Raw genomic sequence first — 72,089 nt, forward strand, 5'->3', positions numbered from 1 at the left:
TTCAGATACTTGACAGAAGAATTAAACAACTAAGGAACCGACAAATTCCTCTAGTAAAGGTCCTATAGAAAAACCAGAAGGTAGAAGAGGCCACTTGGGAAATGGAGCAAACCATGAAGGAGAAGTATCCAGAGTTGTTTTTATGAATTCCGAGGACAGAATTCTTGTGAGGGGGGAAAAGTTGTAATACTCTCAGGTATGTTCTAGGGGTAATTATATCTTTTGACCCTATTTTGAGATATTTCCCATTTTAAGTATATATATTTTTTCACATGTATATGTGTATTTTTATATATATAAATACAAAAAGAAAAAGAAAAAGAAAAAGAAAAAGAAAAAGAAAAAGAAAAAGAAAAAGAGATAAAGAGAAAGAGATAAAGATGTAAATAAAAAAAAGAAAAGACAAAAAAAACAATAAAAGGAAGCTTCAAGTGTTTTCTATCATCTTCTCCTGTAAAACTCCAGTAGCCAGCCCTTTCATGCTTGTTTTCTTCATTTTTTAGAAGGAAAGTGGATGATTTGAAGAGTTTGAAAGAAGAGTAAGGAAAGAAAAGAAGAAGAAACACTTTTGGAGCTTGGTAACCAAAAGATCTATTTCTTTTTCCCTCTTCCTATGTTTATATATATTAAATGCATGTTATATGAATATGTTAGTATGTTTTTGTGTTGATTTAAAGTGATTTTGGTGATAAAGGAAATAAGACAAGGAAGAGGAAGCCAACTTGTAAAGATTAGCTTAAAATAAGGTAAGAAGTATCATCCTTGATGTGTTGCATGTTTTAGGCTTTTGGTTCCTTGGATCTATGTTATAAATGATGATTTTTAAGTTGAGAAATGTTGTTTTGCCATTCGGGGTGTCTATGTGTGTGATTTTGTTGATGGCATAGAGTTGGATAATATTTATAATTTTGCCACTGACTTCATCCTATGTTATGGCTGCCTTATCTGATGAATCATGAGTTCTATTATAGCTTGTTAGAAAGCTCTTTGAATCCTCTTTCCAACGATATATAGCTTGTATGAATTAGAAACCTTTTGGACTATGAAATTGTATGAAAAATAAGGCTACCTTGTCAAATGAAAAAGGTTGTGAACAATATTTCACAATTTTGGAAAGGAAAAGAAAGAAAATAAAGGAAAGGAAAGGAAAGAAATGAGAGAAAAAGAAAAGAAAAAGAAAAGAAAGAAAAACAAGAAAGGAATTTGGGGCTTAAAATTCAAGGGTCGTCCTAAGAGTATGTTCTGGTGAGGTATGAATAGATTTAGATGGAAGCAAGATTAGTAAGATATAAGACACACATGCATGCTATGAACTATGAGGGGGCACTTTACACTACACTGCCTGCAGTAGGGCACGTTTGCAGTAGGACACGTCCGTAGTAGGACATAAACCCCCAGTAGGGTCCACTTACAGTAGAGCATGCTCGCAATAGAGCTCAATTCAGATTCAGAAATGGTGTAATGAGAGAAAGAAAGAAAGAAAGTTCGAGCTTAGAAAAGTGCCAAATCCCTATAGTTAGCTTCCAGAAAGTATCAAATAGATACCATATAGGATAAAGTATGACCCCAAATAGTAAAGAATGAACTAGATTATCTCCTCGCTTGATTATAGAGGTTATGATGTGAGATTGAGTCCTGAGAGTGAGTTAAAATAGGAAAGGAGATAGTCTACTTAATTCTTTCCCTTTACTGAGTGTTCTTATCTCTCACTTCCTTTTCTTTCATGATTGTAGGTATTGGTGATCGAGGTAGCTGCGAGGCAGGGTCAGGTCAGCAAAGATAGATTCGACTGGAGTAGGTTATCTCTGGTTTATATTACATGCATACAGTCACATGTTCTTGTTGACCTTTGACTTTTTGAGACGATTGTACAGTTGTATATAATTACTCCCTATTTTTATATGCTTTCAAATGAGTTTTCACATGAGTATATACATCTTTTGTTTGCTTCCAAATTTTTAGTTTTCTTAGAATAATTTCTAAACACTTTTAGTGATGTGTTCTATTTAAAATATTTTAAAAGAAAAGAAAATAAACACTCTGGATATTAATTCGTAACATTTCTCCTTCGGTAGGTAGCACTTCTAGGGAGGGATGTTACAGGCATCATGCAAAATGGTAGCTTGGCATGGCTAGACAATAAAATGTCCAACTGTGCAAAGCATGATTCATATCAAGTGGTGCACTTTAGTGTCTACTTGTGCATGGTTTAAAGTGTGTCAGGTAGCACATAAGTGTACCACTCATGCACGTGTATTGATAGTGTCCTGTATGAATTAAACTTTTATTGCTCTTAGACACCTACACAAAAATATAAATAATAAGTATGAGTCAATTAGCAAAAAAACACATAATACATATATAGATTCAAAAAACCCTAGTCAATGGGTTTTCTGAAATTTCTCTTTTCATATGAACATGTTATTGTCTAGCATAGGAGCCCTTGTAGCCTTTTTCCTATAGAGCCTCATATGTTCGTGCTCTATGTGGATACCAAAGTACTACCTCATGAAGGTTGGATAGCATTCATTTCTTTGCCATGTGAAAATTTGAAGAGGTCATCAATGTAGGTAAAAACTCTAAAACACCTTATGAATGTTTTATATGTTCATGTTAAATATGTTTTAAAACATGTATCCTAATTAGGGTTTTAAGATTGTATGATTTTCTAAAATTTTAATTTTGCTACATTATCGGTTATCAATGCCCTAAAACCCTATAAAATGGTCATGCATAAAGAAGAAGGGACATACTCTCTTATGATAAGAGCCACATGCCTGTGTATTTAAGATAAAAAGAAGAAGAGAGTAAGAGAACTAGGTTAGAAATTTAAGGGTCGTCCCAAGTAATAGTACAAAGATCCTAGGTTCGCATAGTATTCTACATGCCTAAGGGTTAAGTTATAGTGTGGCATAAGATATACTATTAGGTGAAAGTAAGAATGAGCTAAGTAAAAGCTTAAGATGTATACATGTAAACATTATAGGATCATCACGAAGAGGCATTGTGAGTACGTATTTCCTACACTGCTTATAATAGGCCACATCTACAATACGACATCAAACTCGTAATAGGGTACTTGCTTGCAATAGAGCTCAGTTGAGATATAATTTGGTATGGTGAAACAAAGATATAGCTCACATGGCCAAAGTGTCAAATCTTTGTATTCGATCTAAATCGATTAGCTTAGTATACTGTTACAATTACAACTTCTAGATTCAGATGCTTCAACCAAATTTAGTATGGTCAGACCAGATAAAAATCTAGGGAAGTGGTTCCTTAGTGATCTAACATGATATAATTTAACTTGACAGTTATGATATATAGCCTAGGCATTCCTTAGAGTATAATATGAGCACTAAAATAGTATATAAGACCTACATCATCCATAAGGGAGTTTAATGCTCACTTCAGATGATAGAATTAGTAAGGGTTAAGATCAAGGGCATTTTAGAGATTTTAGTAAAAGTTATCAATAAAGTCTTCTACTTACTCAATGTTTTTTCACTTATCCCCCTACTTTCATATGTGTAGATACAGGTGATTATGACAACTATGAGATGAATGATGGTTAGTGAGTATAAGGCTACAAGGGTATTCCAATCATTTCAATTTTCTTAATTTTATTTCATGATGATTTTTATAGTCGTCTTTGACTATACATGCTATGGTTTCAAGTTTGTATTTATGAGATTAAACATCTTTTGAATGTTTTTGGTTTTGGTTTAAGCCAAAGGACTATTTCCCAACCAAAGTATCCTTCTATCTTAATTCTCACCTTTTAACTTTAAAAATCTTATCTACCTACCCATGAGTGGTTAAAGTTAACAAAACCCTAAACCCTTAAAATTTTATTTCTTTTTCTCTCCTAAACCCTAAAAATTAACAATTTCCCCTATAGGCCAAGTTTTAAAAAATAATATTTTCTTCATAGGGTTTAGTTTTCAAACTCCGACATCATCTTTGGTAGCATCTCCTTTCTCTTCCTCCAATGGTCACTTCCTCACCCTATCCCCTTTTGGTTAGTAGTCTTAAATCTAATAGGAGATGATGTTTCATTGAGGAAGACGAAACATCGTCTCTCTGATAAAGATGAGAGATCTTGTCTTTGTCTTCTTTCCTGACAAAGACGAGATCTCTTATTTTTGTCTGATCTCATCTTTGTCTTCCCTGATGAAGATGAACAACTTCGTCTTCCCGATGAAATTGGAAGTTATTTTTTATGTCAATCGACATCGTCCAAGCTTTTAAACGACAAAAGTTTAGCCATCGAAGGTAGAGAAGGTATCAGGAGATCTTTGTCACTGGCAATAATGTCATATTTGATGTCAAAAATCCAAAAACTAAACCCTAGAGGGGAAATGTCATTTTTTAAAACTTGGGTTAAAAGGAAATTTTTAGTTTTTAAGGTTTAAGGAAGGGAAAGAAGATTAAATTTTGGTTTATTTTTAATATTATAGATGAAATGATGATTTTGCACCTGAAACCTTTAATTTTAACCACTTATCAGTGAGTATTTGGGATTTTCAAAGTTAAAGAGTGGGAATTTGAGATAAAAGAATACTTTGGTTAGGAATAAGTCCTTTGGCCTTTGGTTTACTTTGAAAAGGGTATTTCAAAAACTTTACAAGTTTTAATAAATAAGGTTTTATTAAGCTATTTCATGAATTTACGACTTGTTTTAAATTAAATGCATGCTTAAAATAGATAATTTAGTGATGTCTTTCCTCTATGGGGTAGTAATTCTAGAAGGGCTGTTACACCATTACACACAGGTGTGTTTCGTTTAAATTTTTTATTTTCCACACTTGATCAAACCTCGATCAAAGCTCCCAATGGTCAGATTTTCTTCTAAAAGAAATGTAGACATGGACGCTCCATGATAAAGCACTGTTGTTCCTCATATGTGATATTTTTCCAAAATTCTAAAGGCATGAACGGGAAAGCAACGAGAATTGGAATGCTTGAATTTTTGCCTATGCACGGGCATGCATCATTTTCTCTTTGATTTCTTCATGAAGCACAATGTGATTGAATGACAATTTTTCCTTATGTGCGTGAACCAGTAGATACACAGGCGTATTGTAATACCCTCAAGTATGTTCCAGGGGCAATTATGTCTTTTGACCCTGTTTTGAGATATTTCTCATTTTAAATATATATATGTATGGGTGTGTTTATATATATATATATATATATATATATATATATATATATGGAGAGAAAAGTCCAAAAAGGCAACCTTTACATTTTTTCCATCATTTTCCCATCCCTTCCAGAAAAGGTAGCCTTCTTCATGCTTTTTCTTTGCTTTTTGAAGAAAAAGGAAGGATTTGAAGGAGTTTTGGAAGACAAGTAAGGAAAGAAAAGAAAAGGAAGCACTTTGGAAGCCTTGGTAACCAAAAGATCTCTTCCTTTTTCCTTTACCTATGCTTATATATGTATTGGATGCATGTTATATGAATATGTTAGTATGTTTTGGTGTTGATTTAAGGTGATTTTGGTGATAAAGGAAGCAAGACAAGGAAAAGGAAGCCAACTTGCAAAAAATTGGCTTGAAATAAGGTAAGGGGTATCATCCTTAATATATTACATGTTTTAGCCTTTTGGTTCCTTGGACCTATGTTATAAATGATTATTTTGAAGTTGATAAATGTTGTTTTGCCATTTGGGGTGTTTATGTGTGTGATTTTGTTGATGGCAGAGAGTTAGATAATATTTACAGTTTTGCCACTGAGTTCGTCCCATGTTTTGGCTGCTTTATCTTATGAATCATGGGTGCTATTATAGCTTGTTGGAAAGCTCTTTGAATTCTCTTTCCAATGATATATATTTTGTATGAATTAAAGATCATTTGGACTGTTAAATATTGTATGAACCAAAAGGACTGTTTTACCAAATAAACAGTAAAGATAGTCTTTGCCACTGATTTCATCCCACGTTTTGACTGTCTTATCTAATGAGTTATGAGTTCTATTATATCGTTTTAGAAAGCTCTTTGAATTCTCTTTTCAGTGATATATAGCTTGTATGAATTGAGGATCATTTGGACTGTTAAATATTGTATGAACCACAAGGACTGCTTTACCAAATAAACAGAGGAGGCTGTTTTTGCCATTGATTTCATCTCACGTTTTTACTATCTTATATAATGAATTATGAGTGTTATTATAGCTTGTTGGAAAGCTCTTTAAATCCTCGTTTCAACGATATATAGCTTGTATGAATTAGAAACCATTTGGACTGTGAAATTGTATGAAAAAGAAGGCTGCCCTGTCAAATAAACAGGGTTGTGAACAATATTTCACAGTTTTGGAAAGGAAAAGAAAGGAAAGGAAAGAAATGAGAGAAAAAGAAAAGAAGAAGAAAAGAAAGAAAAGCAAGAAAAGAAATTTGGGGCTCAAGATTCAGGAGTCTTCCCAAGAGTATGGTCGGGTGAGTTATGAATAGATTTAGATGGAAGCAAAATTAGTAAGATATAAGGCCCACATGCATGATATGAACTATGAGGGGGCACTTTACACTACACAGCCCACAGTAGGGCACGTCTGTAGTAGGACATAGACCCATAGTAGGGTCCACTCGTAGTAGAGCATGCTCATAGTAGAGCTTAATTCAGATTCAGAAATGGTGTAATGAGAGAAAGAAAGAGAGCTCGAGCTTAGAGAAGTACCAAATCCCTATAGTCAGCTTCCAGAAAGTATTAAATAGATATCAGATGGGATAAAATATAACCCAAATAGTAAAGCATGAACTAGATTATCCCCTCGATTTCTTATGGGGGTTATGAGTGAGGTTGAGTCCCGAGAGTGAGTTAGAACAAGAATGGAAATAGTTTACTTAATTTTTTCCCCTTACTGAGTGTTCTTATCACTCACTTCCTTTTCTTTCATGATTGTAGGTACAAGTGTCGAGGTTGCTGCGAGGTAGGGTCAGGTCAGTATAGGTAGATCCGGCTAGAGTTGACTATCTCTAGTTTATATTACATGCATACAGTGGCATGTTCTTATCGACTTTTGACCTTTTTGAGATGATGGTACAGTTGTATATGATTACTCCACGTATTCAGATGCTTTCAGATGAGTTTTCACATAAGTATATACATCTTTTGTTCCCTTCCAGATTTTCAGTTTTCTTAAAATAATTTTTAAACACTTTTAGTGATACGTTCATGTTAAAGTATTTTAAAAGATAAAAAAAAATAGACACTCCGGATATTAATTAGTAACATTTCTTCTTTAGTGGGTAGTATTTCTAGGAAGAGATGTTACATGTGTGTTAAAGACACACAAACATATATTGCATTGACTTCTATTGACTTTGCCCAAAATTACATATGAAGGCTACACAAGCACGTTTTCCTTGTGTTTGGCTTGATACATAGGTGTGTTAGTATGGAACTTGGGTATATGTATCCTATTTCTTCATTTGTCAAATTATGTCCATTTGGTAATGTTTTTAACATATTTTTTAGACAATGTTAGCCATTCAAACTTGTGTTTTTAGCTTAATTAAAACACCTAGGGATCCAACAATAATGATAAGTCACATGGTCATTATAATGTAGTCAATGACTTATCATGCAATTATACTTGTATACGAAGTAATTCTTTGACCTGAGATATCATGGTCAGATTTGATATGAATGTGTGTGGTTCATATGACCTATAAATACGAGACTAATCATGTTTTGTACAAAAGATCATGTTGGTCATACGTTATTTGTAACTATAGAGGTAACAATGATCAATATGGGATCCATCAGAGTTATTGGATTTAGAGTATTTACTGACTTAGGAATAATCCAATTTAGATAACTTGATTGAATGTTAGTAGATATTGGAAATCAAAATCTTTGGCTAAAGTATAATATAAGTTATACGAAGGTTGTTTGTGATGACACATTCTAAATATATTGATGGATGATTCATAAAGTATCAAGATTAGGGCTTTCACATGTCATGAATTTGAACTCGATCAAGATTAGGTAACAGAAAGATCTTACTTACACAATATGTACAATTGGAAAATTATGTTCGATTCAGTATTTCTTCATCGTGGTTTAGGGGTTATAACACAATACTAGATGTTTACTATAGTCATTGAGTCTCTGAATATGTTTTTTGGATTGTCTGAAAATCTGAAAAATAGCTTATGGCTAAGTCATGGTGAACCTAAAGGGACAGACCAATAAACCAAACATATAGAAGAGTGAGGATTAATGATTTGAGGTTGGCTAGCACTTTTTGAAGGGTAATAAAGATTACATCGTATAAAAATTTTTATGTGTGTAAAATACCATTTTAAGAGTTAAGGTATTTATGAGATAAATCTATGGTTTCTAATGTATATGTATGATATACATGCATGAATATTGTTTAAATTGAGAATTTAGAAGGGTTACAAAAATTAGTTAATTGTTAACTAAAGTCACCTTATGTAAACATGAGTTTAGTTTATTTTAGCCTTAAACAAGTTCATTTGCACTAAAACTCTTTATCTTAATAGAATGCATTTTTCTCCTTCTTTTCTTTGGTTTCAGCCAAGAGCTTTTTTGCTTGGTTTGTGGACTTCTTTGGAGGCTTGACAAGTGTGGAGTTATCCTCCATCATTCTACACCAAAATCTCAAACTTGGAGTAGGTAAAAATCTCTCCACCTTCATATATGCTTGTATGGTGCTAATTAGTGCATCCTTGTTAGTTGCATCTTGTTTTTGCCAAGTTTTCTTCTTCACTTTCTTGCATATAATTTCAAAAGCCTAATTAATTTTGGTTGAATATGCAAGCCCTATTCATTCAACTTGCATATTTCCTCAAAAGATTATTAGAGGATGAAGAGAGAACCAAAGAGATAAGGTGAGGAACAACCTTGTTGATGACTTAATCGAATGTGAAAAAAAGCTTGGAGTCACTTGACCCCACTAAAATTTCAAATATATAAAATTTTATTAATTTGTATTTTAACTGATAATTACTTTGTGATCCCAGTACATAATTTATAATACTAAAAATTATTAAATAAAAAATAAAATGTGAGTCATGTGATCCCATTAAAAGAGAAACGACTAAAAAAGTATATAGATGTGAAAAGTGATATTAGGTGGTCATGAGTTAAGTGTTAGAAGAACATTTTTTTGCAATGAAGATAATAAAAATTCGACTGCAAAATAAAATAGAAGATAAATTGTTGGATGATTACATATATTAAAGCAAATTTATTTGAAAAAATTCCTAATGAAGCAATTATACCACGTTTTTTATATATGAAGAATTGTCGAGGCTAATTAGAAAAGAGATATATCTGTATATAATTTTAAAGTGAAAGTTTTGATTAAATTATTTTATTTTACTCATAACTATATTTGTTACATTAATAAGTTAATTTTATTGTAAAAATTAATTAGTTTAAAATTTTGTCCCACTAACTTAAATTTGTGACTACCAAAATGCCTGATTGCGAAGATTCTAAACTCCAGTCATGCCAATCTTTCTAATTTTTCAATATTTCTTTCACTTTTAAGAATAAAAAAAATAAAGTTATATAATCTATAACTAGGGAGTGACTAAAAATTTTGTAGGAATATCGTGTGGTAATCTATCATCTAATGAATTTATTCTTCATTTATATTAACCTCGAACTTACTTAGTTTGGTTTTAAAAATCGATTTAACTTATTTAAAATTTATTTAGATCGAATGAACTGAGTTTGATATTGAATGATTGGCTCATTTTTAATACCAAATTAAATTAAAATTAAACAAAGTTTGGTTTAGTTTTGGCTCATGAACTATGCAATGATTTGATTCAATTCGAGTTTGATTTATTATTCGATTTGAATCATATCAAACAATTATTAAAATAACATCATTTTGTATATTATTAGATAAACGATATTGTTTTGTCAATAAGCAATATACTTGAGTTATAAATCTAAATCATTAACTCAAACCGAACTTTAAACCGAAGGACATAAACTTGAGCTACTCTTAAATTTGACTTGACAAAACTAAGTAGAAATTTAGTCAAATTTAAGTTTTATTAGTTTCAATTAATGTTTTTAAAACTAAATAGTTAATTGAATTGATTATCTTATTAGTTTATGGTTCCATTGGTTTAACCGCTTTAACCTATCAATTTCAATATAAGTCGTTATAATTGAAAAAATAATCTATAAAAATTGAATTAACACTTCATAGTAATATACAATTATTCAATTAATTAATATGAATGTCATTTGGTAAATATTCCTAAATTTATCAATATAAAGGATGGTACGAACTTTTAATATATTTATTTATACTGATTATATAATACATGACATGACATGACATGACATGACATTAAAGTACAAATAATTCACATAAACTATATTTGATTTATTGACTCCAAATTTTAATAATACAAATCCTTTTGCATTGAAAACCAAGTATGCAAAATATTATCATAAATTAAAATTTTTATATTACTCGTATAACCAATTTTGATTGGTTTCGACAAATTTTTCAATAACCCAATAATTACATGAAAATTAGACTGAATTACAAACAGGTTTGTGATTGAAAAGGTAAAACCGGCCACTTTGATTCAGTTTTAAAGACACTACTTTTAGTTTGAATCAAATTTAAACTAAAAAATATTCAAATTTGGCTTCGTTCGTATCTGACGTTGATCAAGGTCGACTTGCTTGAATCAATACGTAGATTTGATCTAAAGCTTGAACCGGATCCACCTAATTCTGGAACAAGGGTTGGAGGTGTGGGCTTACAATAAAGAAGAAGGCCCAATATCAAGATATTGCTTACATTATTTTTAGGAGGAAGAAGAAAAGACAAGACAACACATACATCAAAGCCTTTATCGTTTCCTCAGAAGCTGGAGCCTTGCAGGAACAATTTGCAGAGCAAAGGCAAAGAATGCAAACTTCTACATTAAATCACACTTTAATCTTATCTTTCATACTTCTTCTACTACTCTCTTTACTTGTTCCTGTCATCATCAACACTCCCAAGTCTCCGCCATCTCTTTCACTTGTAAATCACAACCCTGAAATGTCTCCCACTATCACTACCACCACCACCGAGATATTCGGAGTCAAGATTCAGAAAAACCCTCCTCAGTCTAAGCTTGATGAGCTTGATGTGTCCTCTTGGCCCAAGTGAGTAAAGTTCGCATCTTTATCACTGTGGCTTCTTATTGTGTTGTCGATACTTGTTCTTTTTTATGCCCTTTCTGTAGAAAAAATTTGTCCTTTTTTGTTATTGTTGTATATTTTTAGATTAGAAGAGTTTAGGGCGTATCTGTGTTGCGGGAAACAGGAGTGGAGTATAGGAGTGGTTTTGTGGTAAAATGGCTGATGGGTTTTTAAGAAAATGAATAGTTGTTTTATGAAAAATCTGGCAAATCTGAGGTTTTTTTTTTTTTTGGTGTAAACGAGTTGAAATTGGCTTCTTTTCTACATTTTCAAAAGCTTGGTTGGGGACTTTTATCATGTATTCACACTTAGGTTGGCAATTTAGTGTTAAAGTTGCCATTTTTTCTGCACATTTTGTCTCTATTATTCGCCTTTGCACTGAAAATTCAACTTTGTATGTTCAGTCAGAAAATTATAGATTTAATATTGATCCCTACTTTTCAGATAGCTTGTAAAGGTTTATTATTGCTTTGTACATTAATTATAGTTGGAGCGGGCTGCAAGCTGACTGATTTGGGTGGCATTTGATATAATTGATAGGTTCTTTAGAAGAAAAGAGGAAGATCAAGATGATGATAACTTATTATAACTTCGACAAGTCTTTCATTCTAGTTAAAATGTTTGACTTTTTTCTTTTCTAGTGGAGGATGAAAGTTCACATATAATTGGATGTAGGTATGTGGTTGATTGTAGGTATGAATTTGCTGCTAGTAAAAATGTTCAAGGACTTAATATAAGGAAGTTGTATTCTTTAAAGTATGATGTGGAGACCCTTTTTAGATTTAAATTATTAAATTGTATAATCCCTTGATATTAAGCAACTTTGGGCGGTAAACCTGCATATGCTTTATAAGTTTTATTTGGTTATTGTTTTAGCATATACTGTGTGTTGGACAAAATAACATGAGGTTCAATCCTGGTGACTGTCCTCTCTTCATCCAATCCTGTCTTGACTTGGGTATGTTGTTAATGTTACGCTAATTAGAAAGAACCTTAAGAAAGATTGAAAATTTTGCAATGTTGGAAGCACGGAGATATGAAAAGGAGTGGAAGGGGGCTTGAGTTTCTTCATTGTTCAAATTCACTCCATTTCTATTTCTTTAGAAAGGGGTAGCTTTAGAATAAGTTCTTCCCAATTTAACTTCCTTTTTTTCTGCCTTGTGTCTGTTAGAATGCCCTTCTTGTCAATTCATTATTTCAATGCATGTATCTTAGTTCAAAAGTGATCTCATTTGAACTGAGATCAGTGCGATTATTTGTTTTCTGAACTGTAATATACACTGCTCTGTGAATGTGGTAGTCAAAAGTTGGCCTAAATTCATTTGTTAGCTCACCACCGATATTGCATCCATGTTCTTTAACCAGCACCATGATAACGCATGTGTATTTATTATATATTTGTCTAAAAATGTTCTGATTTATGAGTATACATATTTTAAAATCAACATTAATGAAGCTATTACTTTGATATTTCATGAATAGGTGGGAATGCCCTCCAAGCAAATTTCCGTGGACATTCAAAGCGACAGAGACAATGTATTTTCTCGAGGGGAAAGTTCAGGTTTATGTTGAAGGGAATGAAGGATCATTTGAAATTGGGGCTGGCGATTTGGTTATTTTTCCCAAAGGGATGAACATTACTTGGGATGTTGTTGAAGCGGTGAACAAGCACTACAGCTTGGAAGACTAATGTAAATATATATATATATGCCTTGCTGAACTTATCAATCATTAGGATTTATGCAATAAAATTGTACCTAATCTCTTACAGGGGAGAATTCAGTTAGTAGATTTTCTAAAATCATCATCTACCTTTTAGTCAATGCATTGTGTTTCACTTTCACGATACTATAGTTTCAGAATGAGTTGGATGATAAAACCATCTATGATATGCTTCTATCTGTTTATGTATGATGTCCAACAAACTTAACATTTTTGGAATTTTTCAACATACGTTGTTGAAGTTGAAGCTTGGAGGAGTTGGGAGTGTAGATGCATTTGAATCTTTTAGTAGAATGCATCTACCTTTTAGTCAATGCATTGTGTTTCACTTTCACGATACTATAGTTTCAGAATGAGTTGGATGATAAAACCATCTATGATATGCTTCTATCTGTTTATCTATGATGTCCAACAAACTTAACCTTTTTTGGAATTTTTCAACATATGATGTTGAAGTTGAAGCTCAGGAGGAGTTGGGAGTGTAGATGCATTTGAATCTTTTAGTTGAATGCATCTACCTTTTAGTCAATGCATTGTGTTTCATTTTCACGATACTATAGTTTCAGAATGAGTTGGATGATAAAACGATCTATGATATGCTTCTATCTGTTTATATATGATGTCCAACAAACTTAACCATTTTTGGAATTTTTCAACGTACGTTGTTGAAGTTGAAGCTTGGAGGAGTTGCGAGTGTAGACGCATTTGAATCTTGCTAGAGACTTTGTAGGAGGTCTTATTGAAATATCATATCTTTGGGCAAGTAACATCCTGGGATATGTGTATGTTGAAAAACAATGTAAGATGCAGGTTAAATTTCAAAATAGCTAACGGTAGAAAGCAACATAGATAAAAAGGAACAAAGAAAAGTTCTCTTGTATTTCTATCCGAAACTCTACCAGTCCTTAAAAGTTGCAGGTGGCTTCACATCATCAATTTGGGATGGCAATATGCTTTATCTCAGTTAGGGGTGGATTCTATTTGAGTTGATGCATTTAGTAATGTGGTCTTTATAACAAATAAATTCCATATCGCGATGACATGTGGAATAAGAAAGAAGAGTTTATAAGTGTAATGTTATTCAAAATTTACTTATTTTTTATGAAATGCATTATTTATAAAAGTTTGATGATAACGGTACATGTATTAGAGACTAGGTAAACTCTTATTACTCTTTCAAATAGGATCTTCTTTGCTTATACAAAGGCTATTCAACAGCAACACATAGTTTCAGATTTTATTGTTATAATATTTTTTATATATAGGATTCATCATTTTGTTCGTTTGTCATTATTTCATTCTTTGAGGAAAAGAAAAAAAGAGAGACAAGATGGCTTCCCAAGCTCCATTGATAGTATCATTCGGTGAGATGCTTATTGATTTTGTTCCTGATGTTGCTGGTGTCTCCCTAGCTGAATCTAATGGCTTCATCAAAGCCCCCGGTGGTGCTCCGGCTAATGTGGCCTGTGCCATTGCCAAGATTGGGGGTAACGCAGCATTCATTGGCAAGGTTCCGGCGGCCTGTTTGTTGTTTATATTAAATAAATGCAACAAAAAAATTGTAATAATAATTAATTTGTGCTTGTGTGACAGGTTGGTGAAGATGAGTTTGGATACATGCTAAGAGACATCCTGAATAAGAATGGAGTGAAAACAGAAGGAGTGTGTTTTGATAAGAACGCAAGAACAGCATTGGCTTTTGTGACATTGAGAAATGATGGAGAGAGGGAGTTCATGTTTTACAGAAACCCAAGTGCAGATATGTTGTTGAAGGAGTCAGAATTAAACATGAAAATGATCAAAGAGGCCAAAATATTTCATTATGGATCAATAAGCTTGATATCCGAGCCATGCAGATCAGCTCATATGGCAGCCATGAAAGCTGCTAAAGAAGCTGGGTGTTTGCTGTCTTATGATCCCAATGTTCGGTTGCCTCTTTGGCCATCAGAGGATGCTGCTAGAGATGGGATCAAAAGCATATGGAATTATGCTGATTTTATTAAGGTCAGTGATGATGAAGTGGGGTTTTTGACAAAAGGAGGAGATCCAAATAAGGATGATGTGGTGATGACATTGTGGCATGATAAGCTCAAGTTGCTAGTTGTGACATATGGAGACAAGGGTTCTGGGTATTTCTCCAGCAAATTCAAAGGAAGGGTCCCTGGATTTGCAGTCAAAACTGTTGACACAACTGGTGCTGGTGATTCTTTTGTTGGATCTTTTCTTGCTAATCTCGCCAAAGATCCAAATATTTTGGCAGTAATTAATTCTTCTACCTATCCCTTTTCTCATATGTTTCATCTAATTAAGATGATTTATTTATTAATTCATTTGTGTGTTATAGGATGAAGCCAAACTCAAGGAGGCTCTTATATTTTCAAATGCTTGTGGAGCACTTTGCACTACTCAGAAAGGGGCCATTCCAGCTCTCCCAACTCCTGCTGCTGCCCAACAACTCATCAAGTCAAGCAAAAAATAGATCATGCTTTTTACTGAACTCTTTAATAATAATTAGTTTTCATCAAGTGACTTGACTCTCAATTTTTGAGAAATTTGGTGTCACATTTTTCATTATTATTGGTGTAATGAATATTTTAACTCCACTAATCACACCATTGCCGGGCATAAACCCTAATGAACTTTCTTCAAATAATGAATGCTCACAATACATCATTTATGATTATATGCCTTCCAAATGGACCTAATGAAGTTTGAGACAAAACTTTCAAATGTCTAGACTAGAAAATAAGCACAAGTAGAAATGCAATGAACATTTGAAACATTATTCAATCAAGAATAAGATTATGGAAAGACAAAAACTACCATCTCTATAGAAGTAGAATTTCTTCTTTGAATGCAACATATTTTTGTACAATGTGCTGCTTGAAATAAGAATGCTACATTACATCTTTCTTTTTCCCTTTCCTCCTTCCAATGAATTTATGAACCAGAAACTAAGCTGTTTTATAAGGGGATAATAATTAATTACACCCACTTACTTATGAATTTGATTTTTACAAATAACGTTAGGAATAACAGTAGAAATTATATTGCAACGATTCAATTGTTGTTGTAATGTTACATGCTCATGGCTCTTGATGAAACCTCTGCTTCACCCTCCACTAACTCTCTATCAGTTGCTTCAGCACTTTCCTGCACACATGTACAACCAAATATCAATTACTAACTTCTATCCCTTTGGCACAAACTGATTAAACTCCAAAATAACAAGATGGGAAAATTTTTAATCCTTGAGATTTGGCATAAATTGTTATATACACTAGTTTTTAAGTTCAGTATAAATGTTTCCTGATAGCTGATACAATGAAAAAAAAAAAAAGTTCATAAATCACTTCCTATCAAAATTCTCTCTTCCAGACAAGGTCTCACATTACCACCAAATCTCAGATCATATCAATTTGTATTTATCCACAACCCATTATTATTTAATTAAGGTCAATGCCCTATCATAAATAACATGATTAATAATAATTTGCATTACAGGAGACATGCTGTATTACTGATATATGTGAACCATACCGCTGAATCTTTCAACTTTTCCCCAGCAAGATATCGGTCTAATGCACCTTCTCCATGAAGAATTTTGCCACCACATCCTGGAGCACTTACTGAGCCCACCGACTGCTCATCTATCACAACAGCATCTACTCTATCACTACCTGTCTTTACATCTGGAATCTGAAACGTGCAAAAAAATAAAAGGATTTAGTCCCACATATATTGTTCTCATACAACAGTACCTATAATCGAATGCTTTAGGGCCGCATTTTGGTCCAATAGGCAACATCTATATGCCCTCACCTCATACATAGCTTCAGTTAAAATGCTTTCTAGTATGGCTCTCAAACCCCTGGCACCGGTATTCTTAGCCATGGCTTTTTCGGCAATCAATCTTAGTGCTTTCTCAGTGAAATGTAACTTCACCTGAAATTACATTAAAGGTTACACAATACTAAATATATGTTACAAAATACGATACCTGGAGAAAGATGTAAGACATACAGTCAAGTTACTCACATTGTTCATGCTAAACAACTTCTTGTACTGCTTACCAAGTGCATTTTTTGGTTCCATAAGGACCTGTCAAATTAAGGGAAAAGAATCTACAAGTAAGTTATGTTAGATACTTCTGAAATGGTATTAAAGGCAACACTATCCAGAGTTAGTACTTCAGAGACTAGTTTCAAGTTTGGATTGCTCACTTCCATGTAAATCTGAGTACATTGAATAAAACAATGGTGAAGGCAGAGCATTTGAAATAACAGGTTTGTTTTGGGAGTTTCATTTCTATCTTCAAACCTAAAAGTTAAAACTGTTACAATAGCCAAATAGAGTCATTAGAGATGCTCTCAAAGCTCAGAAACAGAGGTCTCGAGCTTGTCAGCCAAGAACTTTTACCACTAAACCAGACAATTACTCCTAAGCCAAATAAAGCCTTCTCAATTGCTTATTTGCATTGGTAAAATAAAAAGCTTATTATTGCAGCTGAGAATTCTGGTTTTTTGTTGGAAAACCGTGTATAAAATATGCATACACATCCTGGCATCAAATCATTGGAATTAGTATAATAAGATTCATTAAGCATTTTTAGACTAAAAATTTATCAAGAATTTATTGAAAGGAAAAGAGCAAGCTCTCAGTTCATTAAACACAATGCTTTAAGATATAAGTTAAAATTTCATGGAATGCATTCAAGTCCAACATTTTTTATAGAAGCACTTGAGTCCAATATTCCCCTTCAATAATTGAATATATGGATTCTGCTCATAATTGTGGATGAGTATGGTCCAACATTCAGAATCCAGAATGCAACAAAATCATATGACTTGCAATTCTCTTTAAATGAAAAACATGCTTATAATTTTCAATACTAAATTTTCTCAGCCTAAGGAGTAGAATCATAATTAAGAAAAACAATCACAAATCAATAGCCCAAACAAGTAAGAAAATACATGGGAGAACTCGATAAACCAAAATGAAATGAAGCATTACCTTAACAAGTTGGTCCTCAGTTAGAGCTGACAAACTAACTAATATTGGAAAGCGACCAATAAATTCAGGTATAAGGCCATATGAAATGAGATCAGAACTCTCAACCTAAAAATAGAAAGTGAAACTTTCAGGCCACTTTTGGAAGGGATTTTTGCAAGAGAAATAAGAGGGAGGAGCAGGTTGAAAAGTGAAATTACTATTTTGAAATATAATGAAACCAACTAAAAAAGAATCCAACTAAAATTTCTGATTTCCAGAATATTTCTCACCGTTTCAAGCAAAGATGATGCCACTGCAGCATCAATTACTCCACCAGCTCTCATGTTTGCACGAACAGGAGCTCCAAAACCAATTGAAGAATCTTGCCGTCTGGTAAATAACAGATACAGTTGATAAGTTGTTGACTTCAAAAAATAATCTAAATAACATTTAGAGGAGGAAGTCCTGCAAGGAAAAGCTGTCAGAAAGCACTAACCTCTCTGAAATGGTTTTCTCAAGATCAATAAATGCTCCACCACATATGAAGAGGATGTCTTTTGTATCTATCTGCAAAGCATTTTCAATACATTTGAAATTATATTAGCTAAGCAACAGCCAAAATGAGATGATGAAAATATATATAACTAGAGTATTACCTAAAACTGAAAGAAAATAAACTCCTACATAAATTCAACTAAAAAAGGGCCATCTGCAACCTTTTTCTTTTGTTTACCAACTCCATTTTTGCTTAATGCAATTTTTAGTGGCATGTTTGTCATAGAAGTGGTTTTTTCTTTTTACACCAGCACCCAATATTATATCGATCTAGCAACCATGTCTGATAATATTTTTACTCCACAATACAGAATAGTGAGCTAAGTCTCATCATCTTATACTTCTATACCTAAATAAAGAATAACATGCTAAGAATTTAACAGCTTTGGAAATTGAACCTAAATTTGTAGTGGCCAATATATGGAAATTGCTGATTCACATAAATAAGCTCTAAAACAATTGAGAAGTCCGGACAATAACAAATTACTGATAGCTTCCATAAATGAAACATAGTGTAACACTGATAAATAAAATCAATCGAACACAGTCTCTTACATATAATGCACTGGCATGCATAAAATTCAAATATATTTGCAATGATAAAATAAAAAAATGGTGACGTGGTGCTAGAGTACCTGTATGTTATCACCCCGAGGATGCTTTCTTGCCCCCTTCTCTGGAACATTCACTATCTGGAAAAGCAGAAGATTCCTCTTTCCATTCAATATTAAAGATTCTAAAACCAATTTATATCTATTTATGTCAGCTCAGGAAATTTTGACTGAAAGAATACTGACAAATCTAAAATAAACTAGTGAGAAGAACAGAAAGTAATTGACTCACAGTTCCTTCAAGCATCTTCAATAATGCCTGTTGTACACCCTCACCAGAAACATCTCTACTAATATTTAAGCTCTCTGCCTGCAAAAATACTTTTAATTTTTAGGAAAACCTGGGGTCAAAAAGGAACCTACAAGGCAGTATAATCACTCGGGCAAAATGAAAGGGACCTTCTTAGTTATTTTATCAACTTCATCAATATAAACAATCCCTTGTTGAGCTGCTTGAACATTGAATTCAGACGCCTACATGCCAAATTAGAAAATCACATGCAAATGAGTTCACCAATAACTAGGAGGCCAAATAGGAGATAAAAATGAGAAATCACACACAATGTTTAAATATGGTCATTAGCATTATCAAATCAAACTTGATTGACTAAATAAAGCACTTATTTCACAAAAAAAATCTATATTGTAAATTCTTGTTTAAGGAAGAACAACTGAACAAACTTCAACCCAAATTCAAATGGACATGGGACTACATTGGGCGTGGCAATCAGCTATATCAGCATCATATCCAATGCAGAAAGCCTTGGGACAGGTCAAAACAAAATTTTGGTTAGAAAGATGTCCACAACACTTAGAGGAACTGTTTTCTTGCCAACAATAATAATTCTTCAAGAAGGAACAAGGGCATCATATACTTGTAAAGGAAGACACAAAGGTATGACTCTTATATAAGTTCTCCTATGCAGTTTTTAAAAATGCAAAGGAACAGTTATGAGAGTAGAAAGAATAGATAAGAATCAATACATGATAATAGCATGCACGGTAGCAGTTTTCTTTCATACATGACAATGGTAGCATATATATATGCAAAGGAGGTTAGGAAAAGAATTAAACAGTCGGTCCATCAAGGAAACTAAGGTTGACCTTTATGGACAACTTCTTTATTTTCAGATCTTTGCAGATCTCAAGGGCCATCATAAGAATTTTTCTACTGCACTTGGGTCAAAGGGAGTGATATAGGTTGAGAACTGAGGAGTTTGGGCTTAAGAATAGAACTTTTATTTTTTCTACAAATTATTTTGAAGAAAGCTTCATTTATTGCTAGACTATAACTGAAATTCAATTATTTAATGGAGTTCAACTTCAGAGACAAACTGTTAGGATTCCAAGTGCAAGGTATGGGACTTAGATCCCACATTGAAAAGTATGGGCAACTAGTGTGGGGTTTATATGGTCTTGGGCTCTCCCATCTCAATAATTAGCTTTTGAGGTGTGGTTCTCCTAAGGTTCGTATCATTTGGTATCAGAGTCATCACCATGTCTCCCAGTTGCAATCGTGCGACGCGGGTGGTGACACCGGCATTGCAGTGTTCGCCCGAGGCTAGCAGGGAGCTAGCGCATAGCCAGCCCGCGTGGGCACCGGGGCTGCGGAGCGTGGTGGTATGTTAGAATTTCAAGTGCAAGGTATGAGACTTGGATCCCACATTGGAAAGTATGGGCAACTAGTGTGGGGTTTATATGGCCTTGGGCTCTCCCATCTCAATAACTAGCTTTTGAGGTGTGGTTCTCCTAAGGTTCGTATCACAAACCCAACTCTTCAAATTCTATGTAGTAAAGATGGATATATACAATATATAAGCAGTTCAAGGCTTGGATTATATTTACCCTTTTTTACAAGTAAAAGGCACTATCATTGGAACATCTACATTTATCACAGAAAAATTGCAAGAATCTTCTTCTTACATAACACAATTACTGTCACTTACACAAGAAATGCCTTTGTAGAGATCAAAAAAACACAAACTAACCAACACAACATGATTTTGTCACAGAAACAATAAGATGTTGACCAAACTCCCACGAGAACATATATATATTGCAGTAATATGACAGGAAAGACAAGAAATAATGAAGAAATGTCTCTTGGAAAGTCTAAAGCTGTGAATATGAATAATACCATAAGAAGTTTATACAATATTGATTCAACATCTTCCCCAACATAACCAGCCTGCAAAAATAATACCATTCCAACAACTGAGCACTAAAATCTGTATAAATTCTATATTCATATAACAAGAACAACTAAAAACAGACTTGCCTGAGTTAAGGTCGTTGCATCAGCAATGACAAATGGCACATTGACAAAACGAGCTAGTGTTTTTGCAAGTAAAGTCTTCCCTATTTTATAACAGAAAAATTAGCCACTGATTTCTCAACCACATGCCACAAAAAACAACATACATAAATGCTGAGACATACCTGAACCAGTTGGCCCCATTAAAAGTACATTGCTCTTTTCTAACTCTACATTATCATCATCATCTATTGCTGCCATGGTCCCTGATTCCCCCCCTGACCTAGTACCGAAATCCCACACCTTCAGTTTAAACTTTGCAAATTTGAACTAATTCCAACGGAATGAATAAAGCACTTCGGAATAAGTAATCAGAAACTAACCCTTTTTGCAAGGAAGCATTATAAATCCTCTTATAGTGGTTATGAACAGCCACCGAAAGCACCTGCAGGAACCAACAAACACAAAACCATCCATCAAAATACGAGCTTTGATCAACATTACAACAATCTAATGACTTACAAAAACCAAACAGTCTTTCCTGAAGAAGTGCTTCGAATAAGTTAATTAAATAAATAAGAATGTTTGCATTTGAGAATTTTCATAAAACTAAAAAAGTAAACCTTTTTGGCTCTCTCTTGACCAATCACAAACTTATCAAGACCTTTGCAAATCTCCTTTGGCGTAGGCAAATTCTTCCCCAAATTAGCCCCACCCCATCCACCACCACCCTCACCAACACCGTGATTGGGTCCCACAGCTCGAACCACATTAACCCCAGGTGCAAAAGGGGGGCCCGGCGGTGTATGCACAGCCAAACCATTCGAAGGCGGAGGAGGGTCTCCTCCATAAGTCCTCTCATCACCACCACTCGAAACCTTCTTCAACCTCCTTCTGCCACTACTATTATAACCATTACTACTGACGTTGATTTCAACGAAGCTGCCTTGAAGAGGGGCAATCCTATAAGGCCGAAAGTAGTAAGCAGATTTACAATTGGGACAGATGTTGACTCCCTGGAAGGTGGCACCATCAATAGCAGTAGGAACCGGAGGGGAGAGATTGGACGAAGAAAACAAGAGATCCATGTGTTTAGAACATCTGGGACAGTTAGTTTCGGCCCTGATTTTACGATTATTGGTAAAATTGTCACCACCACTACCACCAGAGGGAGTGTCCCATTTGAAACGGTGTTGAAGGAGAGGATGGTGAATTGGGGGAAAAAGAAGAAGAGGGGAAGTGAGGTGGGGGGAAGAGGAGAGGTGTTTGAGGTGTCTGAGGTGGTGCTTGAGGTGGGACTTGCATCGCCAGATTGCAGACATATGAGAATTGAACAGAATTGAACTGTATTGATTGAATAAGGGGAGAGAGGGAAAATGAAAAGAAAGGAAAAGAAAAGAAAAGGGGGGGTATATATATAGACGGAAAGAGAGGAAAAGTAGCAGAGGATATGGAAATGGAGAGATGATGGGGACGGAGAATTTCTGGGGGGTTGATTGTAAAAAATGAAGTTTCTAAAAATTAACAGTTTGACTGGCGATTTAATATATATATATGTGAGTGGAATGGAATCACGCCTTCTCCGGGTTGGCAGTTACCCCCACGAAGCCAGGCACGGCATCGTGTTTTAACTGTTAAAACAACCGGCTTGCCCCTGCTCTGCGTCAAAATGACAGGTTAGTCCCTAAGGTTTCACTTAATTACCTTTAGTAACGCTTAGTGAGGAAATTGTTATTTTCCCTGCGTCAACCACACAAGGTCTCATATGTTGTTAAGCATACCATTTATCCGATACGGTGGAGAGTTAGTTTCAATTGAAATATAAAAATTTATTTTTCGTTTAGTTTGTTTAGTGACTATATTGCCCGTTTGAATATTAATTTAATATGTCTTTATATGATTTAATATTATTTTTATATTTAATTTAAAATTATATAATCACATATTATTATTAAGAAAAACAACAAGATGTTACAATAAAGTCATATTAAGCATGCATTGCAAGTCAACTTGCCAAATATTGTATATATTATATGTATGATATGGTAGACCACCACAACCCATTCAAATTAGACAACATAGTGATGAAATCTATGTTAATACTCACCCAAGATTTAGCATTTCAAAATTTGGAACTTCTAAACTATTTTCTTGATAGGACTCAACAGTATTTGATATTTCAACATGTCAATTAGACATACATGTAAGTAAACACATCAATTGAGTCAGGCCAAATGGAGGTCTGACTCAAAATACGAAAATAAAGTCTAACAAAAAAAGACTCAGCCCGACACTATAGCTTATCGGATCGACCCATAGGCCTTTAGGGCTTTAGTATTAAGCACATGGGCTGACCCAGCCTGACCCGACATGACACTGTGTAACAAATAAAAATGAAAAAGTAATTTTTTTCTTCTGCCGCAAGTCTCTCCAACACAGAAGCAAAATGGCTTTTGCCTTGTGGTAGAACCCAAAACAACTTCTGCCTTGTGGTAGAACCCAGAACAACTTCTGCTTTGTGGTAGAAGTTGACCTCTTCAACGGCTATTGAAAATAACTTTTGCTTAATTTTTTTAAAAATATTTTAATTAATTAATTTATTTTATATAAACTCATTTAATTTTTTTTATTTTCACTTTCATTTACAAATCTCTCAATCTTAATTATTTTATTATATTTTTAATCTCATTTTCTCTTATCAACTCTCTTTCGAAAAATATATATATTCACAATATAATAATTCTTTGTGTTTGTAATTTTATTATTACAAAATATTACAAATAGATCCAATGTCAAATAAATTCAATCTATTTGAATATTATTATGTTGGTGCTGATGATATTATTGATGATGCATAAGGTGGAATAGGTAGAGTACCAATGGGTGAAAGTGGTATAGGTACTAGCTCGCATTATTCAATGGAGAGAAAAAGAAAACAAACGTCAATAGTGTGGGAGCACTTTGATCGAATAAAGAAAATAATAGAAGGAAAATTAATTCGTCGAGCAATATGTAAATATTGTGGTTCTTGTTTAACATGTGCAAGTACAAGTCAGACAGGACATCTTCACTGACATGTTATTGATTATTGTAAAAAAATTCTATGTGAGCTCAGAGGACAAAAACAAATTGCATTCACCGGATCGCGATCCATTAGTCCAGGTGCCACTTCAGTAGGAGGTACAAGCAATTCCGAACATATGGGAGAAATATCTACTTTTACATACGATTAAATGAAGATGTGAGACTACATGACCAAGTTTGTAATTGCTTCTGATCAACCTTCTAGTTATGCAGAAGATGAAATTTTAGAATAGATAATGCAAAATAGCATTCAACCAGCATTTAGAAGAATTCTTAGGTCAGATATATTGAGAAATTGTGAATTAATGAAAATAAAAATTATTGGAGAATTAAGTAATTTTAATGGTGTTATTTCAATAACTTCTGATTTATGAACTGCTAAAAATCAACATATAGGGTTTCTTTGTGTAACTACCCATTATAATAATTCTGATTGATAGTTATACAAAAAAATAATTGCATTTAGAAATTTAGAATATTTGCATGACAGTCTTACAATTTATCGTGCATTTACGAATATTTTTTAGAAATATAAAATTAATAATTCTATTTTTTCAATTACTTTTGATAATGCTAAAAATAATGATAAAGTTATTGAATATATATATATAATCATTTATCTCCTTTATTTAATGAAAAATTATTTCATATTAGGTGTGCATATCATATTATTAATTTAATCACTCAAGAAAGTTTGAGCTTGGCTAAAAAACATTTAAAAGTAATTAGACATGTCATTGCATATATTTCATCATCCCTATCATGAGTACAAGCATATCATCAATTATGTAGATCAATGGGTTGAGAAGAAAAAAATTAAAAATAAATACTAAAACTAGGTGGAATTCAATATATCTTATGTTAAAAGCGTGCAAAGAGTATGAAATCCCTATAACACGATACTTCAATACCCAACCAAAAGATTCGATGCATCCTTTTTTTTTTTTATAGATCAAGATTAGGAAATAGTTATGGCTTTAATGAACTTGTTAAAGTTATTGAAGACAGCCACAGATCATTGCTCAGATGTGTATTATCCAACAACTTGTTCTAGAATATATAGTATGACAGAAATAAGTGATATTTTTAAAGAGTATAAGTATCATCACTCTCGTCATATTTTCCAGAATATATGTTTGCAAATGGAACAAAAATTTTAAAAATATTGGAGTGAAATTTTTTTACTTTATTTTGCAGTTATTGTTTTAGATTCTAAGGCAAAAACTAATGGATTACAAATTTATTTGATATTATTAATGAAAATTTGTTAATTAATAACAATGTTAATTCTATTGAATATGTTCAAGATTTTTTACTTAGTATGTATAGTATTTATGAACAAAAATATGGAAGAATTGGACAAAGTTCTATACTAAAGGTGAGTTTTGGTAGTTCAGGCTAAAAAAAGTCACATATGGTCTTTGTTGCGTAAAGGTAAACAACCTAACAGTCAAAGTACAAATTATAGTCAATTTTCTAATTATATCAATATTGACAATCATCCAGAAATTATTCAAAGATATAATGCTGAAAAACTAGATGTTTTGGCATGGTGGAAAGACAAGGTAGAAACTTTACCTATGCTTGCTGTCATAGCCCGAGATCTATTAACACCTCCGGTGTCAACTGTAGCATCGGAATCCACTTTTAGTGCAAGTGAATGTGTGTTGGCTGATATGCAATCCAATTTACATCCAAATATGATCGAAGTAATAATGTGTATAAAGGATTAGGTTAAAGCTGATTTCAAATTACAAAATTGTGTGGGAGAAGATATCTTTGAAGAATTCAAAAATTTGGAGATAGAAGATGAGTAGATAAATGTTATATAGTATATATATTTTATTTATGTTTTGTAATTTATACAGTATATAAATTAATTTATTTGAACTATGTTTTCAATTTATAATATTTTTTTATCATGTAACCACAATATCCTCCACTATAAGTGAAGGATTATAAATAAAATATTCAGGGTACTGTCCTCGGTTTTAATAATTGAAAAATAATTTGTGTTTAAAAATTTTAATTAAAATTTTTTTAAAATATAATGTTTAGATGGGTCGGCCCGACCCATTATTATTGGGTTAGGTCATGCGTCTTTATATATCAATGGGTTGACTCGATCGGAAGGACTATTACTATTTGGGCCTCGGGCTCGACCCGACCCATTAGCCCGATGGGTCAAGCTAGAGCTGACCCAACCCAACCTAACCCTTTGACACCTTTGCATGTAAGTCATATCACCTTTATAGTTATAAAATATATAGAGTACGCACTCGAAAAGACGTGTCTATATAAAATTTTAGATGCAAAGAATATAAATCAAATATGTTTCATTAAATAAAACCCCACAACCTCAAAAATCCATTTATTATTTGACCGATTAAAATAATAAAGCTTGAATACCAATTATAAAATCTATGTGCATTGTGAATTAATACAATTCAATGCGAATGAAAAGTCTAATCATAAAAATGTGCATAAACAAAGGTAATTAACTCAAAATATACAAATCATCAATATCATGGTAAAATGATAAAATCGCCCCTATCCTTATGCACTACCACAAACTAACCCGCTAGCTCTTCCACTACAACTCTACTGCTTTATAACTCTACCTGCAAAACAATACAAATAGAATACATGAGTGATACACACTCAATAAATAGGTAATTCATATAATTTAATCATATATACAATAACATTTACGTGTCCTTTATTTCTCAATTTATGGTCCTATGGATGTTTCTCAAGCACCCCAAATATCTATCCAAATTAATTTGGTGCCAAACACCCATGTAACACTTTTCCTAAATACATACCCCTAACGAGAATATACCAAAAGAGGCTGTACAACATAACTCTTTGAAAGCTTTAATACTTGATTATAATTATAAAGCATGCAAAAAGGTAAAGTAATAAAAACAACTTTATTAATCAATATTTATATGATACCATGTGTTTGAAAATACTAGCAACAATGATAATAATAAAAATAGACATAATAATGGTAAAAACTACATGTTTAATAAAATTGAATATCAAAAGGTCTTTTCCTCCTCATGTAGTTGCTAGTTGGACTGCTAGATCCCTCGCCTGTCCTATTACTCTCCTCTAGTTGCAAACATACAAAAGAAAACGTGAGTAAAACTCAGTAAGTATTGACATTTCGACACCTAAAACTATTATAAATAATTGATAATAAAACTTGTGTTCCATTGGTAAGCTAAATATGGTCACCTTTTATGCATATAGCCTCAAGGTAGAATCATCTTTTGTCTTGGTCCTGGGGTTCATGGTCGTGTGTTTTTCTATTTGTGCTTGTGTGCCTTCTAACCCATATACACAGACATGTGTTACTCAACACACGATCATGCATAGAGTAGGTGCACATGAGGAGATGTCTTAGACACAACTCTATGCACAATGATTCATGTGTGCAAGCCATATGTCTTCCGACACTCGTCATCTACTTCTGGAAAGCCATACACAACCATGCATATCTACCTTAGAATAGGCACGAGATTTTCAGACTTTTAAACATTTTTGAAATAACACATGGGTGTGTATAGGGCCATACATGATCGTGTGTCACAATCTAAAAATTGCACCCTAGGGTTTATTTATTTCTCTGATTGCAATTTCGATAATATTCACACTTCTAGAGCACAAACCATCGTCTCTAAGCATCCTAAACATAATATTTTCACTATCTTTTTAACTATAACACACATATACATAATCTCATGGCATCAAATCTAAAAACAGTGAACATTCAAGCCAAAACATATAACCTTCATACAACCAAAAAACTAGGCATGCATATAACTCATCCTATTCGCATGTAAAATCCATTTCATCAAATATATCATCACAATCATGTCTAAATAACTCTAGATCATGTGTATAATAGAAAAACTTCACAAATCTCAGGATCACACAAGAGAAGCCATCCCATTTACTTGGATTCTGGTGAAAATGTTTCTCTTACATGACTGTGGTAATTCCAGTGATCGTTGATGGCTCCATAAATGATGAAAATACCTTTTCTCTCTCACACACTTCTACCTTCTGTAACTATGAAAAATCATCCCAAAGAGTTAGGATTATAACGTTTTTATTTTATCTCTAGAACATGATACACAAGCATGTATAGGTCATACACTGTCATGTGTCTAGTTGCATAACTAAGGCAACTTCCTATTTCATCGCGATCATAATCTGATCCACCAATGTGACTTTCTACTGATCATACACGACCGTGTATCTCTCGATACATAGGCTTGTACCTTTGAAAATCATTAATCATCAAATTTAAAATTAGACAAAAGACTGAAATGCTCTTGAGTTTATATATGGGTGTTACAATCCTCTCCTCCTAATATGAATTTTGTCCTCAAAATTCACTCGAAAAAATATGAGAACCTCTATCATATATCCTATTTAACCTCTCATGTGATCTCTTAAACTCGATGATTCCTCCAAAGAACATTTACTAAAGACATTTACTTATATCTGAGCTTTTTTACTCATCGGTCTAATATCTAAATTGGACATTCCTTGTAGACCAAATCATCCTCTAGCTCAACATCTTTAACACTGAGCACATAAGTGGGGTTACTGATATACTTGTGTAATAACGATACATAAAACACGTTATGATTACAATCCATGCTCGTTGGTAATGCAAGCCGATAGGCAACCTTACCTACACGTTCTAATACCTCAAAGGGTCTCACAAATCTCAACACTAACTAATCTATCCTATCGAATGTCATAACATACCTGTAGGGGCTACTCTGACAAATAACTTATCACTACCTAGAACTCTAGAATACGTATCTTTTAATCTATATAACTCTTTTGATAGTTTTAGGCTTGTTTAATGCTTTTTCTGATCATCCTCACATCTTCAATTATCCTCTGAGTTAGCTCTGGTCCTAATAACTAAGCTAAGGTATCTTTCTCTCCTATCTTATCCCAGTGCAACGATGATCTACATCTCCTGCCATACAAAACCTTATGAGGAGCCATTTTAATGGTTGCTTGGTAATTATTATTATAAGCAAACTCCATTAAGAAAAACACATATATCCAACTCGTTTCTTTGTCTAAGCAACAAGCCTTTAAGATGTCCTTGATCAGCTGATTAACTCTATCTATATGTTCATCAATCTGGGGATGATATGCTATATTGAATGCCAGTCTTTTACTTAAGGATTTTTGCATACCTTACCAAAATGTTGAGACAAATGTAGTGTCCCAATCTGACATTATCATTTTAGGTACTTCATAAAGTCTAACAATCTCCTATACGTAGATTGACCCAACTAATCTGTACTTGTGGTATCTTTGATAGCTATGAAATGTGTCGACTTAGTCAATCGATAAACTATAACCTATAATACATTATAGCCACCTCTAACCCTCGTAAACTAACCATAAAGTCTATTGATATGTGTTCCCACTTCCACTTAAGAATGCTAAAAGGTTGCAAAAGTGGAGATGGCTACTGATGTTCAACTTTAACCTGTTGGCACACAAGACACTTAGCCATGAAGTTTGCAATGTCTTTCTTTATTCCTAGTCACCAAAATATCTTCCTCAAATCTTGATACGTCTTTACACTCCCAAGGTGGGTCGTGTAAAGGGAACTATATGCTTATGTTAGATCTCATCTCTCAAACTTTGCTCTCGGGGAATATATATCCTCTTACATAACCTTAGGATGTCTTCTACCATACTAAACTTAGTTTTAGTATTCTTAGTCATCTTTTGTCTAATCTATAGACATCCCTTATCTGAAGCTTGAGCTATATGGATCTTATCCAAAACGGCTAACTAAATCTAAAGACTTATCAAATGTCCTATTATTACCTTAATCTACTTTCTCACAAACTCCTGTTGTAACTCACAGTGAGTGGTAATCTATGATGAGAACACTTTTCTACTCAAGGCATCTGCAACTACATTGGCTTTACCTGCATGGTACTTAATCTCACAATCATAGTCTTTTACCAACTCCAACTACTATCTTTATCTAATGTTTAGTTTCTTTGGAGTGAACAAATATGTTAGGCTCTGATGATCCCTGTAGATGTTACATTTTACCCTATATAGGTACTGTCACCATATCTTAAGTGCAAACACCATAACTACTAGCTCAAGATCATGGGTGGGGTATTTGGTCTTATACTTTTTTAACTGACAAGAAGCATAAGCTATCACCTTCGCTTTCTATATTAGAATTGCTCCCAAACCCTAAAGTGAGACATTTGTGTATAAATCATAGTCCTTGCCTTCCTCTAGCAAGGTAAGGATGGAAGTTAATGTCAATCTCCTTTTTAATTCTTGAAAACTCTATTTGCAGGCCTCTGACCATCTAAAAGGAATCTCTCTACATGTCAACTCTATGAGGGGTTAAGATAACTTGGCAAACCCTTCAATAAAGCATATGTAATAACTTGCTAATCCTATAAAACTCTTAACCTTTTTAGTTATCTTAGGCCTTTGCCATTCTAACATTGCCTTAATTTTATTGAGGTCTACTGATATGTTATTTGCTAAAACCACATGACCTAGAAATACCACTCTATCCAGCGAGAACTCACATTTAGGGAACTTAGCAAATAATTGCCTCTTTTTTAGCTTTTGAAGTACAAATCTGAAGTGCTACTCATGCTCCTCTCGAGATCTAGAGTAAACTAGGATGTCGTCAATGAATACCACCAAGAACGTATCCAAACAATCTGGGAACACCCTGTTCATGAGGTCTATAAATACTATTAGGGCATTGGTAAATCCAAAGGGCATGACCATAAACTCATAATACTTATATCTGGTTCTAAAGGAAATCTTGGGTATATCTTGCTCTACTACTCTGACTTAGTGATACCATGACCTTAAATCTATTTTAGAGAATACTGAGGCACCATTGAACTGGTCAAATAACTCATCAATCCTTGGGAGTAGGTACTTATTCTTTACTGTCGCCTTATTCAACTTCATATAATTAATGCATATCTTTATTGATCCATCTTTATTTTTTACAAAGAGGATTGTTACATCCTATGCTAAGTGGCTTGATCTAATGAGTCCATTGTCCATCAATTCCTATAACTATTTCTTAATTTCTTGTAATTCTACAAAGGTCATTCTATAAAGGGCTTTGGAAATTAGTGTTATTTCTAAGGCCAACTCAATGTTAAACTCTAACTTTTTCTTTAGTGCTAACCCTAAAAGGCTATTAGGGAATACATTTGAAAACTCTTATACCACTGGAGTATCTTTTATGCTTAAAACTATCTATGTTGATTCTTGAACCACGTGTACCAAATATGTCATACATTTCTTACGTAGTATCTTCTTAGCCTTGATATTACTAATCATCATGTTAAAGATTTGAACCTCTCTGAATGTGGACTACTCACTATCATCCATACTAAAACTAACTTTTTTCTTTCCTGTAGTTTATTTCTACTTTATATCTACTTATGAAGTCCATGCCTAGTATCATGTCAAACTTTGGCATCTCTTTGATTATCAGGTTCACTACTATTACATGGCCTCTCAAGAAAAATGTTTTCCCTACCAACATTAAACTATTGTGAACCTACTCCCTATCTGGCATCTTTATTTTGATCTAGAGGACGATTGAAGACTCTAGTCCTAATCTTTCAATTATGTCTCTAATAATAAAATAATGTGTGGCACTAAAGTCAATTAAAGCATATAAAGGACATGTATAAAACATTAATTGACCCGTCACAACTGTAAGGCTAGCATTCGTCTATGTCTAAATAGCTACAAATACTTAGGCCTATCCTTTCCTAATTGTCCAATGTATTGGGCTTGTATATTGTCTAGCAAAATGTCTTGAATGCTTACATTTGTAGCACACCCTCTATATGGCTAAACACTCATCTGTGTGCCTCTTACCATATCTGTGACATGCAAAGGAATCATCGTGTTTGGGTTGCTCCTCTTTTCTTTATTTCTTACCCTTCCGTTTCTTCTTATTCTTAGGTTGAAAGGGTCTCTTACCTCTATTGTCTCTTCTAAAACCATTTTTATTGCCTCTTTTCGGTTGCTACCAATAGTTAGTTGACTCTTTCTCTATACTAAGGCTAGTGGTACAGGTTCCTCTAACAACTCTCTATCTCTGGCCATTCACTACCTCATATACATTTTGTCTCTCTTTGAATTAGGCATACTATGAGCATACTTAGCCAATGAGTTTAGCTTAGTCAAGAACTCTTTGACGACATGTTCCTCTGCCTAAGATGGAGGAACTCTTAGGCCTTCACATACATGACATTAACTAAAACAAACTCTGACTCAAAGGCTTATTTAAAGTCTTCCTATGACATTTATGAAACTCAATGGGTTTCATACAACGTTTGCTACTAGACTTTAGTGTCATCTTTTAGTAAGAGAATGATGTATTGTATCTTATAAACATCTGTCATTGAGTAGATCCTTATGACATCCGTAATGCCTCCAACCACTCCTCGATTGGTAATCCTTTTGACACTACACTACCTCTAAAATTTAGAGGCTAATAATGACTAGACAGGTTATAAATAGGATGCACATGTCCTCTACTACTACCTCCAATCTCTACTTGAGTATGCTCTTATACTCTCTTCACTCTACTAGGATGGTACCTTCGTATCTGAATGCTACTCTAACATCATGGAGTTTAAGTTGGATGTCTTACATTATTTGAAACCTCTTTATTCTGTCTCAAAAACTTCTCCACAATCTTGTAGATGACAACATTATCAATGGAGGGCACAATTGGCATGTCAGATGCTTGTTTTTTAGTGTTTGCTTGGCTCTTTTCTTGACTAGGGTCATCGGGGGTATCATTGATTAACCTTTTAGATCTTCTCATCCTAAAATCACAACAACCTGTAGGCATATATTACTTTAATATAGAAACAAGCATATTATATTTACAGTGGTAGACATATGGGGATAATTGACATTGCATGAGGGGCTACTTTTTGGCTTAACAAGTATATCATACTTACAATGGTAGGCATGTGGGGATAATTGATGTTGCATGAGGGGTTACTTTCTTACTTAACTTTATATGCATTTTTCAAGCATAAAAAGCTTTTTTTTTTTTTAACCTTGTGGGTACTAAGATCATGCTTTGATATTATAAATGCAATAGCCCTCTCTAGATACATACCTATGATGGGAATATACCAAAAGAGGTGCACAACTGAACTATTTTAAAACTTTAATACATGATCATAACTATAAAGCATGCAAAAAGGTGATGCAATAAAAACAACATTATTAATCATTACTCAAATGATACCATGTGTCTAGAAATACTAGTAACAATGATAATAATAAAAATAGTAATAACAATGGTAAAAACTATATGTTTGATAAAAATGAATATCAAAAGACTGCTAGCTGGACAGTTAGATCCCCCGTTTACCCTACTACTCACTTCTACTTACAAACATGCAAAAGAAAACGCGTGAGTAAAACTCGGTAAATAGTGACTTTTGACACCCAAAACTATTATAAATAACTGATGGTAAAACTTGCATTCCATTCATAAGCTAAATATGGTCACATTATGACACCTTGGTGTTCTGACATAGATCATTTATGGAAGTAATGAAGACCCAAGCTAAAATCAACATATTTGATGCCCTGGTAAAAACTAATATTGTGCCTTGTGCATATGTCAAATGCCCTATTGGGCTATCTAACTAGGAAACCCTGATTACACAGGAAAATCTCTAATAGAAGCTCATTCCCTTACCACATAAGCTGATCAAAACTACTGACTAACTATTCAAAGATGGCCCCTACCTTAGGTATATATGTGGTGTATCTTGCTAATCACGTGAGAAATATCTAAAAGTCACATCCTTACCATGTACACCTGAATATCTAGCCCTATTGCTTCCACAAATACAATCACTTACGCACATAGATGATGACTATTTAATTGTGTGACATTAGCCTTAAGGTTGCTGACTTTCACTCAAATTCAACTCAATCCAAGTTTGTGTCATCGTCCACATAGTTGAACACTTGTCTTTCTTGAATTCTTAATCTTCTAATAACTCATTGTTCTTCTTACATAACCTTCCCATTTTATGCATATAGACTAAAGATAGAATCATTTTTTGTCTTAGTTTAGGGGTACACAATCGTGTGTTTTTCTATTTACAACTATGTGTCTTTTAACCTATAAACACAAGTGTATGTTACTTAGCACACAACGATGAATACAACAGGTGCACATAAGACAATGGACATAATCCCATGCATAATAATCCACGTGTGCAAGCCACTTGTCTTTTGGAACACGTTTCTTCTTTTGGAAAGCCATACATGGGTGTGTGTTACATACTATATGACTGTGTATATCTCCTCTCAAAACGAGCACAAGATTTTCAAACATTTTGAAATAACACATAGAGGTGTATGGGGCCATGCACGGCTATGTGTCGCAATTTGGAAATCATACCTTAAGGTTTCTACATTTCTCTGAATGCAATTTTGACGATACTTACACATCCAAAACACAAACTATCGTCTCTAAACATCTTAGACATAATATTTTCACTATCTTTTTAACCATAACACACATATACATAATCTCATGGCATCAAATCTAAATCAATGAACATTCAAGCCAAAATATATAACCTTCACATAATTAAGAAACTAGACATGCATATAACTTATCCTATTCGCATATGAAATCTATTTCATTAAATAGATCATCACAATCATGTCTAAATCACTCTAGATCATGTGCATAATAGAAAAACTTCACAAATCTCATGAGTAAACAAGAGAAGCTACTCTACTTACTTGGATTCCAATAAAAATGTTTCCCTTGCACAACTATGTTGATTCCCTAATAAGTAACAACTCCATTGGTGATGAAAATACCTTTTCTCTCTCACACACTCTCTGTTTTCTATGGCTATAAAAGATCATGCTAGAAAGTTAGGGTTATCATATTTTTATTTTATCTCTAGGGCTCTATACAAGGCATGTATAGACCATACAAGACTATGTGTCTAGTTGCATAACTAAGGTAACTTCTTGTTTCATCATGATCACAATCTGATCCACCAATTTGACTTTTTACTGACTATACATAGGCTTGTACCTTTGAAAATCATTAATCATCGAATTTAAAATTAGGAAAAAGGACTGAAATACCTTTGAGCTTATCTGTGGGTGTTACAATCCATTACTCAGTAGTGTTGTCATCTTATATAACTATTGTCAAATGATGTATGTTAAAGAATAATGAGACTTTGAGCCTCTTATGTCATTGCACATGCATTATATATATATATATATATATATATATATATATATATATATATATATGTATGTATGTATGTATTAGTCATGTTGCTTTCATTACTACACTATACATAGTTTGGTCGTAGTATAACATATTGTTTCATATTTTCAACTCGGAATTGCTCTAGTCAAGGTTCATATCATCGCTACCCTTCCTCATGGTCACCTTTTTCAGTGGTAAATTAGTCATTTCCAAACTCTTATATACATATCTAAACTCCTTACTTTCCTTGTTAACCTTTTATGTCTTTATTCTTAAATATTTCTAAATGTACACGGGTGTGTATCTTTTACACTTTGAGGTGTATTGTACAATCCACACGTTGAAAACCCTAGACACATGAATGTGTTTCTTCAAGGAAAGACACATGGTCGTGTGTCCCATACCACATGGGTGTGTGTCCATTACCAAATCCACACTATCATGGCTTCCCTAACACAAGGAGAAATTCCTTTAAATCTGTATGAGTGTGTGTATGTATAGACACATAGACGTGTGTCAAAAATTTTTCTAAAACTCCAATCTTTGCTTTCTATATTTTCCAAATCCTTAAACACCTCATCCATCATCCAAAAATTATACTACTCAACCTGCCACTCACCTTAAAAACAATACACATAAAGGTCTAACGAAGTTCACATTAAGCAATTCCTAATCATCACATTAAAGTATACACCAAATATTTAGTTCATTCAAACACATTTATAACTTCCAATTCTCACAATATTCCATCCATAATCATCATTTATCCCTACACATACATCCATCAAGAAACAACAGAGTCTGTTATTAATAGATCATTCAAAATACATGCTTATAACCTCATGGCAAAACACATAAAATTGCAACTACCATTCATATAATCTCAAACCTATTTTAATACATTTGCATATGAATGAATATATATATAAATAAATAAATAAATATATATATATATATATATATAGAGAGAGAGAGAGAGAGAGAAAGATTATAAACAATTTATTCATCCCTAACACATGCTTCATATCCATAATCAAGAATTTTTTGCATTCAGAACAAGATCAATTAACCAATTCATAGAATTAATAGGGAATAAACCTACTTACCTCTCCTTCAATGATGCTAATCAAATTTTCATGTGGCCTTTGATTGAACTTCTAAGGTCTCCTCTGCATCCAAGGTTCCAAAGCACTCAAGAACCTTTTAAGTTCTCTACTTTTCTGTGGAAAATATGATGAAAATCCTCAATCAAACATGTTTGTGATTTGTTATTTTTCCATAAATAATGTCACAAACGAGCATATACTATTCATACACAGTTATGTATGTTGTTACATATTAATGACACATTCTAAAATCCCTGCAAAATGTATCCTTATCCAATATTCAAATGCATTAACCATATATGGGTGTGTAGACCACCGTACAAGGGATTGTGGATCAACCAAACTTAGCCAAATCTCAATTAGTAAGTAGGAAAATATGATTTTGCCCTTTTTATAACACACATGGGCATGTAGCCTCCTTACATAACTATGTGTCAACACTTTCTTAATATTACTTACTCAAGCATAAATGCAGACATACAAGGCCAAAAGACGAGTATACCTTTGAACATACCTATGGGTGTTACATACAACATGTAATCTGACAATTTCTTGAACATATAACTTCCCCAGTTGATCTGTAGGGTTGGTGTTCTTAATATATAGGAAATAAGTTGTCCTGCTCAATCTGTTAACTATTACACAAAACACATTAAAACCACTTTGAACCCTCAAGAGCCTAATAATGAAGTCTATGAAAATATGCTCCCACTTCCACTTGAGCACAGTTAGAGGTTGAAGCAATCTTTATTGTCTTTATAAGACCCTTCTCCAGTAACATACCCTTACACAAAATATATAACTGAAGAGGCATGCCTGCTTAAAACTTTACATGCATCGTATTTAAACCATTTTTATATCATAAACAAAATCTCATAAATCCCTAAAAGTGTTTTAAATAGATTACAATTTGTAAAACTAACATGAATGCCCAAGTACATGAATTAAATAAAAAAATCTCCAATATAAGTTCAAAAACATAAATACCCTTACCCGTATATGCCACAATGTGTGGACTTGTTAACTTCCCTACTGTCACCACGTTATTCTAAGAGTCTACCTGCAAAACCATAGAAATGACACGATAAGTGATACATACTAAGTAAGTAGGTAAACACACAATATATAATCATCAATCATTTCACAAGTGTCCAAATATTAATGTTGTGGTATTTTAGATTTTTTTTAGCATCCTAGATACCTATCCAAATTGTTCAGCACCCAGTTCCTATTTGCAATATTAGTGTCATCCTAATGACTCATGTCCAACAATGTCTAACAATGCCTCCGACATTAAGTGAAACCACATAACATCCTTGATGTTAACTATCCAATGTACTTTATACATAGGTCGAAAGAGCCTAGGGTTGGGGTCACACAGACAATCACACAAATAAACCCTAATACTTTCATTATCATACCTCACACAGCTTGGTGATAGAATTATCAAGGTGTATCGTTGATGTTTTCAACTGGGATTTGCTTTGATCATGGTCTATGTCATTATCCATATAATCAGACACCTCTAAAACAATTTCCATTATCAAAAGCCTTTGTTAAGGCTTTTTTCTTATCGTTTATCTAAGTCAACTCCTCTAGGGGTAAAATAATCATTTTGATATTCATATATATAAATCCCATCTTCTAAATCCATAAAGTCCACTTTCCTCAAAAGTACACAAGAGTGTGTCTTTAACACACAGGGATGTTCTCTCTCCTTGCACACACCTATGTACATGTCATATACAAGGAGAAATTTTCTCAAATCTACATAGCCATGTGTCACATGACACATAGGTGTGTGTCATTTTTTTGCCAAAATTTCTAGATTTCGTCTCCTCACAATTTTGGTCACCCAAACACTACTCATAGCCCATAAATCAACTTATAATGCTACTAAACATCTGTATTATGCCTTTACTTCACTTTGTTTATACCATACATAACTTAACAATCATCAACAAATCAACAATCCCATTATATCACCACTTTTTGGCATAAAAAGCATATCATACTCAATAGCAATTCGTTTCCTCATAGCATAGCAATTAATCCAAAGTATAACAATTATAGCATCTGAAAACCTTCAATTGCCATTTAAACATGCAATACGAAACATTATTTCAACATGTTGTGGCACTTATACAAGATTACTAGGTTCACTCATCCATCACAAATACACCATCAATTAATTCAACACTAATCATCATCAATCCATATCTAATAAGCATGATTGTAACAAAATTTATCCTTACAGATTATTACATAGATCATGGTACAAATTATGATTAAAAAAAGGGAGATCATCTATTTACCTCATTTTCGATGGCATAAAAAAAAAATCATTCATATGGCAAAGGCATAAATCTCTAATGACTTTTCTGGCTAAGTCTTCCTTTGGCTTAACCTTACATAGCTCTGATTTCTGAAGGTGATGGTGAAAAAGTAAGCGAAAATACATCTGGATGCATTTTTATTTTCCCTGAAATTAGTGATACACAGTTGTGTACTGTTTATACATGGTCGTACATGTCTTTACTGTTCATACATTATGCACAGACATGTATATCTCCATACACGAGTGTGCATATCATCTAGACTTAGCTAATTTATGTAGAACGCTTGGCAAAAGACTATTTTACCCCTTACCATAACACATACAACCAGATGACCACCCCACACAGTCGTGCATCATATTTTCAATAGGTTTGCATATTTAGACATAATTAAGCATAACTAATTACACACAAGGCCAAAAGACCAAAATACCTTTTGACATACTTGTGGGTATTATAGTCTTTGTTGTTCAACCTTAATCTGTTGACAAGTGAGACACTTAACAACGTATTCACCCATATCTCTTTTTATGTTGAACTACTATAAACTCCTTCTTAAATCTTGATACATCTTTACACTTTTAGGGTAGGCAATGTAAAGAGAACTGTAGGCCTCTGCAAAGACCCTTTATTTTAACTTTGTCATAGGTGGAACACAAAATCTGCCTCTAAACTTAAGGACACTTTTTGCCATATGAAAATATAACTCAGGATTGACTTGAATCCTTTGAATTTTTTGTTTACAATAATTTTCATGAAACTGAGTTGTCTTGATCTTTTTCACTAGCATGAATTTGATCTCTAATCCAGTTAGAGCCTTAATTAACAACTCAATCTTTTCTCGATCCAGATCTTCTTGAATCTCTTTTAGAACCATCAATTATGACAAAATCACCTTTTCGTTAAGGTATCTATGACTATATTTGCCTTGCCCAAATGGTATTTGATGTCACAATCATAATCCTTCACCAACTTGAGCCATTTTTTTTTTTGTCTCAAGTCAAGCTTCTTCTAGGTGAAGAAAAATTTGAGGCTTTTGTGATCAATGTAGATATTACATATCACCTTATATAGGTAATGCCTTTAGATCTTAAGGGTAAACATCGTCATTACTAACTCCAAATTATGGGTAGGGTATCTAGTCTCGAAATCTTTCAACTATCTAAAGGCATAAGTTATTACCTTGACTCACTACATCAATACTTGTCCTAAACCACTGTGAAATGCATCAATGTATATATCACACTTGGTCCCTTTTCTAGTAAGGCAAAACTCGAGTAAAAGTCAATTTCTTCTTCAACTCTTGGAAACTTTCCTCACAACCATCAAACCACTGAAATTGAGTTTCCTTCTTAGTGAGAGCTGTGAGAGGTCTTGCTAGGTTAGCAAACCCTCCCATAAATTCTTTTATAGTACCGTAGAAAACCTATAAAACTACAGACCTCCTTGATTGTTTTCGTCTCCACTAATCTAACACTAATTTGATCTATTAGACCCCTAAGTGTTTTGATTATGTCAAAACTACGTTTAATGTTGATATTTAATCATTATTAAGTTAACAAAGTCTATGGCATAAAGTTCTAATAACCAAAAGATGAGCAAAATTTTCAAGTCAGGGATACCCATCCCAAATTGAGACGCCAGACTTTTTGCTAGTCTCATGCCTATTATCAGGAGTTTGGAGCTCATGGAAATGTTTCCTAAAAAGATAGGGACATCTGTCCCTTACTAAATGACAAACATGGAATGCCCACTCTCTCTATAATGAATTAACAAACATAATTAGGACGATCAACAAAGTCAACATAATTAAATGTCTGTCCCTATGCCTTTCCTCTCATGATTGATGCTCTTTGGAATTTTAAAGAGCAAAATAGGATGCCTATCCTAGAAAAAAGGACGTTTGTTCCTCGAGTGGCACATTTTAAGAATTTGATAGTTGGATGACTATTTTGAAGCCACCAAAGTAGGGATGTGTAAGAGGACGCCCATCGTCTCGTGTTTTTCAAGGTTAAATCAATCCAATAGATCTTTCAAGTCTCATGACTATATAAACAAGTTGGATTGAAGTTAAAAGGGTTAGAGAACATATCTAAAGCATTCAAGAATTCTTATCTCAATCTCTAAGCTCTTTATCTTTCTTTAGAAAGCAAAAAATCATATCTTTAAGGGAAACATTCTTACACATCAGTAAAATCAGCTTATTAGAGGCATATTCTACTTCTAATTATAATTAGGCGAAATTTTATATCACTATTAAAAAAGGCGAAATCCTAAGTCAACTAATGTAATCTGGAAGTGATTCTAATGGAAACTTCAAGTTGGTTGCTTGAAGAAATGAACATAGAAGACTTAGGACAAAAAGCTTTGAACCACTTTAAATTCTTAAGCATTTTCTAAACTCTTATCTTTTACTTTATGCTTTGATTTTTTTTTTTGTGGCATCTTGAGTAAAAATTTAGTTTGGTAAATTTTATGTTTAATTTTTTACTAATCTTATTCAGCCCCCCTCTAAAATTACTTTGCCATTAGAGGTTTTTTAGTTGGTTTTAGAGCTTGGACTCTAGGTTTATATTTTCTAAAGAATTTTAGAGTTTTAAGATCTTTTAATAGTGGCAAGCACCTTTACACCAGTTTTTAGTGAATGACAATGCACTATTAGACCTTTCTTATTTTATGGAGTAAATTACACCCAATGAAATATTAGAATGAGATTGCATATTGGGTCAATAAACTATAAGTTGTGGAAAATTATTGAACATGGTGACTTTATACCAAAGAGTCTTATAACAAATGAGCCTAAAGATGAAATGGAATTTAATGATGATGATGAGAAAATATTGAGTTTGAATGCTAAAGCCATAAACATATTATTTTGTGTGTTAGACTCAACTGAATTTAATAGATTTTCTACTTGTGAAATACGAAAGAAGTTTAAACCATCCTCCAAACAACACATAAAGCCACAAGCCAAGTCAAAGAATTGAAAACTGTGCTTCTCTTCTATAAGTACAAACTATTTGAAATAAGGATAGGGAAAAGCATAACGGACATGTACAAAAGATTTTAAAACTTGGTAAATGACTTGAAAGGCCTTAGGAAAAGATTTAAAATAGTAGAATTAGTATAAAAGGTGTTTAGGTCATTACCGAAAGAATAAACTATAAAGGTAATGACAATTGAGAAATCCAAATACCTTATTAAAATGCAAATGGATAAGCTTATATAAAGTCTCTTGACAGATGAAAGGAAGAGAAAACCAAAAGAAGAGAAAGTTAAACCAAAAAGGGACACTGCCTTGAAGACAATTGAGAAAAATAAGGAAGATGGAGAATCTTCAATGGATAATGAGGATGTGAGACTTCTAGCTTGCAAATTTAGCAAATTCTCTCTAAGTCTAAAAAGAAAAAAGGAAAGAGTTTCAATTGATTAGACAAGAATGTCCTCTCCTCAAGAAGAAGAGAAAAAAGAAAAAAGAGAAGAAATTTAAAAGAAAAGTACTTACTACCACTTGGAGTGGGAGTGATGACAAGTGATGAAAGCGAGCAAGAGGAAGAAAAGGCTAATCTTTGCTACATGGCGAAACCAACTCAAAGGAAGTGGTAGATAATTCTAATTCTTACTCATTTGATGAATTATATGAAACATTTGAATCATTACTAGTAGAATATAAATGTATTAGTTCAAGAAATAAATCTTTAAAGAAAAATTTTGCATGGATGAAAGATGAGTTAGAAAATAGCAAAAATGAGCATGATAAAACTAAAAAGGAATTAGAACTAACTTTGCATGAGAAAGAATCTTTAACTAAAAAACTAGATAACATGAAAAATGAAAATATTGAATTGAAGATAAACCTTGATAATTCAAATGAATTATTTGAAAATTTCAAAATAGGCACTGAGAGGTTGGATTAGATGCTTCCATCTCAAAGAAGTGGTCTTAATAAGGAAGGACTAGGCTATAATGGAAGTAACCCTTTTTCAAACATATATGGGCCTTTAAAGAAACCTCATGTCTTACATATAAAACGCAAATTTTGTGTTTTTGTTGGTCACACTATTAGGAGATGTCTAATTAGGAATACAAACTCTTCAAAATCAAAAAGGTTTGAGTTCCTAAAGGGACTCTCAAGGCTAACTCAGTTGGATCCAAAACGATTTAGGTACCAAAGAAAGCTTAAATTAAATTTTTGTGTAGATGTGCCTTGAAGCTAAGAGCAAAAAGTCAAACAAATTGTACTTGGATAATGGATGTTCAAGGCATATGACTAGAAACAAAAGCCTTTTCACCTCTTTGAAAGCTAAAAAGAGTGGAAATGTCAACTTCGGGTGACAACTCCAAAAGGAAGGTAATCATTACGAGAACCATAGGTAACTCTTCTCTCTTAATTAATGATGTTTTGCTTGTTAATGGCTTTAAATATAATTTTCTTAACATAAGTCAATTATATGACAATGGTTTCAAAGTTTGCTTTTATTCCTTATGCTGTGAAATTGTTGACACTTGCACAAATGCCATTGCATTTATAGGTTATAAGCATTCAAATGTATACATTATAGATTTGCATGACATTTCATCTAGAGATTTATGCCTTATGTCAACTAAAAAAGAAGACATGTGGTTATGACATAGAAGGTTAGGTCATGGAAGCATTGATGTGATGGAAAAACCTTCAAAAAGGAATTTGGTAAAAGGTTTACCAAAATTAGTTTTAAAAAGGATCAAATTTGTGATACATGTGCTTTGGGAAAGTAAACAAGAACTTGTTTTAAAAGCAAAATTGTATTTCAACTTCTAAGCCTTTACAACTATTTCATGTGGACTTGTGTGGACTATTTAGGACTACAAGTCTAGGTGAAAAACATTATTGCTTTGTGAGAGTTTATGACTTTTCAAGATTTACATGGGCTTTACTTCTTACACACAAAAATGATGTTTTCAAAACATTTGCTCCATTCATTAAGAAATTGCAAAACCAAGTAGATTATGCAATTACTTACATTAGAAGTGATAATAGAAAAGAATTTAAAAATTTAGATTTTGAAGCATATTGTAATGAGCCTAACTTTTTGGCTTGGGATGCCTTAACAAAATAAAGTTGTTGAGAGGAGAAATAGAAAATTAGTAAAAATGGCTAGGACCATGTTGTATGAGCATAATTTATCAAAATATTTCTGGGATGAAGTCATCATTATCGCATGTTACATCATCAATAGGGCTATGATTAGGCTAATCCTTAAGAAAACTCTATATAAGTTATTCAAAGGGAAGAAACCTAATATTGTATACTTCCATCCTTTTGGTTGCAAGTGTTTTATATTAAACAATGAAAAAGATAACTTATGAAAATTTAATGTCAAATCGGATAAAGCAAATTTTTAAAGCTATTCATCAACCCTTAAAGCATATAGAATCTTCAACAAAAGGATACTTATTGTGCTAATATGAACAATAAAGATGAGGTGGTAGAGCTCATGGAAGATTTGCAAATCAAAGAAGCTTTTAAGCCTAAGGAAGAAAAAAACCAACTTAAGGTAGTGCCATATGAAGACAAATTCATACAACCTCAAAAAGTTCAAAAGGAATATGCCTTTCCAAGAGTGAAGGATGAGGTCAAGGAAGGAAAAATTATCGGAGACACATCCCAAAGTGTAAGGACAAGGGCTTCTCTATGAAAAAAATGTGAATTTATGGCATTCTTTTCACAAATTGAGCCAAAGCAAGTAGATGAGGCATTGCAAGATGTGAGTTAGCTGTTGGCCATGCAAAAGGAGTTAAACTAATTCTAAAGGAACCGAGTATGGGAACAGTTCCAAGCCGAACAAATCATCCTACCATTGGCACAAAATAGGTATACTAAAACAAGATGGATGAGTATGAAGTTGTTATATGAAACAAGGCAAAATTAGTCACCTGAGGGTACTATCAAGATAAAGATATCAATTACGATGAAACCTGTGCATCTATAGCTAGATTAGAAGCAATTAGGATGTCGTTTGCATATGCACATTATTTTGAATTGAAAGTTTTTCAAATGGGTGATAAAAGTGCATTCTTAAATAATTTATTCAAGAGGAGGTACATGTTGAACAACCTCTTGGTTTTAAAAATCATGAATTTCCAAATCACATTTTTAAACTGGTGTATTTCCATCAAACTAATGCAACATCACATAACACAAAATTTTGGAATCACTGTTCATAAGGTAGGGCAATTGTTGTCTTCTTCAAATTTGATAGTTCAAATGATCTCTGAATCACATTAAAGTTATATCAATGCAAAGAGGACTCAGAGAACTTTCTATCAAGCTATGGCATCCTTCAAAACTCATCAGATAAAACAATCAAAAAGTGTGACAAAGTCAGTGGTGAAACTATAAATATCTTACAACTCTCTGTCATGCAGCTTTAATACATACACATGCATTCAAATTTGGATTTTTTTTTTAGGAAAACATAAACATTAACCAAGGCATAAAGGAAATTCCACCAACCTTGGGGTCTTCCACCACCGGTTCTTCTACCAAAAAGGAACTGGATAAAAGAAAATAGAGGAAGAAAAAGCCAACAAGTTTTAGCTTCAAATTTTCATAAAATCAAATGTCTACCTTTTTTACAAAAGTATGACCACCCTTTATATAGGGAATAAGTTACCGGCAAAGCACAAGTTTACATAAGCTATTAATAAAAAAATAATAAGCTAGGCCTTTAAGTTACTCTAAACCATACAAGATAACCCATGCCTTACTTTAAATTAATGCAATAAGACAAAAATGGAACTACTCTCCCATAAAAGGTGGATTCTTGTCTCCCACTAAAGCTCTCCTTTTCTATTTTAATTCTAACTTATCCAATTGGACTTTTGAGCATTTTGGGTTTCAAAATGGAGTGATGGATGGTTACATCTTCATTTGGGCTTCAAGGAAGACTTCTTGGGTCAATAAAGTCTATTATCTCATGAGAGCTTTGGGTGCAAGTAATAACATTGCATCCATAAGCAAAAGTGGGCCAAAGTGGAGATGGTAATATGTCTTTGGGCTTGCATGGAGCTAGTTCTTCATTTTCTGTGGTAGCTTGAGCGAAATGGAGATTGGCTAGAGACTTGAAAGCTAGAGTTAGAGAAGTGATCGAAAATAAATCTTAAACTAAGAAAAGCTTTATATAGTTTAAAATAAACTCTTAGACCTTGGTATGAAAGATTAAGTATTTCATAATTAAAAATGTTTTTTCAAATGGAAAGGTGGATACCACCTTATTCATAAAAAGACAAATGCAAGACATCTTAGTTGTTCAAATTTATGTTGATAACATTATCCTTAATGCTACTAATGAGTCTCTTTGTAGAGATTTTTCTAAGATAATGTAGGGTGAATTTGAAATAAGCTTGATAGGGAAGCTTAACTACTTCCTTGGACTACAAATTATACAAACAAAGGAAGGAATTCTAGTCAACCAAGCCAAGTATGTCAAGGACCTTCTCAAAAGGTTCAACCTATAAGAAGCCAAATAGCCCATTCCCATGAGCACCTCACTCAAATTGGATGTAGATGAGGGAGATAAAAGTGTCAAAATATAGAAGCATGATAGAAATATTATTATATTTAAGTGCATCTTAGCCAAATATCATGTTTAATGTAAGCATGTGTGCACATTTTCAAGCAAACCCTAAGGAATCACATCTAAATGTCATGAAATGAATCTTGAGATACCTTAAAGGAACCCCAAATATTGGTTTATGGTACTGTCTAATTTTTAGGAAATATGCTTGTCTCATGGTTTTCAAAGAAATAAAATTCGTTGGCAATATTTACTACAGAAGCCAAATATGTTTTCATGGCTAGTTGTTATGCACAACTTTTATGGATGAGACAACAACTTTTAGATTTTGGTTTCGAAATGGAAAACATCATTATATTTTGTGATAATACAAGTGTTATTCAACTTACAAAAAAATCATATCTTGCACTTTAGAACAAAGTATATAGACATTAGACATCATTTCTTGTGTGATCATGCTAGCAAAGGTGATATTCAAATTGAATTTATTGATACTAACCATCAACTTGCTAATATTTTAACTAAGCCTCTTAATAAGGAAATATTATGTTTTATTCGAAGAGAGCTTGACATGATTGATGCAAGTCAAGTAAGTGAATAAACTTTGATATGTCTTGAAACATGATTGAAATGATATTTGTGATATACACTTACTTGTTGTTATCATGTTTATTTGATATGATAATGCTTTTGTGAATGGTTGTTTGCTATGATGATGGTTTTATCATGTTTAAGGATAAGTATTTGTGATTCAATGATTTTATATTTGGTTAATACTTGTATATGTTTAACATGTTGACTATAATGTGTTTGGATGGTTTTGATGATTATTGACATGTTTTTGGACTTGCATATGTATATATACTCATGACTTGATTACATGCACATTTATGCATATTGATATAGATTTGTGTGACATTGTATATTTATGACTTTTAGTTGCATGTCATATATCATTTTGATGATTTTAAATGTGTTAGCATGCTTGTATGTGGTTATGAGTGCTTGGGTTACAATATATGTTTATGATTCATATGCTACACTATGCATTTCATAAATATCCAAGTTTCGGTGATTTGAACACATGTTCAAAGTCATTCGAATAGTGGAACACATTGAAAATATCCTTAAAATGATCAAAATATCCAAGAATCATTTCTTGTGGTGTTTTGATTCAAATTGCACGTGCATTGCACAAAATTCTTTTTGCAAAAACCTGGATTTTAGGCACAAACGCCTATCCCAATATGTGTAATGGTCATCCCCTAAGTTGTTTTATTTTTTTAAAAAGAAAAGGACACTTGTCCTAATCTTCTTGTGATGGTCGTCTTATAAACCTTTTTATTTAAAATAAGGAAAGACACCAATCCCAATCTTCTTATGACAGACGTCTCATTGATTATGTTTTCATAAACACAAATGAAGATGGATGTCTATCTCACTTATTGAGACAACTGTCCCTTAGGTTTTATAAAAATAGAAACCCTTAATTTCTCCCATATTTTCTCCAGTTGCCTACCCCAGGACCTCGGTTGCCTCGATTTGCTGACACTTGAATCTGCTTTTTCGGCTATTGTTGTTACCTAAACTCATTTCCTTTTGCATCCTCGTCATCCATACAAGCTTTTGCATCTATTTTTCACAATAACTGCCACGATTCACTATCAATTCATATGTTGTCCATCGCTCAACTCACCGTTTCTAGTGACCTCTTACATGTACACCATTATCCATAGCATTATCCTTCTCTCTATTACATTTTGGCCTTCATTTTTTGACTGTCTACCACTATTCACTATCTTCCTTTGCTGTGGTGTTGTTAAGGTCCTTCATTTTTAAAATGCTTTCAAGATTGTTCATCACCCATGGCATTGAAAACTCAGCCTCAAGGAAGCTAATGTACTAAGACTTATGGAATTCAAACCTAGAACCAAACACATCAGATTGCTATCAAAAAGCCCACTAAATGAGAAAGTTTTCCAAGCACTTGGTATTTGGGATGATTTATTTAGTTTTATTTATAGTGATAGTTGGACAAAATTGTTTCAGCTCGACACTTATTATGTTGAATCTTAGGTGTTTGAATTTTATAGTAACTTAGAATTGGCCAAAGGATCCCGAGGTGAATTGATTAACTATGTTTTAAAATTTTAATTAAAAGGGACTTATTTTGAAGTGAAACTAGAAGCCTTAGCTCGATGGCTTGCGTGTGACAATGAGGGTTTATTGAATGTTTCCATTGATTTTGATGCTCAGTAGCTTGGGAAACATTAGGAGTTGTTGAGACATACTGAAAGACTATTAAATCAATTGCCTTCCATAATCTAATCATGCGAATCATTCATTGCATGATAACTTATACTTTAAATTCTCGTGATCAATCTAATAGCCAAGTGACATTGAAAGATCTTATTCTTTTGGATGTGGTCCTCAATGGTTGTAAGGTGGATATGACTTATTAGTTGATTGCTAAGATCAGTTCGATTAAAGATGTATGGATGGGGTTATTGAGTTTGGTACCATTGTCACTATAATTGTTGAAGGTTTAGGGTTTAAAATATAAGAAAGTGACATGCCATATCTGAAGAACGTTACTAAAAAGGATTATATCAGATTTGATACCCTCACACAGATGCAAATGGTCTATCATTTTCTTCGAGATGGGTGATAGCTTATTCAGACTTAACCTCAACATGACTAGCTTACATAGCTTGCTCAATCGGATCCTTGACTCACTGCTCCTCAAGATGAGAAAACATACTCTCATCATTTAAGTCTTTCTCAACTTACCTCTAGCCATAAGTGGATGTGTCCTTGTTATGAGTCAATTTTGGATACCGAGTCATCTTCTTTTTAGGACTATGTGCTTGGCTTTATGAGTTTCATAAATGATTCACTACTTAGGTTGGGTCATGATATGCAAGGTTATGATCAGTGTTTTTGTTTCATGGAATTACTCTTTTAGTAGCATATTCATGACTATCACCTTGATTTTAGCAATATGCCTCCACCTTCAAAGGACAAGCCTTAATTCTCCATTCACATTTTTCATCTTATTGCATCATCATTTTACATAGTCTTTTCAGGAACATATATGTATGCATATTTTGACTCATGCTTCATTTACTATGTTTACTTCCTTATGCATGCTTATTGCACAATTTTTTCTACAATGTTGTGCTATGATTCCTATTATGAATGTTATGGCTTTCTTGTTGATGATTAGTTGATTGTTGTTGATGATTGGTTAGGTGTTATTGATGATGATTTTGAGAAGTTGGTTAGTCTTGATTGATATTAGGAGTGTTTTTCTTTTGTTTGTTATTTTAGGATATCCAAAAACTAGAGGAAACTCTATCTAAATTTTTTTTTATTTATAACAAAGAGGGGGGTGGGGAGATTGGTTGTTTTTAAATAAACATGACTTATACAAACCAAGATTAGTCCTTTTTTAAAATAAAAATGACTTATACACCTTATTGAATTTGAAAATAGTTAAATGAGTTTGGGTTTTCAAAAAAGTTAAATAAATTGAAATAAAATGAGTTAAAACAAAATTGATTTGTATTGCTAAAGTGAGAGGGAGTTTTAATTTGTTGTTTAAAGTTTTATAAACTCTTTAAATTGTTTTTTAATGTTTAAAATTAGGTTTTGTCATCAATCAAAAAAGGGGAGATTGTTAGAATCCTAAGTATTTTGATTATGTCAAAACTAAGTTTAATGTAAATATTTAATAATTATTGAGCTAACAAAGTCCATGGCATAAAGTTCTAATGACAAAAAGATAGGTGAAATACAATTGTATAATATTTTAGGTCAAGGACGCTAGTCTTAAATAAATATGTCAGTCCTTTTGTCAGTCCTATGTTTTCTAAAAAGATAGGGACACCTATCCTAAATCAAAAGATGTCCATCCCTTATTGAATGATAACCATGGAATGCTCATTCCCTCTCCAATACATTAACAAGCATAATTAGGATGGTCAACAAAGTCAGCACATTGGGACACTCAACCCTATGCTTATCTCTTGCCCATCCTTTCATAATTGATGCTCTTTGGAAATTTAAAGAGCAAAGAATGATGCCCATCCTGGAACAAAAGATGCTCGTTTTAAGAATTTAACTATTGGATGACTATTTCGAAGTCAACAAAATAAGGAAGTGTAAAAGGACGCCCCTCTCTTATAAGAGGACGTCTATCCTCTTGTGTTTTTTATGGTTAAAACATCCTTTTCACAAGTCAACGACTAGTAAAATCAATCCAATGGATCTTTGAAGTCTCAAAGTTATATAAACAAGTTGGATTGAAGTCAAAGGGGTTAGAAAACATATCTAAAGCATTAAGGAATTTTTATCTCAATCTCTAAGCTCTTAATCTCTTTCTAAAAAGAAAAAACTCATATCTTTAAGAGAAACATTTGTACACATTAGTAAAATCAACTTATTAAAGGCACATTCTACTTATAAGTCTTCTTTCTAGTTACACTTGGGCGAAATCCCGTATCATTACTATAAAAAGGTGAAATATCGAGTCAACTAATATAATTTGAAAGTGATTTTAATAGAAACTTAAAGCCGGTTGCTTGGAGAAATGGACGTAGGAGGCTTGGGATAAAAACCTCCAAATTACTTTAAATTCCTGAGCATTTTTTGAACTCTTATCCTTTAACTTATACTTTGATTGTTTATTTTGTTTGTTTGTGGCATTTTGAGTAAAAATTAATTTAGTAAATTCAGTGTTTAATTTTTTTTTTAATCGTATTCACCCCCCTTCTTGGATTAATTTGTTATTAAAGGTTTTTCAAGATCTTACTTGGATCCACGGATATACCTTCTGCTGAGACTGCATGCCTTAAGAAAGTCACTCTCTGAAGCCAAAATTCACACTTTGTGAAATTGGCACACAACTATACCTCTCTCAACCTCTACAAGGTAAATTTCAAGTGTTGTTCATACTCCTCATGACTTCTAGAGTACACCAAAATATCATAGATTAAGTCTACTATAAACTTGTCCAGACAATTATGAAATCCTTTATTCATCAAATTCATAAACACTTATAGGGGCATTGGTAAGTTTGAATGATATCACTACAAACTCAAAATGGTTATACCTTATCCAAAAAGTTGTCTTAGGTATATCCTACTTATCTACCCTCATCTGATAGTAGCTAGATCTCAAATCAATCTTAAATAACACCACTGATCTGCTCAACTAAATAAATAAGTCATCAATTATGGGCAATGGATACTTATTCTTTATTGTTACCTTAGTTAGCTTTCGGTAGTCTATACACATTTTTATAGTTTAGGGTTACCTTATTATTTAATTCTTGTAGCTCGATTGAGACCATTCTTATAGTGCTTTAGAGATAGTTGTTATGTTCAATGCTAATTTCTTGCTGAACTCTACCTCTTGCTCATGAGCTGATCCTGGTAACTCTTTCAATAATACATTTATAAACTCTTGAACAACTAGCGTATCTTCAATGTTTGGGTCTAACTCGACCATACTCACCACATGGGCTAAAAAACCTGTGCACCCCTTACTTGACATTTTTATTATTGTTATTGCACTAATTATCACGTTTTTTATGCACCCCTTATTGAACTCAAATTGGTCTCCATCTTTTGAGCTAAACTAGATTTTCTTAAATCGATAGTCAATTTTAGCTATATTTTTCTCTAAGAAGTCTACCCAAATATCATGTCAAAGTTTGGCATCTCAAACACTATCAGGTCTACAAGGAACTATCTACCTTGTACCTTTATCTTTTGTCATATCAACATCTCATCACTTACTACTAATCCCCCATGGAGTAACTCTATATTGACTTTCTAGGCTACCTTTACTAGTTGTTCTTCTAATCTCTTTACTAAACTCTTGGCTACAAAGCAATAAGTAGTACCACAATCAATCAAAATGTAAATAGAAGCAATAAGGTAAGAAATCTAACTAGTAACTACAAGTGGGTTAGCCTCGACTAGCCCTTAGGTAATGGTGTACTCTTAATAGTGGCTTTCCCTATTGACTGATTAGCTCAAACTGGAGCCCTAGGATAGGATCTAGCCATACGCCTTGACTAACAACACTTGTAGTAAACTGTTTACCTTGTTAAACACTCTCCCCTGTGATGTCTATCACACCTCTGATAAGTTGGGATCTTCGGTCCTCTATGTTTCTTACTAAATTTTCAACCTTTCTTATTTCCTTTAGGTTGCAATGGTCTTTTCCCTTTCCTCTCAAAGGGAGGGCCTTTCTGAATTAGGGTACTACTATTACTCGACTGTGGCACTATGACAGGTACTGGTATTGGTACTAAGGCTAACTAAGTCAAAGCTTGGTCATACATCTTCTTAACAAACACCTCATGTCTTAAAAGCCTTTCTTAATACCTCTCTAAAAATTTGGGGTGGTTGTGTATCGTCATGACATCTCGGGCTATAGATGGATCGAGCTTGTACACATATTTCTCCATCCACCTAATCTTTGTGTTTGTTATCTCAAAGGTGTACCTTGCTAGATGATTGAACTTGTTAGAGGATACTTTCACTGTATTTGTACCTTGTTTAGTGTAAGAAACTCCTAAGCTCTAATAATGTCTGTCATATTTGGCCTTTGTACTTAACTTCAAATCTCTTTTGGAACTCTGACCAAGACATCTTAGTAACCTTTGTTGTCTCTCTAACTAGGTTCCACCATGTTCTTGCACTTGATTTAAAGAAATAGGTTGCGTATCTAACCCTTTTCTAGTTTGTCATATCAAATAGGGTTATCACACTCTTTACTGACTTTAGCGATTCCTTAGTTGTGATTGGTTCCTTAGCACTATCAAATTTTAATTTATTTTTAATATTATAGATAAAATGATGATTTTGGCCTTTAAACCATTAATTTTAACATCTCATGGGTCGGTAAATGGGATTATCAAAGTTAACGGGTGAAAACTTGAAATAACAGCATACTTTGGGTGGGAAATAGTCCTTTGGCCTTTAGAAAAATGATATTTTCACCACAATACTATTCACAATTTAGTTGCTTTTGCCTATTAAAACTATCGGTTGACTTTGATAAATAGGTGAAAAAATGACTTTTTCAAATTTAAAAGGTGAGAACTTATCATTTTATCAAACCTTGGGTGAGAAATAATCATTTGGCCTTAACAAAAATCTGAAATTTTATTTTCATACATTGACTAAGATGCATAAATTTGGGGTGGATTCAAGTCAAAATAAGTTTAAGCATGGACCAGTTTAAACTCTACCCAAATCTATAATGCTCAATTTAAGCTCGAGTTAGTAAATCGTGTCATTCAAGGACTGCTACCAATGTGAATAGTATCTTTAGAGAAGTAAATAGTATAATCAAAGAGGTAAACAATATCATCAGAGGGATAAATAATTTTACTAAAGAAATGAATGAGATAAATTTAAATTGAATTGAAACTCCAACACAAATTCAACTTGTTCAAATCTAAAGAAAATTCAAGTCCAAACTGGCTTATTGCAAACATGCTTTGATGTGATGGGTAGTAGATAGTTTTTATGATATAAAATTTTGAAAAATTGATATTTCAAATTAAATTTATATTAATTTCAAATAATATAGTGATGTTACTCATGTTGATATGAGATAATTAAAGGATTGTGACAATAGATTATATAATGGGAGACATGGTATTTCGATGCAAAGTTATACATGAGAGTAAACAATGTCAAGAAAACAACAATTTTCTTTCAGTGTGACTATTGGTATTATTTCCTCACCCAAGGTTGGATGGAATTATAATTAAACTCTTTAAGTTTGAAAAAACCATTATTCTACTCATCTATTAAATTTGTTAAAAAATCCTTTAAATTTTTTATAAGATTGTTGAAAAGATAAAAGAGCTTTCAAATTAAATAACATTTTATCCCTAAAATTTTATTAAATAATTTTATATCCCTAAGTTATACAAATTTTAATTAAAAATATAAATTTAAAATAAATTATCACCAACCACATTCATCGTTGATGACATGGAAAATTACACATTGATTAGGTGCAATTTTGATTGAAATCACATCAATTGTTGTGATTCTTGATTTCAATGATGACAATTAATTTTTAAATTTATTTAGGGTGAAATTAAAATAAGAGAAAAAAAAATTAGTATTTAAGGTTAAGGTATAATTTATTTATATTATTAAATGTGTAAGTGATGTTAACTCTATTATAATTTTAAATAAAATAACATAACTAATATTTAAATATTAAAACAAATAATTGACTTTGAAAGATAGGTGAAAAACTACTATATTTATTTGGCCTTGAAAAAGTCCCAAAGTTTACGTTGTCACTAATGCAAAACCTTATAAAACGTAACTCCAGATAATTACATGTTAAATATTGTCCTTTATGTTATGGAATTATCAACTTTCAAACTACATATGTTAACTTCAAAATTAACAGATTCTCTTATAGAAAAAGCTAGTAAATAATGATATATATTTTATAATTGTGAAGGTGATATGACTTATATATATGTCCAATTGCCATATTGAAATAGCGAATACCATTGAGTCCTAATATTTCGATTGCCATTTCAAAATACATATGTTAACTTAAAAATGAAAGTCCACAACAATGACAACTAAAGATAAAAATGATGATACCAATAAGGGAGAGTTTTCATCATCAAAGAGAAGAAAATATCAACAAATTGTATTCGACATGAGTGATTTTGGTCTAGCCATAATGTTTGGTTTGGATATATGTAGTTGCACAGGGAGGTTTGTTAGAGTCAAGACTAGAAATTTGGGAGGATAGTGTTTTCATTTGGGTTTGTAGGGAGATTTTATGCTTTCAATTTTTCATTTCATAATAATGATGATTTTGGAATAATTGAAATTGAAGAGGATGTTATAAGTTTATGTAACACCTATAGCTACATCTTGAAGGCAAAATAGTATTTATGTGTGAGTTTATTTAATATATGCATGAGTTAATGTGAATTGAAAGTCAAAGTGTAAGTTTTCAGTGACGCATGACTGTGGATAGTGAGGTTATACTTGCATGTTGTTGCCACGCCAACCGGATAAGGAGATTCCACATAAAATTTAAATTGTGTGACACACAACCATGTATGGGGGGATACACACCTGTGTGTATCCCGTTTATGCAAATCCAATTTATATAAGGCATGTTCGCTATGTTTTAGGGATATGATTTCACATTTATATCTTCAATTTATTATATTTTGTTCATTCTTTTATAGTATTTGCAACTAATGAGAGACAAATTGAAATTTAAAAAATACTCAAAAACATTTTTTTAATAAATCCCCATAAAAATTCATTAACACCTTTAATATTTTCAAAATTTATGCTTGCTTTCAAACGTACAATTATACATCTTTAACACTCCTATCTATATTTTACTAGTAATTTTTTTATTATTTTTAATTAAAATTAATATAAATTAAGGGTATAAAAAATATTTAATGAATTTTAGGGAAATTAGTTTGAAGTCTTTTTTTGTCCTTTTAAACAATTTATAGAAAATTCAACATATTTGTTTAATAAATTTAATATATGGATGACAAAATGACTTTTTTAAATTTAAAGGGTAAGAATTGTCATTTCATCACACCTTAGGTGGGAAATATTGGTTTGGAGTTTTATTAATTGTTTTATTAGAATTGGAATTGTTTAGATATGGATTCACAGCTAACAGTTTGGCTTTTGTATACTAAGTTACCATGTACTTTCCAACTTTTCTTGCAGATGAAAGGAATATTATATACCATTAATTCACTTAACATATTCTATTATTTTTGTTTCTGGTTTATTACACTATATTTCGTATTAACTATTTGATTTTAAACTAATAAAAAGATAAAGACTAAAACATTCATTGTATCATGTTGCCTCAGTTTGGAACCATTGCCACATGTTATCTTCTGTGTACGATTTGTACATGACCAAGTCATGGTCATACTTTTTCTTTTATATTCGGTCATACATGATAAATCTTGGATGCACGACCACTTTTAGGTCAAGTCTCGAGCATATAATATAACACCCTTTTTCAGATACATATTTCGATTCGAAATATATACTTGAAAAGATGTGTTAATGTAAACTTTTTTAAAACATTTGCAACAATAATTAAAATGTGTGGTACTTATGATAAGAGAAAGTCTCGATCCCAAAAGTCCATTAAACAAACATCAATAAATAATATGATCCAATCAATGTGTCTAAAAACCAGAATTAACAAAAGCCCAAGTGCATAATAGTCCAAATCCCAAAACCAATACATAAGTAAATACAAATAAAAGTCTAATAATTGTAATTGATGAAAATGCCTCTTACCTCATGCAACATCCTGAGTTGACCTGCTGACCCTACCAATGTCCTGTTACTTAAGATCTTACCTGTAAACTCATAAGGAATACGATGAGTGAAACACATTCAGTAAGTAGATAAACAAATAGCAAAATAACAATATTATAATTCTTGGTGTTTTGTACACTATCATGTTGTAGTATTTCAAATGTTTTCCTAGCATCCTAAATGCCCATTCGTATATCTTGGTATCTTGTGCCAAATCTCTTATAACCATGTCATCCCCAATGACTCATACTAAATGATGTATAATCACATTCCAAATTTCTGGTAAAAGCATGTGACATCCTTGATATCATCTATATAGTCTACCTTTTACACATGCCAATCGAGCTTTGGGTTAAGGTCACATAGACTAAACCCTATGCTTTCATAACCACATTATGCACAACTCAATGAAACCATCACACTGCACATAGCTTGGTGATAAGTCACACTGCACATAGCTTGGTGATAAGTCACACTACACATAGCTCGATGACAAGTCACATTGCACATAGCTTGGTGATGAATCCATGTTGCACTAAGCTTGGTGAAACAACCACATTACACATAACTTGGTGGTGAGAATTATATAGTACATCGTTGGTGTTTTTGATTCGGAATCACTTTGATCTAGGTTTGTGTTATTGTGCACGTAGTCAAGCACCCCAATATTAATTTCCATCAAATTCAACCTTCGTTAGGGCTTTATTTCATATTTTTCCTCATATCTATTTCTTACAGGGCTAAATTAGTCATTTCTATAATCATACCAAGACGTTACTCACTTATACTCATTCATTCTCATTTTTCCTAATTATATACAAGGGTGTACACACTTCTGATGCAAGACCATGCATTAAGCATACACAAGGAATATTTTCCCCAATTGTACATGGATGTATGTTGAGAGGCACACGGGCGTGTGTTGTCAAATTTCTAGAATTTTTGAATTACAATTACTTGCATTTTCTAGCCTCTCAAGCACTACTGTTACATCCATATTATTCCATTTACGTGTCAAAACACTACCACACAATCCAGTTTCATGACATACCAAAATAATGATTACATAACATCAATTTCAAGGCCATACGCATATTAATCTTATTCAACAACTCATGTGCACAACCATTCAACCTAATCTTACTCATTTTCTAATCAATTACAATACCAATCAGATATACATAGTCCATCTTAAATACACAAATGACCACACAGATAAAGTATAACATGTAATCTAAACCAAAATTGCATTTACATAAAGATCTTAATTCTTCATCCATATATTACTATCAATGAGTAATCAATCACCAATACAATAATCTATTTATTAAGTATGAGAAACCAATATCAATTATTCATCATGTACTAATATGTATTTTAATTTAGAATATCAGGATTAACAAAGTAGTTTGCAATAAAAGAAACCACACTACTTACCCCTCTTTCATAGTTCATAAGCAATTCTTCGCATGACAAGACAACTTTTCCAACCTCCTATGCGTTTATTGGTTCTAAAAGCTTCCTCAAGCCTTTCAATCTCTCTGTAATTTATTGGAAATTTCATGAAAGAATGTCAACCAACGCGTTTAGAGCCCTTTCTATTTTCACTTAATTTCATGACACATAGGCGTATTCTATTCGTACATGGTTGTGTATGCCATTATTCAATAATGACAGTTTCTGACATCACCATGAAATTGCCCCTTATCCAAATTCAAATGTGTTAACCTTACATGAGCATGTATATCAGTATAAATGGGCATGCATGTGTCTCAAACTTAGCCAGAATTCAAGCATTCCATGAGAAAAAGACCATTTTACCCTTGTCATCACATACATGGGCATGTGGCTTACCCATATGATCGTACAACCCTAAAATCGTATAAATGCATATATAAGAACAAATAAGAAGGCAAATGACTACTTAACATTAGGCCAATACTACTTAACATTCAATTTAAGGTACGATACTGTTTCAGATGATGACATTGCACATATCTTCCTTAGTGGCCCCAATGGTACAAATGTAAATCTCAACAAAGGTTCCTAGTAAAGGTTGTTAGCAACGCAAAGGGAATGGCTAGATAACATAGTATACACTGTTTTTATATTATAACTTATTTCAGTACTCATATTCAACTAAGGATATAACTTCTTCTCTAATACAACATGTTAAATCTTTCTTGGGAATACTTCAAAAAACCTTTTTAGGATAACAATTAGATGACAGTCTTAATGCAATTCATAAGGAACCTCTCAGTTTACACAAAAGAGTTCAAAAGTTTGGGTTTGAAAATAGAATGGTCGTTTTTTTTTTTTCATTCATCAAATTAACGGTGTCTCCCTTAAGCCACCCAATGAATTATTTCAGTCATGAAACAATGTTGAGAAAGTGGTATAGTTAAACTTGTTAGTTTGGTTTAGTAAATGTTAACTAATATTTGTGCTCTACGCTGATGTTAGGTATTCATTCTGATCAATTTCAACAACCAACACTAGATTTGTGTCGTCTTTTTCTTTAGTAATTGGGCATTATATGTATATGACTTCACAAAATATACCACATGTAAAGATAAAATGAAGACATTGGTGGCATCGTATAAGGTACTACCACACCTGATGAAGGCTAACAATTATTATAAATCAAAGAATATTCCCTTCAGAAACCTTATTGAAATTATAATTCAAGTTTGTCTGTGAAGTGTCAGAACAAAATATAACATCTAGAGACTGTAGAGTTTTTATGCTAATTTTTATAGAATACTTTACTTAGAATCATGGATTAAACTTCAAATCGAAACATTCTAAGTTGCTAAGGAAGTGTGTAGCTATAACCATATTCCACGGGATGGCCCTCGGTAATAATTTATTCGAGTTTAAATTTTTGTTAATATTATAGGACTTTTGTTGATCAATTAAGCAATTACATGATTGGTTATATATATTCGTTAAAAAATTTTGTTTGTTCTCTTTGTAGAGTTAGACGAGTACAGTTAAAGTGATAATAGAGTGTATTTTATTTACATTGATGGTTGAAAGTATATAGTGGATTGTATTTTTATTCATGGATGGTTTAATTATATATTGGAGCGTATTTTTTTTATCTTATGCATTGCTTTCTCTTATGTGAATAAAAGTGATATATCAATAATATAGGGGACATCAAGTTAAAAATTTTCCATATATATAAGGGACACCAAACCAAAATTAATCAAAATTGTGGCAATAAGTAAAAGTTACAAATGCTTTGCCATGCTAACAATTTCTTGTTAGAGTTAGAGATCAATTACATAAGTGAAAGTTACAATCTTATGTGTAACAAACCACTTGTGCTATACCATTAACTTTGTTACACATAACAAATGGCTTTGCTTCATAGAAAATGTTAACTTTTTTCTTGAGAAATATTCTGATTTGTGGGATGATGAAACCGTTAAGAGAGATTCTAATTCTATTCCAACAAGAACCTGAAAATAAAACATGACTAAATAATTAAACATTTCTACCCTAACATGAAAATAAACTATAATGACATTTATGCAATTAAACATGGACCAAACGCAAAATTAAAAGCTAAGCGTGAAAATTATATGAAGTTCAAATTAAAGTTTCAATCAATATATAAACTAAACTAGGATAAACTATTTCGCAAGATAGTGTGCATTATGGTTGGGACAACCTCGTCTTTTACCACTACTTGATTAATGGAATGATGAAACACTAGGCATTGAAGTAGGATCGAATAATTTAGTCAATTATGTCCAAATTGGTGGCATTGATTGTAGTTTTGTGGTTAGACTTCCTCTTTTTGTAATAGCTTTCTAATATGGCTAGATGGATGATCGAACCATCACCACTACATCACAGAGGATAAATTGTAGGCATATTAGATTATGTGCAAATTGACTAATCCCCTATTAGATTAACATCCTCTCTATACACCTCGTAAATATGCTATTGAGAAATATACACTAGCCCATCCTCCACAGTCTGAGAGATTATTAAATCTTGCAACAACCATGGCTTGTGTACATGGAATATAAGAAAGTTGAAATTTCCTACATTCGCATGTCTAATAGAGAGTATTAATGATGAGCATCTACTATCGCGAATCATGTACTTCATATTAGTGGATGTTGATCGATTTGATCACCATATTGGTAGATTTATGCACATGTCCATCAATCTTATCCTCTGTCCATGGTGTTAACAGGTGAGATCTCTCACTTATTAAAAAAAATAATTAAACCAATTTTAGTCAAATATACTTGTTATCTTTCACCTATTGTAAAACCAATGTTGCATTGTGCTTCTTAAAATCTTAACCATGATAGTGATAAGCAAAACACGAGCAGTCTGTGTCAAAGTGTTGAAGGACTCAATAATATTGGTTGTTATGATGCTGTATTACCATCCTCTAAAGTAGGCATGTGCCCATCTTTCAAACCCAATTTTGATTAAATAGGTTGTTATAATTGGATTTACCCAAGAAATTTTGGTCATGATAGATTGAAAGTCCCTTATGCTTGTTTTTTTTAACTAAATGCTTATGTTAACTTTTATATGGTAATTACAAAAATCATGTTGAGCTTCAGGCATTATGTTTGGTAATACCAAAGACTGGATAAATTTGATTATTTTTTTCTTTCACAACACTAATGAAAAGAGACCCATGGTACTTTCCTTTTAAATGTAAAGCATCAATACAAATGACTAGGCAACAAAATTATTGGAACCCTTTGATTGAACAACCCAAAGCCATGAAGAAAACCTAAAACCTATTTTTTGCATCAATATCAATACGTGCCACAGTTCCTACATTCTTGAATTGCAGATTGTGACAATATTCAAGTGAGAACATGAAAGACTCCTCAAGTAAGAGCATATGTCTTGGCATGTCATGCTTGTGTGTATGAAATATCGATCTTATACCTATCTGCCATGTCAAAAATGATTTCCTTTGGTTGATAAATTTGATCAACCACAAACAATGACTTAAGAATTCTTCCTAATGACTCTGTACCAACTGTTTATAATATGGCAAAATTTGATCCTATGGACAAGTGTGTTCCTTATCTATATGTTGTAAATCCTAGTAGTCTCTATCCTTTTACCTCATTGCTTATGCTCGGTGTTTACTTATGGATGTATGCATTTAATCCCATATTGTACCCTATTAGAGTGACAAACTTTCCATTGAGTACCTATCTCTAACATATAAGTTCGAAATAATACTTTTAATTCTGTCTTCGAATTATAAAAACCTATCACTTTTAAATTATTATTTCTGTGTGTATCCCAATTACTTAATCTGTATTCTTAACATCCATGACTGGTTTAGGAAACCTATTGAAACAAATTAGATTATAAATGTGACTTGTATATACTCCAGTATCCATAGAGCCATAATGTCTCATGCTGCATTTGACCTTATCATTACAAGCATTGTTTTGACTTATTCCAACTTCTTGGCTTAGTACAAAGTACATGTCATCATCACACCCCGAAAATTCATCATCTTCATCACCATCGTCATCATCCTCATTACCCTCAACTTTATAATCCTCATCCACATCATCATTATATAATCATCACCATGATTCCCACTATACTCTTAGAAACTTTGTGGTTGTGTTTAGTTCTCTGTTAGATGATCCTCCATTTCTTGCTCCTAAACATCTTTAACTTGTTGATTGTCTCTTCGTTTGATTGAACTCTTAGTAACATAGATTTTTGTTGATCATGGTAAACTTCTTGCTATGATCATCACATACTCAAGATTATCATCATCAACAATCTTAATTGGAACCACTGATGCATCACCAAAGATAAATACATGGACATTTGATTGACTTTGATCGATTCTAAGATGATAACACATTTTTGCTACAAATCCTTCGAAATTAACATTTGTGTCAATGCAAATCGGTCTCTTATTTCCATTAAGATATCTTATCACATTGTCATCATTTGAATCCATTACCCTCCATAGCGAATCTTAAATATAATTTTTTCCATCTTTGGCTTAAACTAAACTTGAAACATTAAACAAATACCTCAGATAACTAACTGCGATTGACGGGTCTAGAAGAACAAGTTGGTGAGATCACACTAGTATTGTCACAGAATATGGTTATCAAATAAACCATATTTAAAACCACACAAAATTCATCTATCAACTTGCACATTGTAATACCCTCAGGTACGTTTAAGGTGTATTTATGTCTTTTGACCATGTTTTCAGATATTTCCAGTTTTAAATATATATATATATAATATGGACAAAAAGATATATATTCACATGTATGTGTGTTTATATATATATATATAATATGGACAAAAAGATAAAGTTGTATTACATAGATTTGGATATATATAAAGAGAAAAAAAGACAAAACAAAGAAACTTCAAGGCTTTTCCATCATCTTCCCGTCCATTCCAGCAACCAACATTCTTCAAGCTATTTTCTTTTGTTTTGTGAAGATAAAGGAAGGAATTGAAGGGGTTTTGGAAGACAAAATAAGAAAAGGAAACAAAGAAGCACTTTGGAAGCCTTGGTAACCAAAAGATCTCTTTCCTTTCCCTTTTGCCTATGTTTATATGCATGTTATGTGAGTATGTTAGTCTGTTTTGGTGTTGATTTAAAGTGGTTTTGGTGATAAAGGAAGCAAAACAAAGAGGAGGGAGTCAACTTGTAAAGATTTGGCTTGAAACAAGGTAAGGGGTATTATCCTTGATATGTTTCATATTTTATGCTTTTGGTTCCTTGGATCTATGTTATAAATGATGATTTTGAAGTTGAGAAATGTTGTTTTGCCATTTGGGGTATCAATGTGTGTGATTTTGTTCATGGCAGAGAGTTGGATAATATTTACAGTTTTGCCACTGATTTCGTCCCACGTTTTGGCTGCCTTATCTAATGAATTATGAGTGCTATTATAGCTTGTTGGAAAGCTTTTTGAATTATATTTTCAGTGATATATAGCTTGTATGAATTAGGGACCGTTTGGACTGTTAAATGGCATGAACAAAAAAGCTGTCTTACCAAATAAACAATGAAGACAGTTTTTTGCCACTGATTTCATCCTATGTTTTGGCTGTCTTATCTGATGAATCATGAGTGCTATTATAGCTTGTTGAAAATCTTTTTGAATCCTCTTTCCAATGATATATAGCTTGTATGAATTAGAGAACATTTGGACTGTTAAATATTGTATGAACCAAAAGGACTGCTTTACCAAATAAACAGTGAAGACAGTTTTTTGCTACTGATTTCATCTCACGTTTTGACTGTCTTATCTAATTACTTATGAGTACTTTTATAGCTTGTTGGAAATCTCTTTGAATCCTCTTTTCAACAATATATAGCTTGTATGAATTAGAAACCGTTTGGACTGTTAAATTGTATGAAAAAGAAGGCTGCCCTGCCAAATGAATAGTTCTGTGAACAGTATTTCACAGTTTTTGGAAAGAAAGAAAGAAAGAAAGAAAAGGAGGAGAAAAAGGAAAGGAAAGAAAGGAGAGAAAAAGAAAAGCAAGAAAAGGAATTTGGGGCTTAAGATTCAAGGGTCGTCCCAAGAGTATGGTCTGGTGAGTTATAAATAGATTTAGATGGAATCAAGATGAGTAAGATATAAGGCACGCATGCATGCTATGAACTATGAGTAGGGCACTTCTGTAGTAGGATATAGACCCCTAGTAGGGTCCGCTTGCAGTAGAGCATGCTCGTAGCAAAACTCAATTCAGATTCAAAAATAGTGTAGTGAGAGAAAGAAAGAGAGCTCGAGCTTAGAAAAGTGTCAAATCCTTATAGTCAATTTCCAGAAAGTATCAAATAGACACCAGATGGGACAAAGTATGACCCAAATAGTAAAGAATGAACTAGATTATCCCCTCGATTTCTTATAAAGGTTATGATGTGAGGTTAAGTCCCGAGATTGAGTTAGAACAGGAAAGGAGATAGTTTACTTAATTTTTTCCCCTTATTGAGTGTTATTATCTCTTACTTCCTTTTCTTTCATGATTGCAGGTATAGGTGATTGAGGTAGCTGCGAGGCAGGGTTAAGTTAGCGAAGATAGATTCGATTGGAGCAGGTTATCTCTGGTTGTTCTTGTTGACTTTTGACCTTTTTGAGATGATTGTATAGTTGTATATTATTACTCCATGTTTTCAGATGCTTTCATATGAGATATATTCATCTTTTGTTCACTTCTAGATTTTCATTTTTCTTAGAATAATTTCTAAATACTTTCAGTAATAAGTTGAGTTCAAAGTGGTTTTTTTTTTAAAATAAATAAATAAATAATAGACGCTCCGAATATTAATTCATAATATTTCTCCTCCGGTGGGTAGTATTTCTGAGGAGGGATGTTACACACATCTATACCACACATATATACATACATACATACATACATATATATATATATTTTAGATAACGAAGGTAAAGTCCAGATGAGCTTAAAAACATAACCTATACGGGCCTTACCAAAATGATTTTTCAGTTTTACCTATTTATCTAAATGACCTATTTGAAATATTTATTGTCATTATAATCCTCTATAAAAGAGCTTGAAGAGGTTTGAACCAATTAAAGAAATTAGTTGCTAGACCGAAAAGTGTCATTTAAGGACACATAGAGACTTTGAACACTAAGTGCTCCCTCTTATCAAGACTTGTAATAGAAAATTGGCATATTATATTATTAATAACTAAAAAAAGGAAGAAAGATAATCTTCATTGCCTCTAGCACTAGCATCCAATAAAAGCTTTAGTTAACATAGATTTTTCTAAAAGAGATTTTAGTAGTTCTTGCGTGATACTACTTGGAATGGCTCTTTCATATTGTGAAATTTTTTCTAGTGGCATTCAATCACATAATCCATTGACAACTAGATAAATGACTAGAATTTTTTTTTTTTTAATTAGAAGTGGTGCATATTATAGTTGTTTCGATTGTAACCTCTCCTAACCAATAGGTGTGTTACAGAAAAAAGACAAGAGTTCTCCTATTTTAGAGGGCTCAAGGAATTTTTTTTTTATGCTTTATAACACTCATAATTAACAATTCACACAAACCAGTCCTACCAACCGATTGAATTTTCATCAACTTAATCACAATTAACAAAATAAATACCTAATAGTAACTATCATAAAAATTACCGCCCATAGAAACTTTATAGCCAATTTCAACGACTAGTCATATATATATATATATATATATACATATATACATACATATATGCACATAGACACAAAAAAAAAAACATATAAATCGATAAAAATGTGGTCCCTTCCTCCCATAGCCTCATATCTCACTAGTGTTCCTTGGAAACCTTTGCTGCAACTCTTTACCTGTAAAATATTAAGTTAAATAGAGTGAGCGATCAAGGCTCAGTAAGAAAATCATACTCAATTTCATACCAGTACTAATCTCTTCCATATTCAACGTGTCTAGGCTATTTACATACAAAATAATTTACACGGAACATGTATTAACCACCTATCGTAATTCTCTTCATTCATACATTTATTCCTTTCCTTACTATATAAGTATGATTCACTCGTTATGATTTATGCATGTATGAGTGCCATGACTTTTTTAGTTTATAATCGTACATCTTTCTCAACTCTTTATCAGCCATATAGGCTTGCATGCATGATTCTAATGCAAATGACTTTTATAAAATATTTGCTAATTCTTTTTTTTTTTGTTTGTGAAATATTTTCATTGACAGGTCTAGGCTAGATAGGACAATACTCGCAACCAACATACAAGGTACAATCCTCTCTTACATTCATATTTCACTATTTTTTTCTTTGTTGTCCACACAGTACAACTGACATCTATCTTTGTTATCCACACAGTACAACTGATATCTTTCTTTGTTGTCCACGCAGTATAGCTGGCTATCCATACAGTACAGTCGATCTTTCTTTGTTGTCCACCCAGTATAGCTTGCGTGTAAGGATTTTAAGCATGCTTTCTGTTTTCCTGTATCATATGAGTTATTATAAAACCAAAAACACTTGTTTTCCATTTTCCGAAAACATGCATAACTTAGAAAATGTTTTCCCTCTTTCTTTATATTTCTGAAATCATACATATGTTATAATTTCTCATGTATATATGTATAACCATAATATGAAATATGACCATTCATTGTTTTCCCATATTCTTTTCACTCCTTATCAAACATCATATTATTTTCTCATGCATTTATATATATCTCATGCATCAAATTAATTTCAAAATATACAATATACGCTTAATATAAGGGTTATTCCACATATCATGCACATAATTAAGCAAAAATTAACCTACATCACATTCAATGACACTTTTACCCTTATGGCCAAAAATTACATGCTTACCCTTAGTGCAAATTTTTTCATCAATTCATCATTTCTCACATATTCAACACACAAAATCTGCTAAGCAAACCCTAGGCATATGAAATGTCTAAAGTATCCTTATGGCCAAAAATTACATCATAAGTCCTAATGAATTTCTTTGTTCTTTTAAGTATAAATCACCTTAATTCTAATACTCTACACACTTATACAAGTAAAAGTTATTTAAATAACCTAACTCAAATTACCTCAAGTACGTAAAGTATGAAATTCTTACATTTTCTTTGCTAATTAGGTGATTTAAGCCTATCCCCTTTTTTTTCTTCTTCCCAGCAACCGTACTCAACCAAAAACATAATCATCCATCAAAACTCTAAACTTGACATCTCTTAAAAATTAAACTTTTACCTTAGAACTTACCAGAATTGATAGATCTACACTTTTATAACTGGAGACTCTAGAAATTAGGTGGTTTAGCTAGGTTTTTTTTTGGTGAATTTTGTTTGAAGAAAAACTTAAGTGAAGTTATGAAGAATTCTCGCCCAAGGAAGAAGAAAATGAATAGGTTGGTTGTTTTATAAGTATTTTGGACTAATTTACCTTTAACCTTCTCCAAAAATAACTATTTTATCCTTGGTCAATTACCAAAAACCCTTAGCACCATTATATAATTTTAAGTGTGCTATTCAATTTACATTCCCACTTTGTCTCTTAAATTGTAACCTCTTCTAACCAATAGGTGTGTTACAGAAAAACGACAAAAGTTCTCTTATTTTAGAGGGTCTGGGGAATTTCTTTTTTTAATGCCCTGTAACACTCCTAATTAGCAATTCACACAAACCAGTCCTACCAACTGACTGGATTTTCATCAACATAATCTCAATTAACAAAATAAATATTTAATAGTAACTATCATAAAAATTACTACCCACAGAAACTTTATAACCAATTTCAACGACTAGCCATATATATATATATAGACATTTTGATTCTTATAGGTATATATGTAGTTATTATATCGATGTGTCTATACTTCTATCTGATGGATAATATATACTCATGGGAATATATATATCTTTCTTATTAATGGATAAATGTTATTGTGTGTGTATATATATATATACATATGCACCTGTATACGTCAAGGAGATGTATATGTACACATAAAGTCACTTATACATATATATATGCACATAGACACCAAAAAAAACATATAAATTGATAAAAATGTGATGTCTTCCTCTTATAGCCTCATGTCTCGCCAGTGCTCCTCGGAAACCTTTGCTACAACTCTTTACCTGTAAAATATTAAATTAAACGAAGTAAGCGACCATGGCTCAGTAAGAAAATCATACTCAATACTAAAAACATTTTATACCAGTACTAATCTCTTCCATACTCAGCGTGTCTGGGCTATTCACATACAAAATAATTGACACGGAACACGCATTAAACACATATCATAATTCTCTTCTTTCACACAAATATGATTCACTCGTTATGATTTATGCATATATGAGTGCCATGACTTTTCTATTTTTGATCGTATATCTTTCTTAACTCTTTATTAGACACATAGGCTTGCATACATGATTCTAATGCAAATGACTTTCATAAAATATTTGCTAATTCTTTCTTTTTTTTTTGTTTGTCAAATATTTTCATTGACCAGTCTAGACTACATAGGACATTACTCGCAGTTACCATACAAGGTATAATCCTCTCTTGCATGCATATTTCTCTATTTTTTTTTTTGTTGTCCACATAGTACAACTGACATCTTTCTTTCCTGTCCACACAGTACAACTAATATCTTTCTTTGCTATCCACACAGTACAACTGATATCTTTATTTATTGTCCATACAATACAACTCGCATGTTTGGATTTTAAGTATATTTTCTGCTTTCCTGTATCATATGAGTCATTATAAAACCAAAAACACTTGTTTTTCATTTTCTGAAAACATGCATAACTTAGAAAATGTTTTTCCTCTTTTTTTATTTTTCTGAAATCATGCATATGCTATGATTTCTTATGTATACATGTATAATCATAAGATGAAATATTCCTATTCATTGTTTTTCCCTATTCTTTTCTAGCCTCATTGAGCATCAAATTATTTTATCATGCATTTACATATATCTCACGCATTCCATATGAATATACATATTTATTATAATGGTTTTTACACATATCATGCATATAATTAAGCAAAATTAACCTATATCACATAAAATGACACTTTTGTCCTTATGGTCAAAAGTTATATGCCTACCCTTAGTGCAAATTATTCCATCAATTCATCATTTCTCACATACTCAATACACAAAATCAACTGAGCTAACCCTAGGAATAAGAAATGTCTAAAATACCCTTATGGCAAAAATATTACATCATAAGTCCTAATGAATTTATTTATTCTTTTAAGCATAAATCACCTTAATTCTATACCCTATACACTTATACAAGTAAAGGTTAGTTGAATAACCTAACTCAAATTACTTCAAGTATGTAAAGTATGAAATTCTTACCTTTTCTTTGCTAAAGTATGTAAAGTATGAAAATTATTGCTCATTTTATAGTTTTAAAGAATTCTTTTACAATTTCTGTAAACAACAAGTTATAAAATCAACTATAGGGGTAATTTTAGAAGTAGAGTTTACTGGTATGCCTGAATCCAGGTGTTACATCGATACTTTTGTAAGCCTTGTACCTCTATTGAGTAATGTCTAAGTCATAGCATCAAGGTCTGACCCAAATTAAGCAGGGATGACCACTTCACGATATTGTGCCAATTCCAATTTTGAACTATCACAAATGTGTTTCATAGCTTTCAATTGAGAGGTAGACCCAACGCAATTGACAGATAAGTCGACATTATAAGCTAGTCTAGAATAGTTGTAAGTATGTAAGGAATTATTTAGAAGTATGGAAAAGCCATTAGGAATTCTCTTTGCTTAATCTTAAGTGTAAGCCTAAAGAAAGTATTTGGATTTATAGCCTGCCTAAAGAAATTATCTAACAAAATATACAATATCAGGATTTAGAAGTCAATTAGTACCAAACACAGAAATTAGTACTATTGTAATTTAATGTAGGTAATTGAAGTTATGAAATAGTCAATTAGGTAATATGAAGATTATATTGGGACTCCTGGAATCCATTAGTACTCTTGTCAAGTTTATCAGTACGGTTAAGGTAAAGGAATATGTTTATGTTATTAGTAATAAGGAAAGTTATGGAGGAGTTTCTTAGTTATGTAATGAGTAATTTATTAGTACTATTATCATGTCTATTAATAAGGCAATTAAGAGGTTATTAGTCCTCTATACACACACACACACACACACACACACACATATATATCTATTAAACTTCACAAAAACACAAAAGAAGATAAACATGTTTCCTACTTACCTTTTGCCAAAAATCCAACAAAACTTAAGGCTTTTGAACTCTCTTTCTCTCGCTATGATTTTTGCCTCAAAGAGTTTGCCGAAAATCACTGGCTATAACTAGAAATAGAAAAGTTACGTTTATTCTCTCTAGCACACTCTTCCTCTATATTAATGATCAGTATTAATATAATTATAAAATTTACCATAATTTGAATTTTAACCTACATGTTGCTTACTTTGTGCAAGATAGACCATATATGCAACTTATGTTTAGATGAACCACTTGAACATACCTTTAGTTCAAGTCCATTTGTCTAGAAATTTCTTAAAAAACATTATGATACCTATAATCTTTAAAAATATCACTAATACTTACCATATTATATAATTATAAACATAAGGTGGGATATATTCATTAGAGTATTGGCAAAGTTCGAATCATTTTTAGTAAAAAAAAAACTAGGTTCTCACCTTTTTTTGTGTAATACCTATGAATTCCTCCAAGGTATTTTGGTCTTTTGAGCTTTTTTGATGATTACTTATTATGTACAAAATTGGGCTTACACGGCTATGTGGGAAGACCACATGTCTATGTGTAAAGTGACAAGGGTAAAATAGTCATTTCTTATGGCAAGAGTTAAATTGGCTAAGTGTGGATGACATGCACACTTATGTGTCAAGCTCGTGCATGGTCAACAAGTTAAAAGTGTCATTAATAGGTAATGACATTCACGCCCCTATATAAATAGTACATGTCCATGTATCATACGTTTCAATTAAAAATAAAAGGGATTTAGATGCATTTGGTTGGGGATTTCTTTGCCATTCATAGAAAACAAAGAGAAAAGTAAGGTTTTCTGAGTTTTGAGGCTTGGGAATGTGAAAGATTGTCAATTGGAACCATCTTGCTATGTGAAGACTTTATTATCACTAGAAGAGAGGTAAGCAGATAATCCTAGCCTCCTAATTTATGTTGATGATTGATTACAATTCGTTTTGTTGAAATTTATTAATTATAAACTTGTTATGTGTAACTTGTATGAATATGTCTATGTCGGTATGGATGAGATGAGCAAAAGTGTTATGTGTACCAATTAACTTCTAGAATATATCCATGGTGATATGATGATGACTTGAATGCATATGGTAGACAAATATTGTATGTTATAAGTCCTACAAAATGAGCAAAAGATGATGATGAT

The 72,089-nt window shown here is 32.5% G+C and overlaps 3 protein-coding genes and 1 long non-coding RNA gene across 5 annotated transcripts; 3 read left to right on the forward strand and 1 right to left on the reverse strand.

The window, feature by feature from the left end:
- The first annotated feature begins 6,977 nt into the window (after window positions 1–6,977).
- On the forward strand, window positions 6,978–9,020 carry LOC123228698. 2 transcript variants are annotated; one of them, XR_006504748.1, is made up of 3 exons: window positions 6,978–7,036; window positions 8,543–8,641; window positions 8,787–9,020. It is a non-coding gene; the product is annotated as an uncharacterized LOC123228698 (long non-coding RNA). The 2 variants fall into 2 exon arrangements; XR_006504749.1 differs by lacking the exon at window positions 6,978–7,036 and adding an exon at window positions 7,039–7,095.
- A 1,713-nt stretch (window positions 9,021–10,733) lies between these two features.
- Window positions 10,734–13,098, forward strand: LOC123228697. Its single transcript, XM_044654170.1, has 2 exons — window positions 10,734–11,155; window positions 12,674–13,098. Exons 1-2 carry the CDS (start codon window positions 10,914–10,916, stop codon window positions 12,879–12,881), a joined length of 450 nt encoding a protein of 149 aa, XP_044510105.1. The 5' UTR covers window positions 10,734–10,913; the 3' UTR covers window positions 12,882–13,098.
- Window positions 13,099–13,205: 107 nt separating this feature from the next.
- LOC123228696 (probable fructokinase-5) lies at window positions 13,206–15,528 on the forward strand. The gene is made up of 3 exons (XM_044654169.1): window positions 13,206–14,423; window positions 14,507–15,172; window positions 15,258–15,528. The coding sequence occupies exons 1-3, from the start codon at window positions 14,244–14,246 to the stop codon at window positions 15,390–15,392; spliced, it is 981 nt and encodes a 326-aa protein (XP_044510104.1). The 5' UTR covers window positions 13,206–14,243; the 3' UTR covers window positions 15,393–15,528.
- A 187-nt stretch (window positions 15,529–15,715) lies between these two features.
- Window positions 15,716–22,826, reverse strand: LOC123229919 (CLP protease regulatory subunit CLPX3, mitochondrial). Its single transcript, XM_044655960.1, has 15 exons — window positions 21,949–22,826; window positions 21,709–21,770; window positions 21,511–21,608; window positions 21,350–21,429; window positions 21,209–21,259; window positions 19,471–19,545; window positions 19,304–19,381; window positions 19,096–19,152; window positions 18,402–18,472; window positions 18,196–18,295; window positions 17,927–18,031; window positions 16,952–17,014; window positions 16,736–16,858; window positions 16,454–16,612; window positions 15,716–16,066 (listed from the first exon to the last, which is right to left on the reverse strand). The coding sequence occupies exons 1-15, from the start codon at window positions 22,645–22,647 to the stop codon at window positions 15,992–15,994; spliced, it is 1,896 nt and encodes a 631-aa protein (XP_044511895.1). The 5' UTR covers window positions 22,648–22,826; the 3' UTR covers window positions 15,716–15,991.
- Between the last annotated feature and the right edge of the window lie 49,263 nt (window positions 22,827–72,089).

Source organism: Mangifera indica, chromosome 11 (genome assembly GCF_011075055.1).
Source record: "Mangifera indica cultivar Alphonso chromosome 11, CATAS_Mindica_2.1, whole genome shotgun sequence".
Taxonomy (NCBI): Eukaryota; Viridiplantae; Streptophyta; class Magnoliopsida; order Sapindales; family Anacardiaceae; genus Mangifera; species Mangifera indica.

Excerpts from the sequence above, each read along its gene's own strand:
- LOC123228697 (XM_044654170.1), top strand. The coding sequence starts at position 10,914 with ATGCAAACTTCTACATTAAATCACACTTTAATCTTATCTTTCATACTT. Across the intron at positions 11,156-12,673 it reads GATGTGTCCTCTTGGCCCAA|GTGGGAATGCCCTCCAAGCA; the intron begins GTGAGTAAAGTT and ends TTTCATGAATAG.
- LOC123228696 (XM_044654169.1), top strand. The coding sequence starts at position 14,244 with ATGGCTTCCCAAGCTCCATTGATAGTATCATTCGGTGAGATGCTTATT. Across the intron at positions 14,424-14,506 it reads ACGCAGCATTCATTGGCAAG|GTTGGTGAAGATGAGTTTGG; the intron begins GTTCCGGCGGCC and ends CTTGTGTGACAG. Across the intron at positions 15,173-15,257 it reads AAGATCCAAATATTTTGGCA|GATGAAGCCAAACTCAAGGA; the intron begins GTAATTAATTCT and ends TGTGTGTTATAG.
- LOC123229919 (XM_044655960.1), bottom strand. The coding sequence starts at position 22,647 with ATGTCTGCAATCTGGCGATGCAAGTCCCACCTCAAGCACCACCTCAGA. Across the intron at positions 19,153-19,303 it reads TGAAGATGCTTGAAGGAACT|ATAGTGAATGTTCCAGAGAA; the intron begins GTGAGTCAATTA and ends CTGCTTTTCCAG. Across the intron at positions 16,613-16,735 it reads TAACTGAAGCTATGTATGAG|ATTCCAGATGTAAAGACAGG; the intron begins GTGAGGGCATAT and ends TGCACGTTTCAG.